Source organism: Hevea brasiliensis, chromosome 4 (assembly GCF_030052815.1).
Source record: "Hevea brasiliensis isolate MT/VB/25A 57/8 chromosome 4, ASM3005281v1, whole genome shotgun sequence".
Lineage (NCBI taxonomy): Eukaryota > Viridiplantae > Streptophyta > Magnoliopsida > Malpighiales > Euphorbiaceae > Hevea > Hevea brasiliensis.
The window spans coordinates 18,811,820-18,881,555 of record NC_079496.1 but is presented as its reverse complement, the minus strand read 5'-3'; the positions used below and the strand labels follow the sequence as shown (position 1 = coordinate 18,881,555).

Genomic DNA, 69,736 nt, shown 5'->3' with positions numbered 1-69,736 from the left:
GTACACTTCTTATTTTATTATATTTTTTTTTCTCTTTTTTCTCTTTTTTTTTTATATATATATGGAGGGGAGAAATACGCAATGAGAATTGTCAAGTGCTAGCATATTTTACAAAACACATAAAAATGGAGGGACATTTTGATACTTTAAACTTGTATCTTACATTTTCTTTTGATGATTGTTCCTAAAATTGCCACCCCCAAACTCATTTCTTTTAATACTTTGGGTGGATTTCTTTCAATTTGAATGACAATAATGAAAAGCACATATACTAGCACTTTTACAAGATGACAAGCATTTCTTCTCCCTTTTATTGTATATATTTTTTCTCTTTTTTTTTCTTTTTTTTATTTTTTTTTATTTTTTTGTGTACCTAATATTATAAATAATTATTCTCATGAAAAGGGTTGGAGTGTTTGGTTCATTGGCTAGGTAGCAATAAGGGTTTCAAGAAAAATTAGGAATAAAAAGGCTCAAAGGGGTTTGCAAGGGTCAATTTTAATTAGGAAAAGGGCCAAAGATTTAAAATGAGAAGGTTTAAATCAAAGAATGCTTAATCATCTCTCTTTTCAAGTACAAGCTGGTATTTTGCCTTGAAAGGTTTAGAAAATTTGTTCTAAGATTGGTGAGACATCATTTGACTACCTTATATCCAATAACTCCCTCTAAACACTCCAATCTCTAAAGGACTAGCTGGGTGGCTTTTTGGCTAAGAAGATATAGGCAAGGGATAGACACTTCAAAACTTTGCACCTCTTAGGAAACTTTCAATCCACAAACCCAACTAAAGGTAAGTCAAATCACTCTCATAGGTAGCTTTTCAATACTCAAGGGATTTGGCAAAAGATTTTAATGCATGATACATGATTCCTAAAAATGAGCAATGCATTAACTAAATGTGGGAAATCTATTTGTCTATTTGTGTGCAATGTGTACAATTTCTAAGTGATGTATAATGTGTGTGTAAATGTGTTATGTATATGTATGTATGGATGTATATGTAAAATATTTACAGTATATGTAAATGGAATGGGGTGAGATGTTCCTATACTCAAAATGTGAAAAATGTAGCAAAAATCAAAATGTGCACCCCCAAACTCAAAATTGGACATTGTCCTCAATGTCTCAAGCAGTGCATTATCAAAACTCAAAGTAAGGAGTAGTTACCAGAAATTGTGAAATTTAAGAGCAAAAAGAAAGAGTTACCTGGTATAGAGCAGATGAGAATTCAAGAGATAATGGGGATGCATAAGAAGCTGCACAGGTTATGCAGAATAAAGTGCTGTCCAGAACAGGTGCATAAGGAGGGTGCATAAGCTGTGCGGTTCTGCATGAGTGGCAATAAGGACTGCACAGGCTATGCAGAACATTTGCATAAGGGGGGTACAGCCTGTGCAATTCTACATGAGTAGCAGAAAGGACTGCACAGGCTATGCAAAATATTTGCATAAGGGGATTCACAGCCTGTGCAGTATATTTAAAAGCTACTGCATGATGAAGAGCAAGGAAAAATGTGCAAACACCAATAGAAGCATGCAAATATATACAGAGTATGGACAAGTATGCACAAAAGGGCAATAAAGGCAATGAAAATCAATGAAAAAGTAATGTAATAGCCATCCAATAGAACTTCAAGAAAAACAAAATTCAAAACAAACTAAAATTGTTTCAACATATCTATAAAGAAAAACTCCTACAAGTTTGAACAAAAGTAAAACAGAAACTAATCTAATTCTATTGTTTTGCCCTTGTCCAAAGATGCTGCTAAAGGACTGGTTGGAGCTGTTTGCTATCGAAGTGATGGTTCTGGAGGAGGTGATGGAGGTGGAGGTGGCATTCCCAGAAAAATCATGAGCTGCTTCATCATCTCCTTTAATTCTTTCTGCTTATCTCTGGTTTCCATGACAAAATCAAAGAGTTGATCATGACGATCCTTGAGGGTATCAAGACCAGATTCAAGCTTTCTATCCATAAAGAATATATCATCACTAAGCCTTTCAAGATAGGTGAATAAGGCTTTTGTGTTGAAGGCAGGAGGGGCTGTGGATGAAGAGGGTCTAGCTGCAGAAGGTGTGGGCTGTGCAGAATCTACTGGGATGTCCTGTTCAGATTGAGGAGGGGGTGTGGGTTCAGTAGAATGCTGTTGGACTGGTAGGACAGATTGTGCCTCTGGTTGTGCAGTGGGTTTAGTGTCTGCTGCTGGTTGTGCAGTGTCAGAAGGTGGCAAACTAAATCCAGTTTTGGATAGGTGTGTGGCATCAAAATATAGAGTGTCTGAAAGTGCTGGTAGTGGATGCTATTCTAGATTAAAACCAAAATGTTTGGCTATAATAGTTATGAGCCCACCCATGACAATGTCACCTATGGATTTGGTGGCAATATGTAACACATGCTCACAAAAGAAGTAACCAGGAGAAACTTTAACTTTATGAAAAGCACACCATAGCATGAACAATTCAGATTTCCCAACAGCACCAGAACTAGTCCCTCTGCCCAAGATAGTGCTAGCAATAAGCCTATGGATAAATCTAAGTGCAAGGTTTAGTATTTGAGAGGTTTTGGATTTGCCAGCAGAAAAAGTCTGAGGTTGGTTTGTGATAATCCTCCAAAACTGAGCAGCATTCCAAATACCTTTGTTTCCTATCTCTACCCCTATATATGGTACCCTAAATAGTCCATCAATTGCAAATCCAAAAATGCTATGAAATTGGTCCAATGATAACTCTCTATTTTGCCCCAAGCATCTAAATTTCATAGTTGGCTTGTAATCTACGTCATGCAATTTCAGGGCAGCAGAAAATGAGGAAATAAATTCCAAAACTAAAGCTGGATAAACTATTTCTTGCTTATGCACAAATTCCATCCAACCTAAGCCATCAAGGTATGCAACCACATTATCAAATAAACCAACTGATTGGAGGGCATCTGCAGAAATGTACCTAGTGGGTTGCACCCTCCTTTCCTTTAGTCTCTTAAAGGCTGCCTTGTGAGCTACATCAGGAAGGGGCCAAGGTAGTTTTGATACCTGTGATGCTGCTGACATTTGCTTTTTGCTGGAAGAGGGTGATTTAGCCTGTGGGGAAGAGGTAGAAACGTCAGCCTCATGTCGTTTGGAGGTTAAAGTTTTGGGGTTTTTAGGTGGAGGCTCTGATAGAGGAGTGGTGGGTGGTTCTTTGCGTTTTGAGAGAGGAGGTGCAGAAGCCATGGGTCGGGTGGATTTCGACCTAATTTTTCTCTTATAAGTGGCTGTGGGAGGTGGTGGAGGGGTTTCTTGTGGAGGGGAATCGGGGTTGGGAGGCCGCATTGCCAAGGGCGAGACTTGGAGAGGGGAGGTTTGAGGGGAATGAGGAGGCGATTCCATTGGGTGTCGATGGTGAGAATGGAGGAGTTGAGGGAGAAAATAAAGGATGCAGAGGGAAGCTAGGGCAAAGGCTGCGGAAAGATGAGTGGAGAGAAGGGGAGGGGTAATGCCGGAATAAATGGACGTGGAGGGACAGTCGTGAACAGAAAAGACGGGAAGTGGAGGTGGGAAAAATGGATGTCGAAAAAAATTTTTTTTGATTTGAACAGGACTTGTGTAAAACTGCATAAGGGGAAAAATGGGTGTGCATAACTTATGCACTCTCTTATGCAGGTTTCGGTGGAAGATAAAGGGTGTGAAAAATTGATTATGCAAGAGTGCATAGCTTATGCACTGACTTATGCAAGTTTCGGCTAAAAATGGAAGTGTGGGAATTGTGGTCATGCAAACGTGCATAAGCCGTGCACTCTCCTTATGCAAGTTTCGGCAAGTTTTGGAATTTAGAAAAATTGGTGGTTATGCGGAAGTGCATAAGCCATGCGCTCCCTTATGCAAATCTCGGCAAGTTTTGGATTTCCAGAAAGTGTGGTCATGCGGAAGTGCATAAGCTATGCACTCTCCTTATGCAAGTCTCGGTAAGTTTTGGAGTTCAGAGAAATTGGTCATGCGGAAGTGCATAAGCTATGCGCTCCCTTATGCAGATTTTGGCAGAAAAAGAAAATGTAGGATTTGAAGTCATGCAAACGTGCATAAGTCATGCACACACTTATGCAAGTTTCGGCAGATATGAATTTTGAAAAAAATGTGGCTATGCAGAATTGCATAAGCTATGCACATCCTTATGCAGTTTGCAAAAGAGATGAAAAATGACAAAATTTGTGATCTAAAAGCTGCATAAGCTATGCAGTTACTTATGCACAATTCAACAAGATTGAGATTACAATTGAAAAAGATTTGCAAGTGTGAAAAATACCCTAGAATGAAGAAATATAATTCTATAAAGCATAAATCATGAGAAATTGTCACCAAAAACACATCAATATATACAAAATCCATCAAAATTGCATTACACAAGCTTGTAGAAGTGAATCCTGCATAAGAGGCATTTGTGAATCATGCCATTTCAACTCAAATTCTGCAAATCAACATTTAGCACATTAAGACTTAATAAAATCTGCATAAAGTTGCATCTATCCACAAATGAGAATGGACTCCCCAAGTTATGCCAAGAAAATGCAGTATGTCCACCTTAAATCTCACAACCCAAATAAGCTCAAAATTACAAAAATGACCCACTTACCATCATATTAACATTATAAGCACAAATACTTAAAAGTTACACACCCAACCTCATAAAGAGACATAAGATATGTGCTGCAGACCCTTCTTTGCTGCAAATTTCATTTTTTTTCTCTGCATAAACCAGGTAGCAAACCTGCACAGGTTATGCAGTAAAAATCAATCAATTTTGGGAGAGTTGAAGGACAAAATATCAGTTAAGGGTCACTCCCCAGCAGTTCACCAACCTTCCTCCATTGAAATACATCTACAAGGGACAAGATTCAACAATGTCAAAAATTGAATTTGGGGAGATTTAAGATAAAAACAAAATCAATGTAAATAAAAGTAAATCAGCAAAAGCAAAATAAAAGAACTTGGGATGCCTCCCAAGAGGGCTAATTTATAGTCCTTAGCTGGACTCTTCATGCACTTCATTGAAAAGAGGTGAGGGATTGGAGAGCTTGTAACACCTTGCTCCCTTTATTAGGTCTCCAGTTATGTAATGTTTCAATCTATGCCCATTGACCTTAAAATTCCCAGATTTTTCACTCCAAATTTCAATTGCTCCATAAGGGAAAACCTTAGAAACTCTATATGGACCAGTCCACCTTGATTTAAGTTTTCCAGGGAACAATTTTAATCTTGAGTTGAACAACAAAACTGAATCACCCTCTTTAATTTCCTTTTTCCTAAGATGCTTATCATGCCAAACTTTAGTTCTTTCTTTGTAAATACGGGCACTTTCATAGGCATCTATCCTCAATTCTTCAAGCTCATTAAGTTGTAATAGCCTTTTCTCACCAGCTTGCTTAAGATCAAAATTCAAGGTCTGAATGGCCCAATATGCTCTATGCTCTAGCTCCACAGGCAAATGACAAGACTTACCATACACCAACCTAAAGGGAGTAGTTCCTATACGGTTTTTGTAAGCAGTCCTATATGCCCATAAAGCATCATCTAGTTTGACAGACCAATCTTTTCGAGAATTGCTCACTATTTTCTCCAAGGTATGTTTGAGTTCTCTGTTAGAAATTTCAACTTGTCCTGAAGTTTGAGGATGGTATGGAGTAGCTATCTTGTGCACTACACCATACTTCCTCATTAAGCTTTCAAATTACTTATTACAAAAATGTGAACCCCCATCACTAATTACAGCCCTTGGAGCTCCAAATGTACTCAAGACAAATTTCTTCAAGAATTTCACTACCACTCTAGCATCATTAGTTGGAGTTGCAATAGCTTCCACCCACTTTGACACATAGTCAACCCCAACTAGGATGTATCTATTACCATATGAGGGAGGAAATGGCCCCATAAAATCTATTCCCCAGACATCAAATAATTCCACTTCAAGAATATCATTTAGGGGCATTTGATCTCTTTTTGACAAATTTCCACTCCTTTGACATTTATCACATTCTAACACAAATTTTCTCACATCCTTAAAAAGATTTGGCCAAAAGAAACCAGCTTGCAAAATTTTACTAGCTGTTTTAGAGATTCCAAAATGTCCTCCATAATCAGAAGCATGACAATGATGCATAACACTCTGTGTCTCCTCATCAGGAATACATCTTCTTATTAAACCATCACAACATCTCCTAAAGAGTAAAGAATCATCCCATCTATAAAATTTTGCCTCATGCAAAAACTTTTTCTTTTGTTGCCATGTCATTCCTAGAGGTAAGACTCCACAAGATAGATAATTCACCAAGTCTGCATACCAAGGTAGTTTAGCAACAAGAGAGAAAAGTTGTTCATCCAAGAAAAACTCATCAATAGGGGCTTCATCCATTTCTTCATCATCAAATTTCAACCTACTAAGATTATCCGCAACTACATTTTCAGCTCCCTTCTTATCTCTAATCTCCAAATCAAACTCTTGTAGCATCAGAATCCACCTAATGAGCCTAGGTTTAGCTTCCTTTTTACGGAGTAAATACCTGATGGCTGCATGATCTGAAAATATAACCACCTTTGAGTCAATAATGTAAGGTCTGAACTTTTCCAAGGCAAAGACAATTGCTAAAAATTCCTTTTCAGTTGTTGCATAATTTGTTTGAGCCTCATCCAGTGTTTTACTAGCATAATAAATAGCATAAGCCTTTTTGTCCTTTCTTTGACCAAGAACAGCTCCAATTGCATAGTTGCTAGCATCACACATAATTTCAAAAGGGAGGCTCCAATCGGGAGGTTGCATGATTGGTGCAGTGATAAGAGCTTGCTTCAACCTGCAAAAGGCATCCAAACACTCTTGGTCAAATACAAATGGTATGTCATGACTTAACAAATTAGACAAAGGTTTGGCTATTTTAGAAAAATCCTTGATAAAGCGTCTGTAGAACCCGGCATGTCCTAGAAAACTTCGAATTCCCTTGACATTAGTAGGAGGAGCCATCTTCTCTATCACTTCAACCTTGGCTTTATCAACCTATATTCCTTTGTTAGACACCAAATGTCCAAGCACTATCCCTTCCTGAACCATGAAATGACACTTTTCCCAGTTTAACACAAGGTCAGTATCTGCACATTGCTGTAAAACTTTAGAAAGGTTAGCCAAGCATATGTCAAATGAAGATCCATAAACAGAAATGTCATCCATAAAAACCTCCATTATATCTTCAATGAAATCTGAGAAGATTGCCATCATGCACCTTTGAAAAGTGGCTGGTGCATTACACAACCCAAATGTCATCCTCCTATAAGCAAAGGTTCCATATGGACAAGTAAAAGTAGTTTTCTCTTGATCATTTGGATGGATAGGGATTTAAAAAAAACCTGAGTATCCATCTAAATAGCAAAAATAAGAATGCCTAGCCAGTCTTTCTAACATTTGATCAATGAAGGGAAGTGGAAAATGATCTTTTCTAGTGGCAATATTTAATTTTCTGCAATCTATGTGTCGACACCATATTTTGGCCGATCCCCCGAAATTAATAAACTTTGAAGCCGATCCCCAACACAGTCCCCTTTGCCAACCGACCACACTTCCAAAGGAATTTAATTAATACCAAGTCTCCAGGTCATTTAAAGCCTCATCGATCCCTCAAACCAATGCTCGAGTCCCCTGATCATTTAGTTATATTTCTGATCTTTCTTGTCAGATAAGATTGAACCAATATTAGGCCTTTGTACCACCAGTCTTATTGCCGGTCTCTCATTTAAAAATTTGAGAATGATAAAGGTTTCGACTCGGTTTAAAGATGATCCCGATTTTAAGTGTTCAAAGCCAAATTTCCAATTTTAATTAAGTCCCGTTTCGTAACTGATCTCATGCATATTGTGTTTTCCGATCTCTTATACTTAGATTAATAATCACTTTCAGTTGTCGTTCTAATATGTTCAAACAATCAAGTGCTTATGTAATTTAGAAACTTTCCGATCACAATCAATCATTGAACAAAAGGGGAACTTTCATTTCATTTCAAAATTTATACAAGTCATTCGGCTGGGGGATCACCCCCAGCCTGATCTACATTTTGTTCATTTTCTCTCTCACCTTCAGCCTCCTCCTCGCTATCCTCACCCTCGTCCTCGAGAGCTAGGTTGGCCATCCAGGAGAAGTCCTCCTCGGGATAACGCTTCTTGAGCTCGGCCAGGTTGGCCATTCACATAAGCGCCGGCCACTCCGGTCACCATCTCTTCTTCTTTTGCCTTGAGCTTCTCAGCAAGATGAGCGAGTTGAGCAGCTTCATCGGCCCGGAGCACTTGCACTTCTTCAAGAACATGATCTCGCTCAGCCAGAACTTGAGCCTGTTCGGCCAGCTTATCCTCATAGAACTTCATTCGCCCCTCAATTTGTGATATGTAGTTCTGAGCGGATGACAGTTGGGATCGGAGAGAAGTCACCTCATGACCCATTTTCTCGACTTCCTTACCCAGGCGGTGAGCTTTCTCCCGAACAATGTGCTGGTTCACCAAGCACTCCACATTCATGCTCATAGATCGGGTCAGGATGTCATCCAGATTGTCCAGGGACAGCCTATCCCGATCTTCCCGAAGGCAGATAGAGGACCCTAGGACCTTAGCGAAACCCGAGTTCTCTCGAACCGTGCAGTTCTTCTCCAATGAGTGGATCAGCACTTGGGCACCGCGGGAGAGAGTCCTTGGGGCAGGCTGGGAAGGACCCCCTTCCACACTCGAAGCGACTGGAGGAGGCGGAGGTGGCTCTTCTTGACGAGGAGGAGACCGGACCACTTCTATGATCGGCGGTCCAGAAGGTTGAGACGAGCCCCCTTGAATCTCCCCGGGCTCATGACTGGGTGTCTGCATCTCCTCAGCCCGCTTCATCTCCCGTACCTTCCGAGAGATCTCCCTCTTTCGCTTTCGGCTCTCCTTTGAGGCTTCACCGCTTGCCATACCTGCACAAAGAAGAGGTCAGTGAGATCGCTAAGGTCCAAAGATCTGAGATATAGGAAATACCGATGCCGAGGTCAGAGAGCTGAAGCCCGCGATCTTGACCGGTGACCAGCTGCATAGTCCAATGGTGTAGCTCGGCCGTCACTGCATCCAAACAAGAGAACTTCTCTCTGGACGCCTGTTCCTTCAACTCCATCACAATTGCACCCTCTTCCCTATTTAGGGCGATGTGCTTCATAAGCAAGGGACCTTGATGCAGCCAGCTCTGAGGGAAGCCCTCAAAACGGTTCGGAATTTTGCTCCTCAAGATGAAGAAGCGGTTCTTCCAATTCTTCAAGGAGGAAGGCAAGTCGGTAAAAAGCCCACAATGGGGTTTTGCCTGGAAGAACCAATACTCGTCATCCTTTTGACGAGTTAACCTGTGCAGTTCAGCGAACACCTTAGCTGTAGGTCGGAGCCCCTTAGCTCGGCATAGGCCTCGAAAGGCTACTAAGATCCGCCACGAGTTTGGGTGAACTTGGGCGATGCACACTTGGTGAAATTTTAAAACTTCCTTAAAGAAGTTGTCAAGAGGGAACCGCAGCCCGGCTTTTAATTGTTCTTCATACACCATGATCATATCGTTCCTCTCAAAGAAGTGATCTGCTCGAAGGTCGCCGTGACACCGAATAAGTTCACACGAATCAGGCCGGATGTTGTACTCCTGGCTGAACGACTGCAGGTCGGTTTCTTGCAAGATTGATGGCAGCTCGTCCATGGGAAGATTTTCCCTCCCCGAAGAAGGCACATGCCTTGATGGTGCTGGTTGTCCCCGAGCTGGAACGGAGACCCTAGGAGGTTCAGGCCGCGCGCTTGGTCCGACCACCTCTACCTCATCAGACGACCATGAGAACTGAATAGAAGGGGGGCTTGCTGCTCTCTGACCCTTGGCATCGCTCATTTTCAAAGGAAACGGAGAATTTAAACTAAAAGAAAGATCAAAACCCTTACCAGAGCTTGATCGGTGTCAGAGGAACTTGAGAAAAGGAGAGAATTTTAAAGTTGTTCGCGAGAGACTGAAAATGACATAAGGGAGCAACTGGCTAACCCCACCCCTATTTATACTCGTCCGAGCATTTAATGCTCACGATGTTCCAGGTAGTGCATCGGATAGCGGGACTCGCCAGCTGTTCTGACACGCCTCACGAATATTCCAGAGATTCCATAAAGAGATCGGTTAACTATAGAGCGGCAGATTAAAGTGTTTTGAATTACGGATCGGATAAGGGTCATTCAAATTAAGAGTCGGATCAGGTAAATACTTCAGAGATCGGAAAATAATCAATGCAATAATAATAAGATGATAATTGACAAAATAAAATTTTATTTCCAAAAGATCGGATTACATCATTTGGGCGATCTCTAGGGATCGGATTACATTGAAAGTAAAATTATATCATTTGGGCGATCTCTAGAGACCGGTGGAACATCCTATCTAAAAGGCCCATGTCAAAGCCTCGTGGCTGAGTCAAAAGATGTGTTTGACCAGGAGACCTGTTGGGGGGACTATGACTCTCATGAGAATGAGAGAGGTCGTCATCAAAGTTACCGCCAAACCGAGCATTGCCGAACACCCAGTGTGGAGAAGAGCCAGATGAACGCCAAAGGGCAGTCACCGGTGTTGAGGGGAATATTAGCAGTCTTCTCGCCCGAAATCGGTTCGCCGATTATACCGGTCGAACGACTCGAGATCGGCACAATCGAGGTCCTCGATCCAGATCGGTTAATTAGTCCAGTTCTCTCACTATCATCAGATAAAGTCATCATAATTCTTCGATCACCGGGATCATAAATTTTCAGGCAAGGAACAAAGAGGGTGACCGGAAAGAGATCAAAAGTGGCCACCATGGCCGGAATTGTTGCCGGGGCGGCTAGAACAGGAAAAATGGGGAGAATAGGGGAAAAAGTCAAAATGAGGAAGGGCTTCCCGGTTGAAGGTATATATATAGGAAGATCAAGCATTTATTGCTAAGCAGAAAACGAAGCGGACGCTTCGGGAATCAAGGGAAATTAATGCTTTGACCGGACCGAACCTGATTAAGGGGAGGACCGGAATGGTAGGGATCGGTAGAAGGGAGGCTGGTATGAAAGATCGGAAAAGGATCATGTTAAGAAGATCGGAAAAGAGGAGAGATCGGAAGGCAAAGAGAATAAGACAAATCCCAATAACTGTCGCCAAAATCAGAGCCGAGGTAGTTAAAGCGTTGCAGACGAGATCCCCACTGCACACCTGAGAATCGCCCACAATGCTGACAGGTGCCAGAGTATGTCATGACAGTCCTGTACATCCCAATCTCCACCGTTGATCTCACTTGCAAGGACGAGCCCAGAGCCTTTGGATCAAAGAAGAAGACGACAAGACCGGCGCCTTTTATTACCAGCCCTTGGATCGCCCAGGTCAACAAAGTTTGGGACCGTCAGATTAGAAGGAGAAAAGGACAAGTATTTTGAGAATGATCTCAGCCGTTCATTTTAATTCTCTTTAATTCTCAAGCATCCGATCATGTCCTTCAAAATCCAGACCCTCCATCTCCCTCAAGGAAAATCCTGACCCTTCATGGGAAGCTCCCGGTTCCTATAAATACCTGCATGAAAAACTGTTGAAAGGATAAGATATATCAAAGAAGTGGTAACTATAGTGGAAGAACTCTGAAATTTAATTCAGTTCGTTACTCTGCTACTTAGAGCTTTCATAAGAAAGACTTTTGAAACTAGTTTTCTAAAGTATTTTCTTGGAAGGGGATTTGTGAATACTGAAACTCCATTTTCAGGCCGTTCATCATCCTGTGACACTCTCACTTTCTAGCTTTGTTATCTTTATTTTCACCCCCATTGTTCAAGCTCTATTTCATCCAAACTCGGTTATTATTTTGACCTGACTGATTTTTAGCAAAGTACCCTTCATTTCACGGTGAACCTTAGTCATCAGGTTATCAGCTCGCGGTCCTATCACGTCTTGTGATTTTGCAGTTGGTTCAATAGATTTGGCTCCCCACAGGTAAGTGTTTATATCGCTGCTTTATCAAGTGCTCGTTTTATTTTACGCCTTTCCTTTGCTTTTACGTTTGTAATTTTCACTAAGTCTACATTACGCGAAAAAGGTTATTCCCGAGTTCATTTCTTTGTTAGTCAGTCCGTTTTTGCTATTCCTCGTTAACTCTAAACGCAAAAGTTCTAGCCCCGAGTAGCATGTAAGTGGTCGGATAAAATGTAGGTAACCGCATCTTAAGAGTCCCTTTGAAATAAAGAAAGGTCTAAAATAATAAGCCAGGAAAATAGTAAGGCCGAATCACTAGAATAACACAATAGACTATTGGGCAAGACGTCACAAGGCAGAGTAAAACCGAACCTTAAATAATTAAATGGGATAAATCGGGTATCAGAGGGTACTGGTAAGGCGACCACATAAGAAGGTCGGGAAATTCAGTTTAGTGTCCCTGGTCTAGTCACAAGGTACTAATAAGTTAAAAGAAGCCTTATTCCGATCCCCGTCATCTTTGAATGCCAAAACCCTTGGTCTTAGGCTCTTACGAGGTGTAATTGAAATTAAACTTCGAGAGGTCAGAAAAATCCTTATCCAACTCCCATTAAAATAAAAGAGATCGGAGGAGAGTTCTTATCCGATTCTCACCTAAAATTTTAACAAACACTTAAAAGAGATCGGAGGAGAGTTCTTATCTGATTCTCAATCTAAAATTTTAATAAATATTTAAAAGAGATCGGAGGAGAGTTCTTATCCGATTCTCACCTAAAATTTTAACAAAAGAGATCGAAGGAGAGTTCTTATCCGGATCTCATCCAAAACTTTAATAAATATTTAAAAGAGGTCGGAGGAGAGATTCTCACTTAAAAAAAGAGAAAAACTTTAACAAATATTAAAAAGAGGTCGGAGGAGAGTTCTTATCCGATTCTCGACCTAAATTTTTTTTAAATATTTAAAAAGAGATCGGAGCAGAGTTCTTATCCGATTCTCGACCTAAAAAGTTTAATAAATATTTAAAGGAAATCGGAGGAGAGTTCTTATCTGATTCCCAAATTAAATTTTAACAGATACGTAAGATGATTCCCCTTAAAATAAAATTAATACGCAACAGCAACTCACTAAGGTTGTCTCATTTACTTATGTATCTGAGTAATCCGGATTGGTGAAAAATCAAATATTCCTTTTCGTCAAAAGGATTAACATTTCCACCCAAACCCTCCTAACTATAAAGAACGTGAAGTTAAATCTGCTTACCCTCGCTGAGGGATGAAGTGGGGTGCCTAACACCTTCCCCACCCGTTTACGGACCCCGAACCTAGAATATCTGTTTTTGAAGTGGTTTCATTTTAACTTATCCTCGCAAATGGTTTTCTTTAATTTCCCTCAAAATTAAAGTGGCGACTCCTCACTTTTCCCACTTCGGTGAGTGTTCGTCCAGGCGACAGTAAAACCCCTTGCGACAGCTTGGCGACTCCACTGGGGAGTAATAACTTAACCCCGGTTCAGAGGTCCAAAAGCAGATTGAATTTTACAATTCAAACATAGTTAGGTGGGCTCAATCCGCGAAATTTCATATGTTAGTTATTATCATTCCTGCTAACCGTTTTACTTGTTTTAATTGTTTTACTCCCCGCAGCGCTCTTCGTTTAAAAGAAAAGGAAAAAAAAAGAAAGAAGAAAATTCCCCCGTACTGGGAAGAGGTAAAGGTGTCCCTTCACATACTGAACACTCACACGATGTCCTCACACACTTCAGCCCTATACCGGGGCTTTCTTACCCTTTTAGGAAAGTAGGAGAGAGTCATGTAGTGGTACCCGTGGGTTTTACCCCGTTAGTATCCGTGAAGGCTTCTGCTCAAATTGAAACTCGTTCTATTCACTGTGATACCCGTGGAATTTTCCCAACAGTATCATGGGGGATAGAATGAGGCTCTACTGTTTACAGTAGGGGCAATTTGGGAACCTGTGGCTTTTAGAAAATTAGACCCTGAGCTAAACTATCACGATAGCTGGAAGCCGTAGCAAGCTACCCTATAAGATAGAACTATCCAATTAGGTAGCACCTAGCCAGTACTAGGGCTCTCCTTTATTTTAGGACAAAAGGGGCATACTTACTCTTATCCTATTCTTGTGTTCTATTTAGTTCTTATTTTTGAGGGTAATCTTGGATCATACTGTTCAGAAAACCTACACACTTTCCTATTTTGATAAATGTGTAGGTGTCACTCTGTCAACAGTATAATTCAAGATTGCCTGAATTTGTCCTGCTAACAAGTTTTTCCTACAGGCATCACCTAAATAAGGTCTATAAAAGGATAAGCATCATTTTTAACATGGCATCCTCGAGTCAGTCGGTAGAAGAAGTTCTTAAATCAGGACAGAATGTTAAACCATGGCCCAAAAATTGTTCAGTTCCCCTACAAAAAGACACCAACTCATTTCCTCTATTGGACCTAAACAAGATTGAAGTCAGAATAAACAGTCTTGAAGGTCTGGTCAATGGTTGGAAGTCATTTCCCAATCAGGTCAAAGCACAATTTGAGAAGAAATATGGGAGGATTGCAACCTTGATGCGAGTTAAAATTCAAGTCCCGGCACTAAAGGCCATGTTGCCAGTTTGGAACCCTAAGTTTGGGGTGTTCTCTTTCAACGACATCGATACTGCTCCCACTATGGAAGAATATCAAGCATTGCTAGAAATCCCTTATGCGGCGCAGAATCAGATTTACCTACACCTCGAACATAGGCAGACCTGAAAACGGTTCGCACATATGCTGGGGATCCCACCAGAAGAAGCAAAGGCGAGAGAAACTGTCAAAGGAAACACGCATGGATGGTATTGGACTTATCTTAAGAAGGGATTAGATCAATGCATCCAAGATGAACAGTGGGATCAAGCTTCATTTATACTCGCTTTAGCAATCTGTGGACTAATCTTGTTCCCTGGACCTTCCGGAATCATAACCTGCGGCGTTGTGGAAATGTTCTGGGCAGTAGAGAAACAGAAGGTCAACCCAGTACCGGCAATACTTGCCGAGACTTTCTTAACTCTTACTTATTGCAGACAACAAGGCAAGGGGTCCATTAAGTGTTGTTCTCAATTGTTGTACCTCTGGATTATCAGTCACATGTGTCCTGTGGAGACAAAGGGATTGATATGGTACCTTGACCAGCCTCTCATTGAGAAAATGACCCGATTAGTAATCAGCCCGAAGAATGAACCGTAGTGGCAAGAACGGATTTTGAGCTTCAATAGCCATGACTACTGTTGGAAGAAACTGTGGACGTCGAGTCAATCTGTTTTGATCAGCACGGGGGGTAATCAATCGGTATCCCTAATCGGAGTGACTGGATACACAAGTTACACTCCGGCATTGATAATGAGACAGTTTGGCTCAACACAGTTCAAAATCAACATTGAAGAATACCACCAGGGTCATTTCTACCATGAGCTCAAGGAAAAGGAAGGATTGAAGATAGCTCGCAAATCTTGGAAAAACATCACTCTGATGGAGAGATTGCCTAAAGGTCCGAGTGCCACGGGCGATTATCTTAAATGGAGGGCTGACAGGGACCAAGAATACTCAACTGCAGAATTCGAAGATAGCAACTCTCGCCGAAACGTCCTATTAGAAGAAGCTAATAATCGTCTGGCTGACTCACTACAGAAGGGAAACACCGAAAACTCGCAACTGCAAGAACAAATAAAGCAGTTAGAGGATCAATAGCAGAACCTTAAAAGAAAAGTGAGAAGACTCAGGGAAGAGGCAAAGGCCGAAAAAATGAGCTTCGAAGAACAAGAAGAATGGTGGGAAAAAGAAAAAAGCTCTCTCCAAGCTGTGGTAAAAGAAGTAGAAGTACCGAATAGTAAGCTTCAGGAAAAAATGAAATACCAAGAGATACTCGTAGAAGAGTATAAATAAGAAAACAAAAAGAATAAGCTCGAATTGAAGGAACAGGCACTACTCATCAACGATATTCTGAAAGAATGTGCTAAGGAAAGGAAGGAAAAGGAAAGACAAGCTGCTTTCTATCAAGAATTGAAAGAAAATGTTGACCAGCTAGAGAAAACAATAGCTCAGGGAAAACAAGAACTCCTACCTGAATCCGAGTATGCTCTGAAGATGTTTGACCCTGCCAGACAAGAAGAGAGACTTTACGAATATCTCAGAAAATGTCATCTCATTATAAAGAACCTTCCTGAGCCTAGGCCAATGTAAAGAATACCATGTATGAACTATTCAATTAATGGAATGACTTTGGGCCACTGTTTAGCAAAATTGTGAATGGATAGTATGACTCTCGTAGGTACTCCCTTGTTAGGGTTATACGAAAAGTTGGAAGCGCCATATGGACAAGTACTATAGAGGCGTGTTCAATCCAGTCATTCACCGTCAGACTATCGAACAATGCCATGATAAAATTGATGCAATTATCCTTCTGCAGATTTCATTTTGGCTCCCAAATGCCACTGTATCCTTTGTCCGAACCAGGACCTTTAGTTTTTTACGAAATTCAAAAATTCATTAAAAGCTTTTTTTATTTTCCCCACAGAAAATCAACATTGCTTCAAACAGAGCAAGTCTGACCAGACACACAGTTCAACCCAAGCGAGTGTACTTAACAAGATCCCGAACAAAGAAGATAATGGAAGATCAGGAACAAGTACAGAACCTACAAGGTCAAGTGTCTGAGCTGAAAGATCAGGTCTTAGAACTTATGAGACTAATGAGGGAGATGTCCCAGAATAAACCTGCTTCAGAACCTAACCTACCACTACCTCCTCCACCACCTACAACAATGGATCCGCACCAATCTTCAACTTCTTTTACCTTTCAGTCACCTATCCCGGACCCGACAATCACTGTTAATCCGGCTACCATAAATAATGACCTACCTTTCTCCCATTATCCAGCCGTCTCAAATGCTGACCCATACCCTTCAATAGTAATTCCTCCAGTTCACTCCACCCCTCATCTCCCAACTGGAGGAGCATTTTACGTAGTAGGAGCAGAAAATAAGACCAGGGAAAACAAGAAGCTGTCTACTCTGGAGGAAAGATTGAGAGCAATAGAGGGGCTAAACATGTATGGTTCAGTCGATGTGGCTTCACTTAGATTAGTGCCAGATGTGGTACACCCAAATTCAAAGTCCCGGACTTCGACAAGTACACCGGGAACTCGGATCTCCGCATTCACCTGGCAACTTACATCGCCAAAATGTCTGCCTTAACAGAAGATGACAGACTTTTCATCCATTTCTTTCACGAGAGTCTCTCTGGCGTAGCCTTGAGATGGTGCATACAGTTGGATAGGAGCAAACTACGCTCCTGGAAGGATTTAGCTGATGCCTTCTTAAAGCAGTATAAATTTAACTACGATGTGGCCCCCACAAGGAGGGACCTTCAAAACCTGGTACAAAGGGACAGGGAAAGCTTCAAGGAATATGCCCAAAGATGGAGGGAGAAGGCTGCAGAAGTATATCCTCCAGTAACCGATAATGAATTATGCTCCCTGTTCATCGAAACATTGAAGGCTCCTTACTTCAATTTGATGATTGGAAACACCTCTAATAGCTTTTCAGACATCATCCAAGCGGGTGAAAGAATTGAGGCCAATTTAAGAATGGGACGACTGCAAGAGTTGACTGAGAATCCTGCGAAGAAAACTGCCAGTTTTGGCAAAAAGAAGGAGGGTGATGTGCATTCCATCACTCGGCAAAATAATTATTCCCCACTTCCCCAGAATAACTATCGGCCATATCCTCCCCCTCATGGCCAAACAGTTGCAAACATTCCACCTCCTTTCCCAAATTATCCACACCCGCGCCCACAGTACCCACCACCTACAAATTACCAACCCAGACCACCTCCTCCTCCTGCTCAACCTAGACCACCCCCAAATAACCCGAGACCACCAAGAAATCCTGATCCACCCCTTCCCCTCCCACTCAGTGAAATATACCGATACCTCGTCGGTATAAACTAGATAGTACCAGTTCCCCTAGACCCAATTCAGCCACCATACCCCAGGTGGTATGATGCCACTGCCCGTTGTGAATATCATGGAGGGGCACAAGGGCATTCAACTGACAACTGCAGGGCACTCATAGGGAGAGTGCACGCTTTAATCCAGAACGGGTGGTTGAAGATTGAAGGGAATGGTTCCCTCCCCAATGTCACGTCAAACCTATTGCCCACTCATGGTACAGGCAATGGCGTGAATATGATAGAACCTGGGGATGAAAGCAAAGAATCTCCTCTAGAACCATCCATCGATGTCATCCACTTGGATTCCTTGTATGAGGCTCTGGTCTCGCCAATAGCTGAGGGGCAAGAACTGGACAACTGGACAGCAGAGGACATCCCTGTACTTAATTTCGAGTAAAGTACATTTGGTTATCTACACTTGATCATTTTGTCCATGGTGGCAACTGTAACATTGTAAATGGACCCTTTTCTTATGTCATAAATCTTAATGAATTAATAGCGCATTTATATCCAATTCTCTTTTTCTTTCCATTTGAATTCCATCCTTATAATATATTCTATTTTCGTTCATTCAGGACCATTCATCAATTAACACCTAATAATTCAATAGACTCAGAAATTCCTCTGGTTAATTTTGAAATCCCCATAACTGCCATTACTTCAAGTGATTCTGAGGTGGAGCTCACAGAAGAAAGGGATGAACCTTCCCCAGCGCCTTGTGAAGACGAAACACGCACCATAAACTTAGGCACCGAAGAAGTAAAAAGGGAACTTAAGGTAGTGGAAAGTGAAGAATTGGGAGATATGATCAGTTTGCTCAAAGAATTCCTGGACGTATTCTCCTGGAGCTATGACGACATGATTGGTTTGGACCCCCAGATAGTGACACACAAAATTCCTCTAATTCCGGGGACAATCCCGGTAAAGCAGAAGCTAAGAAGAATGAACCTTGATACACTGCTCAAAGTTAGGGATGAGGTCAAGAAACAGTATGATGCTGGATTCCTGGAAGTAGTCAAATATCCCCAATGGATAGCTAACGTTGTCCCGGTAATGAAGAAAGACGGGAGAGTTAGGGTGTGTGTTGACTACAGGGATTTAATAAAGCAAGCTTAAAAGATGACTTCCCTCTCCCCCACATTGATGTGTTGGTAGACAATGCTGCGGGATTGAGCCGGTGTTCGTGTATCGATGGGGCATCAGGGTACAATCAAATCCCAATGGATGAGGGAGACAAGGAGAAAACTGCCTTTATCACTCAATGGGGGGTATTTTGCTATCGGGTCATGCCTTTCGGGTTAAAGAATGCTGGGGCCACCTACCAACGCGCCATGGTCACATTATTCCACGATATGATGCATAAAGAAGTGGAAGTGTATGTGGATGATATGATCATCAAATCCCGGGGAGAGGAGAGCCATGTGCAGGTGATGAGGAAAGTATTCGAGAGACTTAGGAAATATCAGCTGAAACTGAATCCTGCCAAATGCATATTCGGAGCTAGATCTGGGAAATTGTTGGGATTCATAGTGAGCGAGAAAGGAATAGAAGTTGATCCGGACAAAGTCCGAGCCATTCAAGAGATGCCATCCCCAAAAACAGAAAGAGAGGTACGCAGTTTCTTGGGAAAATTGAACTACATATCAAGGTTTATCTCCAATCTCACCGCCAAAGCTGAGCCTATTTTTAGACTACTCCGAAAGAACAATACCACTCAATGGGATTCAGTTTGTCAAGAGTCTTTTGAGAAAATCAAGCAGTACCTGTCAAACCCACCAGTATTGATTCCGCCAGTGGCTGGAAGGCTTCTGATTCTGTATATGGCAGTCCAACAAAACTCAATGGGATGTGTTTTAGGGCAACATGATGATATCGGTCGGAAGGAAAGAGCTATTTATTACCTGAGCAAAAAGTTCAACGATTGTGAGTCAAGGTATTCTTCCTTAGAGAAAACTTGCTGCACACTAGCTTGGACAGCAAATCGCCTCAAGCACTACATGTTGAATCACAAGACATGGCTCATTTCCAGAATGGATCCTATCAAGTATGTATTCAAAAGCCCGTTCGTGCCAGGAAGGATAGCCAAATGGCAGGTCATACTCTCCCAATATGACATTGCCTATATGACCCAAAAAGCGGTTAAAGATAGCGTGATCGCCGATCTCTTAGCAGAAAACCCTATCCAGGATTATGAAGCTTTGGATTTTGAGTTCCCCGATGAGCATATTAATAAAGTAGACTGCGGAGAGCCAGCTGATGTTTGGGAAATGTATTTCGACGGAGCTGTCAATTTGTCCGGTAATGAAATCGGAGTTGTATTGGTATCCCCGGATGGGAAACACTTTTCGATAGCTATCAAGTTGAGATTTGACTACACCAATAACGTCGCAGAATATGAAGCTTGTGTAAGGGGTCTACAAGCTGCTATCGAAATGAAGGTCAGGAAGTTGGAGGTATATGGAGACTCAGCCCTGATCATTTATCAAGTCAAAGGAGAATGGCAAACCAAGGATACGAAGCTAATCCCATATCAGAAGTACTTACTGGAGCTGATTAAGAAGTTCGAAGAAATCTCTTTCACTCACCTTAGTCGAGACAAGAATCAATTTGCAGACGCCTTGGCCACCTTGGCTGTTATGGCTCAAATGGAAGAAGGGCAGACAACTAAGGTATTAAAGATTAAAGCAAGGAGTGAGCCGGCTTACTGCTTCATGATCGAAGAAGAACCTGATGGTAAACCTTGGTACCATGACATCTTGCTCTACATCAGAACCAGAGAATTCCCCTCTGGGGCGAACAAAAACGAAAGGAGGATGATTCAGAGATTAGCATTGGGATACTTCCCCAGTGGAGAAATCCTATACAAAAGGAGCTCCAACGGCGAATTGCTGAGATGTGTGGATGCAAAAGAGGCGAGGAGAATCCTTTTCGAGACCCATGAAGGAAACTGTGCAACACATGCCAATGGACATATGATGGTTAAGCAAATCATGCGATGGGGATATTTTTGGACTACAATGGAAAAGGATTGCATCGAGTATTTTTGAAAGTGCCATAAGTGTCAAATCTATGGGATCCGATAAACGTTCCGCCTCACAAATTGTTCAACCTCGTCTCACCATGGCCCTTCGCAATGTGGGGCATCGATGTGATTGGTCCCATCAACCCTAAGGCATCTAATGGGCATAGATTTATCCTGGTGGCTATCGATTATTTTTCTAAATGGGTCGAAGCGACATCATATGCTCACATTACGCAGAACACATTTCTCAAATTCCTCATAAATAATATTATCTGCCGGCACGGCCTCCCTAACGAAATCGTCACTGACAACGCCAAGAACTTGAATGGTCTAAAGATTCAGAAGTTATGTGATCAATACAAAATTCGACATCTCAATTCCTCGCCATACCGTCCCCAGATGAATGGAGCAGTGGAAGCCACAAACAAAAATCTCAAGAGAATAATCCAGAAAATGACAGTCACGTATAAGGATTGGCATGATATGCTTCCCTACGCCCTTCATGCATACCGGACTTTAGTAAGGACATCAACTGGGGCAACGCCATACTCACTGGTCTACGGGACGGAAGCGGTATTACCTATTGAGGTAGAAATTCCTTCTCTAAGAATCCTTAAGGAATCGGGGATTGATGAGTCGGAATGGATCCAGTCAAGATTGGACCAATTAAATTTGCAAGATGAGAAGAGGCTAGCAGCGGCATGTCACGGGCAGTTATACCAGAGAAGAATGGCTAGGGCATTTGACAAAAGTGTTCGCCCGCGTGAATTTCAACCCGGGGACCTAGTTCTGAAGAAAGTTCTCCCGAACCAAAATGATCCCCGGGGTAAATGGTCACCAACCTACGAGGGACCCTATGTGGTTAAAAAAGCATTTTCTGGTGGGGCCTTGATCTTGACCCATATTGTCACGACACAACCTATGGGCCGGACCGGCACTAGGACCTGGGCCAGCCTAAAGTCCCCTAGGCCCGTAGTAAGCCTAACTGTTCATTAACCCAACTCTAAGGCCCATTTGGGCCCAATTTCAAGAAAACAAACGGACAGAGTCCGGCCATAAAAATGGACTTTCCAATGGGGAGTTTTTGACTCACCCGACCTGTAAACACAATATATAGTCATTTGGGGAGCTCAGCTCACCCTCCACATACTCATCAACATAAAAATAAATGGGAGCTCAGCTCCCTCATCCAATCCATCAAACATGCATAGCATATTAAGTTTACAGGTCCCAAAATAATAATTTAGTTTACAGACCCAAATCAAATAAACATTTCTAACACATGCGGAAATTCTAAGATTTAACAAGTTTATACAAACAGTAATAATTGACCTGCGAGGGAGAAAGCAGGTTAACCTCAAAAAATATCCTCCTGTGGCCTGTAAAAATTTTTTGAACAGGAGTGAGCGTTCGACTCAGAGAGTAAAATATCAATTTTAATCATAATCCCTATAACTATCTAAAACTAATGCACCCTGTAGAGTGAAATGCAACATCAACAACATTTTCACATCATAGCATCAAAAAGGTAATTTGGAGCACTCACACACCCTGTAGTATCAATCATAACATATGGGAGCTGATCCTATACGCCTCTCTCTTAAATCCAACACGGTGCGTGAATTACTCAAGCTCGGACTTCCACTTAATAACCAAATCGAGGGTCCCGAATTACTCAAGCCGTGACTACCCTCGAAGGATCGGGTCCCAATGACTACTCAAGCCGTGATCGCCTGGCCCTATCCATAGTCCACACCACATCACACGCACGCCAACGCACGCACACTGCTCCAAATTACCACAACAACATTCATGGCACATTAACAGTTATGAATGCAACATAATTCGTGCCTAGAGTTTAACTACATAAATATATGCATATAAGTGATGCATGGGCATGCTGAACATATAATAATATCGAAATTACAATTAAAATTAATATTTTACTCACAGTACACCGTCGACTATTGTGGCTGCTGGATGCAGGAAAATAGTTGATCTCGATCACCTAATAATTAAATTATAAATTTATTAGTACTAACTCAAAATAAAACTCTAAAGAGGCAATAGACAGCCTAATTCATGCCGGAAATCCGGCAGAGTTTCCCCTATACCTGGGACCTACCCAACCTGCAAAGAGGCTCAAATAACACTTCTAAATTCTCAATTTCCACAATCACATCTCATTAATATCACATGGCCCCTCCTGGGCCCTCCAAATCAGACTATACTCAAAATTTTAAAAATTACGTTTTAGTCCATATAATTGACATTTTTCAAAAATCCACTCAAACAAGCTCTAAAAATTCTAAAATTTTGCCCCGCGGTCCTTAATAATATTATAAGGCTATTGCAAAATGAATTGTAATTTTCTAATCACCCATGAATATTTTATTCAAGAATTTTACTCGATTCCATAAGTTTCCAACAGCTAACATATTCCTAATTCAACCCAATTAAATATTCACATATTTAAACCTCCATCCTCAAGCTTCAACCAATTATATAAAATTTAATTATCTTAATTTCAATTAATCTTATATGCCCACATGCTAAAAATATAACTAAAATCCATCCATATTTCTCAAAAATATTCTACGATCACCCAAAAATTCAACTAACACCATAGAATATCTCCAAATAATTTTACTTTCATCATATATTTTTCTTAGAATTTTTCTCCAATTTTTCCTGTTTAAGAAACACTGTATTTATGCTCCATGCAGAGAAATAATAAAAATTGTCTTACCCAAGTTTATCGTGTCTCAAAATTCCAAAAATTTATGAGGAAGCCTCTGGAAGTTGAACCATCTCCATAGCTCACGGCCATCACGCACCACCGCAAGACGGCCGGCCGTCACCGGCGACATTTGTCGGATCTGATCATACCACCATGTTCCTCTCCTCTTCCTCAGTCCATATGTGGTCTCGGATCGTCGATCCAACGGTCGGATCGTCGAGATCCGAAAAAGCTTGAAAACCCGAAACTTCTCTCCTCCATATCTCACTCATCCGACCTCTATTTGCTTCAAAATTGGTGTCAAAAGAAAGCTCGGAACAAGCTTTCCAACGCCACCGAATCGCCTCGATCGGACGTCGGACGGCCGAATCGGCCGAAAGCCGCGCCACTGTGCGCGCATTTTCTCTCTCCTCTCCCTCTCTTGCCGCCGTTTCTGGTGGTCTTGGTGGTCGCCGGAGGGTCGCCGGCCGGTGGGGAGCTGCTTGGGACATCGCCGGCCGGTCACCGGAGAAAGGAAGAAGAAGAAGAAGAAAGGGAAGGAGAGGGAAAGAAGAGAAATGGGGGGGGGGGGGTCCTCCTCCCGTTTTTCTTTTGAAATTTTTTTTTTATTTTTAATGGCTTTGTGATGCTGGGAAACCCACTGTCACACGCCAATTCCCATCAATCTTTTTTTTTTTTTTTTTTTTTAAGGGTTGTTACACATATGGACGGCGAAGAATTTCCAAGACCTGTGAATGCTGACACCGTCAAGAGATACTATGCCTGAAAAAAAAAAGAGTAGGGGTGAAAACCCGAAAGGGTGCTCCTAGCAAAATATGTGAAAGAAGGCGAAAACCCTCGAAGGGCGCTTTCTGTAAAATGAGTGAAGAATAAAAACCCAAAAGGGTGTCCTGAAAAAGCGAGCAAAAAAAAAAAAAATCTAGGGGTGAAAACCTGAAAGGGCATCCCAAGAATCAAAAAGGAGAAATAAGGAACGGGGTATGAAGCCGAGGATGGAAATAAACCGTCATGGCATGAGGCTTCAGAGTACTTGAAATAATGGCAGTTAAGGGATTTCAAAGCCAGCCACAAGGAATATGTGAGATTTATCCTTGTACTCATTTCCTTCAAAACTGTACCTTTGTTTCTTAAAACCACAATAAAGTTATACTTTATTCACTTTGCTTTTATCTTCCCATACACTCACTTTTAATATTGTCCTTCTTCAATCTCTTTATCTAATGCGCTATCAATCATTTAAAATTTTGCCATAAGATTAGGATTTGAAATTGATAACCTCACGTACTTTACTATGAGATTTGCAGGGAATGGCCTAAAAAAAAAAAAAAAAAAAAAGCTAGAGGTGAAAACCTGGAAGGGCGCTTCTAGTCAAAGGGGTGAAAGGAAAGTGAAAACCCACAAGGGCGCTTTTCACAAAATAAGAAGAAAGTCGGGAACAGAAAAGGGGCATCTGAAGAAGTGAAATCGTAAGGTCAAGTCTTGTAACTCGTCCTCCATTAATCATCAGCCTCCGGGATCCTGTTAAGTACACTTCATCGGGGAAGAACTTCTCGTGTCAAGATTAGACCTGCTTTGTAAGTTGATTTTAATTTTCCTGCATTTAAATTTCCTGTTATCAACCTCTGGTTCCTTGATCTAAGTTGATTTTAATTTCCTGCATTTAAATTTCCTGTTATCAACCTCTGGTTCCTTGATCTAAGTTGATTTTAATTTTCCTGCATTTAAATTTCCTGTTATCAACCTCTGGTTCCTTGATCTAAGTTGATTTTAATTTCCTGCATTTAAATTACCTGTTATCAATCTCTGGTTCCTTGATCTAAGTTGATTCTAATTTTCCTGCATTTAAATTTCCTGTTATCAACCTCTGGTTCCTTGATCTAAGTTGATTTTAATTTCTTGCATTTAAATTTCCTGCTATCAACCTCTGGTTCCTTGATCTAAGTTGATTTTAAATTTCAGCATTTTAAATTCCAGTCAATCAACCTCTGGTTTCTCGATCTAAGTTGATTTTCCTGCATTTAAATTTCCTACAATCAACCTCTGATTCCTTGATCTAAGTTGATTTTTAATTTCCTGCATTTAAATTTCCTGTTATCAACCTCTGGTTCCTTGATCTAAGTTGATTTTAATTTTCTAGCATTTTAATTTCCTGTGACCAACCTCAAGGTCTCGACCCAAGTGGGTTTTAGCCTCCAGACTTTAATTTCAAATTTCAAATTTTTAAATCGTCCAAAATATGGGTCTGAATCTTTACATAATTCCTACACGGGAAAATTTTTCCCTTCAATAGAAATTATGTAAAGAGGGGCAGCTGTCGACACCATATTTTGGTCGATCCCCCGAAATTAATAAACTTTGAAGCCGATCCCCAACACAGTCCCCTTTGCCAACCGACCACACTTCCAAAGGAATTTAATTAATACAAAGTCTCCAGGTCATTTAAAGCCTCACCGATCCCTCAAACCAATGCTCGAGTCCCCTGATCATTTAGTTATATTTCCGATCTTTCTTGTCAAATAAGATTGAACCAACATTAGGCCTTCGTACCACCAGTCTTATTGCCAGTCTCTCATTTAAAAATTTGAGAATGATAAAGGTTTTGACTCGGTTTAAAGATGATCCCGATCTTAAGTGTTCAAAGCCAAATTTCCAATTTTAATTAAGTCCCGTTTCGTAACTGATCTCATGCATATTGTGTTTTCCGATCTCTTATACTTAGATTAATAATCACTTTCAGTTGTCGTTCTAATATGTTCAAACAATCAAGTGCTTATGCAATTTAGAAACTTTTCGATCACAATCAATCATTGAACAAAAGGGGAACTTTCATTTCATTTCAAAATTTATAGAAGTCATTCGGCTGGGGGATCACCCCCAGCCTGATCTACATTTTGTTCATTTTCTCTCTCACCTTCAGCCTCCTCCTCGCTATCCTCACCCTCGTCCTCGGGAGCCAGGTTGGCCATCCAGGAGAAGTCCTCCTCGGGATAATGCTTCTTGAGCTCGGCCAGGAGATCTCTGTGAACATTCACATAAGCGCCGGCCACTCCGGTCACTATCTCTTCTTCTTTCGCCTTGAGCTCCTCAGCAAGATGAGCGAGTTGAGCAGCTTCATCGGCCCGGAGCGCTTGCACTTCTTCAAGAACATGATCTCACTCGGCCAGAACTTGAGCCTGTTCGGCCAGCTTATCCTCATAGAACTTCATTCGCCCCTCAATTTGTGATATGTAGTTCTGAGCGGATGACAGTTGGGAGAGAAGTCACCTCATGACCCATTTTCTCGACTTCCTTACCCAGGCGGTGAGCTTTCTCCCGAACAATGTGCTGGTTCACCAAGCACTCCACGTTCAGGCTCATAGATCGGGTCAGGATGTCATCCAGATTGTCCGGGGACAGCCTATCCCGATCTTCCCGAAGGCAGATAGGGGACCCTAGGACCTTAGCGAAACCCGAGTTCTCTTGAACCGTTCGGTTCTTCTCTAATGAGTGGATCAGCACTTAGGCACCGCAGGAGAGAGTCCTTGGGGCAGGCTGGGAAGGACCCCCTTCTGCACTCGAAGCGACTGGAGGAGGCGGAGGTGGCTCTTCTTGACGAGGAGGAGACCGGACCACTTCTATGATCGACAGTCCAGAAGGTTGAGACGAGCCCCCTTGAATCTCCCTGGGCTCATGACTGGGTGTCTGCATCTCCTCAGCCCGCTTCATCTCCCGTACCTTCCGGGAGATCTCCCTCTTTCGCTTTCGGCTCTCCTTGGAGGCTTCGCCGCTTACCATACCTGCACAAAGAAGAGGTCAGTGAGATCGCTAAGGTCCAAAGATTTGAGATATAGGAAATACCGATGCCGAGGTCAGAGAGCTGAAGCCTGCGATCTTGATAGGTGACCAGCTACATAGTCCAATGGTGTAGCTCAGCTGTCACTGCATCCAAACAAGAGAACTTCTCTTTGGACGCCTGTTCCTTTAACTCCATCACCATTGCACCCTCTTCCCTAATTAGGGCGATGTGCTTCGTAAGCAAGGGACCTTGATGCAGCCAGCTCCGAGGGAAGCCCTCAAAACCGTTCGGAATTTTGCTCCTCAAGATGAAGAAGCGGTTCTTCCAATTCTTCAAGGAGGAAGGCAGGTCGGTAAAAAGCCCACAATGGGGTTTCACCTGGAAGAACCAATACTCGTCGTCCTTTCGACGAGTTAGCCTGTGCAGTTCAGTGAACACCTTAGCTGTAGGTCGGAGCCCCTTAGCTTAGCATAGGCCTCGGAAGGCTACTAAGATCCGCCACGAGTTCGGGTGAACTTGGGCGATGCACACTTGGTGATATTTTAAAACTTCCTTAAAGAAGTCGTCAAGAGGGAACCACAGACCGGCTTTTAACTGTTCTTCATACACCATGATCATATCGTTCCTCTCAAAGAAGTGATCTGCTCGAAGGTCGCCGTGACACCAGATAAGTTCGTACGAATCAGGCCGGATGTTGTACTCCTGGCTGAACGACTGCAGGTCGGTTTCTTGCAAGATTGATGGCAGCTCGTCCATGGGAAGATTTTCCCTCCCCGAAGAAGGCACATGCCTTGATGGTGCTGGTTGTCCCCGAGCTGGAACGAAGACCCTAGGAGGTTTAGGCCGCGCGCTTGGTCCGACCACCTCTACCTCATCGGACGACCACGAGAACTGAATGGAAGGGGGGCTTGCTGCTCTCTGACCCTCGGCACCACTCATTTTCATAGGAAACAGAGAATTTAAACGAAAAGAAAGATCAAAACCCTTACCGGAGCTTGATCGGTGTCGGAGGAACTTGAGAAAATGAGAGAATTTTGAAGTTGTTCGCGAGAGACTGAAAATGACATAAGGGAGCAACTGGCTAACCCCACCCCTATTTATACTCGTCCGAGCATTTAATGCTCACGATGTTCCAGGTAGTGCATCGGATAGCGAGACTCGCCAGCTGTTCTGACACGCCTCACGAATATTCTAGAGATTCCATAAAGAGATGGGTTAACTATAGAGCGGCAGATTAAGGTGTTTTGAATTACGGATTGGATAAGTGTCATTCAAATTAAGAGTCAGATCGGGTAAATACTTCAGAGATCAGAAAATAATCAATGCAATAATAATAAGATGATAATTGACAAAATAAAATTTTATTTCCAAAAGATCGGATTACATCATTTGGGCGATCTCTAGGGATCGGATTACATTGAAAGTAAAATTACATCATTTGGGCGATCTCTAGAGATTGGTGGAACATCCTATCTAAAAGGCCCATGTCAAAGCCTAGTCTCGTGGCTGAGTCAAAAGATGTGTTTGACCAGGAGACCGGTTGGGGGGACTATGACTCTCATGAGAATGAGAGAGGTCGTCATCAAAGTTACCGCTCGAAACCGAGCCGCTGTCGGAACACCCAGTGTGGAGAAGAGCCAGATGAACGCCAAAGGGCAGTCACCGGTGTTGAGGGGAATATTAGCAGTCTTCTCGCCCGAAATCGGTTCGCCGATTATACCGGTCGAACGACTCGAGATCAGCACGATCGAGGTCCTCGATCCAGATCGGTTAATTAGTCCAGTTCTCTCACTGTCATCAAATAAGGTCATCATGATTCTTCGATCACCGGGATCGTAAATTTTCAGGCAAGGAACAAAGAGGGTGACCGGAAAGAGATCAAAAGTGGCCACCATGGCCGGAATTGTTGCCGGGGCGGCTAGAACAGGAAAAATGGGGAGAATAGGGGAGAAAGTCAAAATGAGGAAGGGCTTCCCGGTTGAAGGTATATATATAGGAAGATCAAGCATTTATTGCTAAGCAGAAAACGAAGCGGACGCTTCGGGAACCGAGGGAAATTAATGCTTTGACCGGACCGGACCTGATTAAGGGGAGGACCGGAATGGTAGGGATCGGTAGAAGGGAGGCCGGTATGAAAGATCAGAAAATGATCATGTTAAGAAGATCGGAAAAGAGGAGAGATCAGAAGGCAAAGAGAATAAGACAAATCCTAATAACTGTCACCAGAATCAGAACCGAGGTAGTTAAAGCGTTGCAGACGAGATCCCCACCGCACGCCTGAGAATCGCCCACAATGCTGACAGGTGCCAGAGTATGTCATGACAGTCCTGTACATCCCAATCTCTACCGTTGATCTCACTTGCAAAGATGAGCCCAGAGCCTTTGGATCAAAGAAGAAGACGACAAGACCGGCGCCTTTTATTACCAGCCCTTGGATCGGCCAGGTCAACAAAGTTTGGGACCGTCAGATTAGAAGGAGAAAAGGACAAGTATTTTGAGAATGATCTCAGCCGTTCATTTTAATTCTCTTTAATTCTCAAGCATCCGATCATGTCCTTCAAAATTTAGACCCTCCATCTCCCTCAAGGAAAATCCTGACCTTTCATGGGAAGCTCCCGGTTCCTATAAATACCTGCATGAAAAACTGTTGAAAGGATAAGATATATAAAAGAAGTGGTAACTATAGTGGAAGAACTCTAAAATTTAATTCAGTTCGTTACTCTGCTACTTAGAGCTTTCATAAGAAAGACTTTTGAAACTAGTTTTCTAATGTATTTTCTTGAAAGGGGATTTGTGAATACTGAAACTCCATTTTCAGGCCGTTCATCATCCTGTGACACTCTCACTTTCTAGCTTTGTTATCTTTATTTTCACCCCCATTGTTCAAGCTCTATTTCATCCAAACTTGGTTATTATTTTGACCTGACTAATTTTTAGCAAAGTACCCTTCATTTCACGGTGAACCTTAGTCATCAGGTTATCAGCTCGTGGTCCTATCACGTCTTGTGATTTTACAGTTGGTTCAATAGATTCGGCTCCCCACAGGTAAGTGTTTATATCGCTGCTTTATCAAGTGCTCGTTTTATTTTACGGCTTTCCTTTGCTTTTACGTTTGTAATTTTCACTAAGTCTACATTACGCGAAAAAGGTTATTCCCGAGTTCATTTCTTTGTTAGTCAGTCCGTTTTTGCTATTCCTCGTTAACTCTAAACGCAAAAGTTCTAGCCCCGAGTAGCATGTAAGTGGTCGGATAAAATGTAGGTAACCGCATCTTAAGAGTCCCTTTGAAATAACGAAAGGTCTAAAATAATAAGCCAGGAAAATAGTAAGGCCGAATCACTAGAATAACACAATAGACTATTGGGCAAGACGTCACAAGGCAGAGTAAAACCGAACCTTAAATAATTAAATGGGATAAATCGGGTATCAGAGGGTACTGGTAAGGCGACCACATAAGAAGGTCGGGAAATTCAATTTAGTGTCCTGGTCTAGTCACAAGGTACTAATAAGTTAAAAGAAGCCTTATTCCGATCCCCGTCATCTTTGAATGCCAAAACCCTTGGTCTTAGGCTCTTACGAGGTGTAATTGAAATTAAACTTCGAGAGGTCGGAAAAATCCTTATCCAACTCCCATTAAAATAAAAGAGATCGGAGGAGAGTTCTTATCCGATTCTCACCTAAAATTTTAACAAACACTTAAAAGAGATCGGAGGAGAGTTCTTATCTGATTCTCAATCTAAAATTTTAATAAATATTTAAAAGAGATCGGAGGAGAGTTCTTATCCGATTCTCACCTAAAATTTTAACAAAAGAGATCGGAGGAGAGTTCTTATCCGGATCTCATCCAAAACTTTAATAAATATTTAAAAGAGGTCGGAGGAGAGATTCTCACTTAAAAAAAGAGAAAAACTTTAACAAATATTAAAAAGAGGTCGGAGGAGAGTTCTTATCCGATTCTCGACCTAAAAATTTAAATTTTTTAAATATTTAAAAAGAGATTGGAGGAGAGTTCTTATCCGATTCTCACCTAAAATTTTAACAAACACTTAAAAGAGATCGGAGGAGAGTTCTTATCTGATTCTCAATCTAAAATTTTAATAAATATTTAAAAGAGATCGGAGGAGAGTTCTTATCCGATTCTCACCTAAAATTTTAACAAAAGAGATCGGAGGAGAGTTCTTATCCGGATCTCATCCAAAACTTTAATAAATATTTAAAAGAGGTCGGAGGAGAGATTCTCACTTAAAAAAAGAGAAAAACTTTAACAAATATTAAAAAGAGGTCGGAGGAGAGTTCTTATCCGATTCTCGACCTAAAAATTTAAATTTTTTAAATATTTAAAAAGAGATCGGAGGAGAGTTCTTATCCGATTCTCTACCTAAAAAGTTTAATAAATATTTAAAGGAAATCGGAGGAGAGTTCTTATCCGATTCCCAAATTAAATTTTAACAGATACGTAAGATGATTCCCCCTAAAATAAAATTAATACGCAACAGCAACTCACTAAGGTTGTCTCATTTACTTATGTATCTGAATAATCTGGATTGGTGAAAAATCAAATATTCCTTTTCGTCAAAAGGATTAACATTTCCACCCAAACCCTCCTAACTATAAAGAACGTGAAGTTAAATCTGCTTACCCTCGCTGATGGACGAGGTGGGGTGCCTAACACCTTCCCCACCCGTTTACGGACCCCGAACCTAGAATCTCTATTTTTGAAGTGGTTTCGTTTTAACTTATCCTCGCAAATGGTTTTCTTTAATTTCCCTCAAAATTAAAGTGGCGACTCCTCACTTTTCCCACTTCGGTGAGTGTTCGTCCAGGCGACCGCAAAACCCCTTGCGACACTATGCACATTCGCCAACTAGTCACTGTTCTTATGGGAATTAATTCATTATTTTCATTTTTGACCACTGTCATTCCACCCTTTTTTGGGACAACATGTACTGGGCTCACCCAAGTACTGTCTGAGATAGGATATATGATCCTTGCATCAAGCAACTTCAAAATTTCATTTTTAACAACTTCTTTCATATTTGGGTTCAACCTCCTCTGATGTTCAATAGATGGCTTACAATTTTCTTCCAAAATAATTTTATGCATGCAAAAGTGTGGGCTTATTCCCTTAATGTCATCTATGGTATATCCTAAAACTTTCCTAAATTGCCTCAACACTCTTAACAACTTATCAGCCTCTAAGGTACTTAAATTTGCATTTACAATTACTGGATAAGTGTTATTAGTGCCAAGAAATTCATACCTGAGCTGAGAAGGAAGTTGCTTAAGTTCTACCTTAGGTGCATCTTCTTCCTTGAATGATGGTTGCTTAGATTCGACTTTTTCCTTTTGTGTGAGTTGAAAAACTGGAGCAGAAATGAATGGTGGACTTCCCTCTAAATGTTGAGCATATGCAGCCACATGAGGGTTGTCATAGTCTATGCCTCCTTCATGAACCAAGCAATTTTCAAGTGGATCTTCTGGATATTTCTTTCTGAAGTGTTCTTCAACCAACTCATCAATGATATCAACTCTCAAGCAAGTATCACCTTCAGAATGATGCTTCTTTATAGTGTTATTAATATTGAAAACCAATTGATCTTCACCAACTCTAAGAGTCAATTTTTCTCCCTTAACATCAATCAATGCTCCTGCTGTAGCTAGAAAGGGTCTTCCCAAGATAATTGGAATATTAGAATCCTCCTCCATGTCCAAGATGACAAAGTCAACAGGTATATAGAATTTGCCAACCTTCAGAGGCACATTCTCCAAAATCCCTTCTGGATACTTAATTGATCTGTCAGCTAACTGAAGAGAAATGTGGGTTGGCTTAGGATCTCCCATATTGAGCTTCTCATAAATGGAGAGGGGCATAAGGCTAACACTAGCCCCTAAATCATATAAAGCTTTTGTAGAACATGATTCCCCAATGTGGCATGGAATTGAGAAACTACCTGGGTCTTTGAGCTTTGGAGGAAGTTTCCTTTGGAGGATAGCACTGCATTCTTCTGTCAAAGCTACAGTTTTATGGTCTTCAAGTTTCCTCTTATTTGAGAGAATTTCTTTTAAGAATTTTGCATAAGAGGGCATTTGTGAAAGAGCTTCAATAAAAGGCACATTTATGTAAAGCTTCTTCAAAACCTCTAAGAACTTTCCAAATTGCTTATCAAGCTTGGCTTTTTGAAATCTTTGTGGAAAGGGAAGTTGTGGCTTGTAAGGCTCTGGAGGTATGTATTTCTCTTCTTTCTCTTCAATTTCCTCTTTACATTTTTCTACACTTTCTTTCTTATTTTTTTATTTTTCTCATAAGTTTCTTTCTCATTTTCTCTCCTCTCACTATTTTCACTTTTCTCATTTTTTTCACTCTTCTCATTATTTACAACTTTCCCACTTCTTAAAGTAATAGCTTGACACTGCTCCCTTGGATTTTCTGGTTGACTTGGAAGTTTTTCAAAAGACTTGGTACCTGAGGAAGATGCTTGTTGTACAATCTGATTTTCCAGAATTCTGTTATGTGTTTGCATCTGTTCTAGCCTTGCTTTCATCTCTCTCATCTCCTCATCATGCTTAGTTTGGTTAGCAAGAATTTGTTGTAATAAAGCTTCTGTGGTGGAACTTTGTTCTTGCTGTTTTGGTGGAGGTGCAGGATTCATATTTTGCTACTGAAAATTAGGCAATGGTTGCCTATTTTGCTGATATGGAATTCCTTGTTGCTATTGTGGTTGAAAATTCTGATTTGGAACTTGACTTTGCTGATTTCCCCATGAAAAGTTGGGATGATTCCTCCAAGTTGGATTATAAGTTTGAGAGTAAGGATTCCCCATTTGTTTGTTTCCATAGTTACCAACATATGCAGCTTGCTCTCCATAGTCTACTCCACAGCTGGTAGTTCCCTCTGCATAAGCAACTTGTTGTGAACTTCCAGATAATGATGATGAACTAACCAACATACTTAAATCTTCCATCTTCTTAGCCAAAACATTTGTAAGTGCATCAAACTTTGCATTAATCATGTTGAATGGATCAAGATTATACATTCCAGTAGCTTGCCTCTTTTAAGTTGGAGCTAGTCCTCTTGGACTACTCCAAAGATGAGTATTCTTTGCAATTTTCTCCAATAGCTCATAAGTTTCATCTTCATGCTTCATAATAAATTCTCCTCCTGTTTGAGCATCAATAATCCCTCTAATTGCAGGAGTGACATTTGTGTAAAAATTCTGATTTATCATCCATTTTGGAATGGCATGATGTGGGCATTGTCTCTCTAATTCTTTCCATCTCATCCATGACTCATAAAGAGTTTCATCTTCTCTTGGTCTGAAAGCTGTCATTTGATTCCTCAATTCTTGCGTTTTTCCAGTTGGAAAATATTGTGCAAGAAATGCGTCAGTAAGTTGCTCCCAATTTGTAATAGAGTTGTGAGGTAAAGAATCAAGCCAATCCAATGCTCTATCTTTCAAAGAGAACGGGAATAGCTTCAATCTTGCTGCATCATCAGAAACTCCAGGTTGTTTTTGCATATCACAAATCATAGCAAACTTCTTTAGATGTGTGTGTGGATTTTCGGAAGGATGTCCTCCAAATTGAGAATTTTGAATCATTTGTAGAACTCTAAAATCCATCTTGTAGCTATTTGCATCAATTCTTGGTCTTGCTATGCTTTCTCTCAAGTCATCAAAATGAGGAAAAGCATGATCCATCATACTTCCCCTAGGCACATTAGCATTTACAACTTCTTCACCTTGGGCTGCATTTTCATTGTTTCGATCATTTCCAGCATTACCACCACCAATTCTAATTCTTTCATCAGCCATGTCTGCTTCTAATTCAGTTTCTCTCAATGCTTCTTTTCTTCTTCTGGTTTCTTTCTTGTTGGCTTTACAAAATTTCTCAATTTCAGGATTAAACAATAAGGATGTGTCACTTGTGCTTCGAGCTCTTCTCATAAAAGATTAAGAGTACCTGAAAAAGAACAAACAAACACAAAATGAAAAGATAACAAAGATAAAACTATAAACAACTAAAATAATCAAGAATTCAATCTTAAACAAACAACTCCCCGGCAACGGCGCCAAAAACTTGATGTGGCCCAACCGCAAGTGCACGGGTCGTACAAGTAGTATAGAAAAGATATCGTTCCCTCGAGGAGTTATGTTAATGATTGAATTTTTGATATAAAAAGTTGACTAAATTGAACTATTTTTGAAATTAAAGCAATAAATTGATGGGTATTAGAGTATGAAATCTATATGTACAAAATTAATAATCTATTCAACAATGTAATGATTTAACTAAATTTGCATCAATTTAAAATAAGCAAATTCAAATATGGCAAGATTTAAAATGGCAAGTAATTAAATTCAATTAGAAATTAACAATGATAAAAAGGCGATTTCGGAGTTCGGGATTTCATATTCAAGCTATTTTGGGATTTTAAATTGGTTATCCAATCTTATGAAACTTACGGGTTTTAAGGAGATTAATTCTTAAATCCTTTGAATACCCTTTCGAATGAGACAAAGAGTGCCTTAATCAATCTAATCCTACTTTCGTGGAGTTAGAGTTAATTAAGACCCATTAAGTTCTTTAATTAATCTGTGAATCCTCTTAATCCTTAGTCTATTTCTAGATCTAAGTTAATTAAGTCCAATTTCTTGATTATCTATCACAAGGCCTTCTCCTTTCGGTGCCTCAACCATGGATTAAGAACATCACTTAATGGGATCCTACACTAAGCATGTCATTAAGCACACAAGAAATGAATAAAACTCATTAAGACCACAAAATATGGATTACCCAATCAAAACCCACAAAATATCTCAAATATTACATCCCTTACTTCAGAATCTAATTAAAACTACTCACTATCCATAATATTTACAAGATATTCTGAGTTTATATGGAAATAAAGCTTTAATCTAAGCTAAGAAACAAGAAACCAAATACTAGAAAGGTAGGAAAAATGTAAGAAAAGAAAGAAATCTCCAAATCTGGTTGGAAATGGTGTGGGATATGATTGTGACTCTTCAGCTGCTGCCTTCTCCTTTCCTTTTCTTCCTCTCTTTTCTCCTCTTCTAAAATGGGAAATGGGGTTATTTATAACATTTTCTGACATTGAGCCCTAAAATGGTGTGTTTGAGGAGAGATTTTCTGAGGGAATCTTCTGCCAACTCATTAATGAAATCTTTGTGGGACTGCATAAGTGGACTGCATAAGTCATGCAGTCCCTTATGCGGTTTTCGGCTGGCTTCTGGCTCACTTATGCGAAACTGCATGACCAAGCGCATAGGTTATGCACAATTCCTTGAGATTGTATAAGGGAGGCATGAATCTGCATAAGCTATGCACTCTCCTTATGCACAATTCGGCAGGTATTGGAACAGTGTTTCTTCTCCTTATACAGATCTGCATAACTTATGCGGCAAGTTATGCGTAATTTGGCCAATGCATATTTCAACTTTGAAACTTGTTTTTGACATCTTTGGCTGTAGAAATCACTCCTCAATGGCAAAATTTCTTTTTAGTCCTTCAAAAACATCATTTTTCCTACAAAACAAAGTAAAATTTGCAAATTAATCCAAAATTGACAATTATGAAAAACTAACTAAATAACTAATGAAATTAGCTAAAAGTGACTAATAATCAAATAAAATGGCTATGAAATTAAACCTAAATGATTATGCAAAATGTATGCATCAGTGGAGATGTGTTGGGACAGGTTATACCCATTGAGAAGAGGCAACAATTATGCCTTCCAAAGGAGATAATTAGAAGAATTAAGTTTCACAGATATATATTGAGATGGATTCGGCAAGGAAGATGAAGGGAAAAATGAAGATGTTATGATCGGTACGATTTGATCTGAGGTTTGAGAAGTGGTAGCCATAATGATATTGGCTCTGATACCATGTAACAGCCAAAGATATTTTACATTAACTTTATGTAAACGAATATATACAGGTTGATAGTATTTGGCTTACAATAGGACTTATCAAACTGTTGCAACGACCGGCAGTGGCTAAGGATTGCATATTATAACAAACTATTCAATCAATTTAGATAAACCTTATCACTCTCAACCTCTAAAACCTAAGAGGGGTAGATTTTTATGAATCACTTTCTCAATCTCTAAACAATACTATAAACACTAAGTCACCAAACAGTATAAATATAAAAGGTAATGTTTAACTATGATCAAAATCCTAAATACTACGTTAAAAGCTGTAGTCAAATAAGGACTAAGAGGAGCACAAAACATTTTCCCTTGAATCCCAATAGCATAATAAATTTGTGGGTGTTGATCACGAATCACTTCGCTTAATTGAGTGCAATGGTTGGGTTGCTATTGTAGAATGTAAGCTATAAACACTCGTGAAACAAGATCTGTGTGCTTTACTGTTACACACAAAACTGATAAAACCTTAATAATATCTAGTATTATGCATGGTTAAGCTCAAAATATTTACATTAATATAGTTTCTTTAAATTGAAGTTCATCTTGGACGTACCTTTCACCTATTGTCAATGTATATGCTCACAATAATTTAAAATCTGTTACTTAATTTTAAATCATATGGAGGAATATTTAATTATTTGATTTAAAATTACTATTAAGGGTAAAGCAATGGAGTTTTTTTAAGGTTAATATTTTTGGTTTAAGCGGATTTTGTAGGAATTTAACCATTATTGATGGCTAATTGTTTTTAAATAGTTTCCATCTTAACTATAAATATTCTCCTTTTAGACGTAACATACTTGCATATTTAAAAAAGGGAAAAAAAAGTTAAATAAGCCTCTATACTTAAATAAATTCAAAATTAAGTTTTTTTTGTTAAAGATGCAACACCCTTAATTTTTAAAATACTTATTTTATGGGTAAATATTAATATTTTATTTTATTAAAATTTTGAGAAATTATTTGAAGTTTTTCGAATTTTAGAAATCGGGTTTGATTTTTTAAAGTTAACCAATTTTGTTAATTTTCACAAATTAATTTAAAAACCACGTGATAAAACTAAAAATATATTCAGACTCTAAAAATTTTTTTTGAGTTTTTTGAAATTTTTTCAGAATTTTTGGGCCTTGTTTTTTGTCCCACGGCAGAGTAAAAATTCAATTTCGGGTATCTTGAATCGGACAAGCCAAATCGAATCTGATCAAGTCTTGTCCCAAATATCTTTTACTCGTTGAGAGCTTTCCATAGACAATAAAACATAAATTTTCACCGAGTAGATTGTCCAATTTTTGCCTGAGAAATTTTAGCCCATTTTGACTTTTGGGCTAAATTTCTCCTAAACCGGAAACCCCATGGGAAATCTGAGAGTTCTAGCATGCTATACACGACGAGAGCTTTGCGAGGATATAAATTTCATAATTTTTCGACACTAAAATTTCGATAGGTCCCACGACCTTCAATGTGATTTTTCGAGCTTTAAACGAGTTTAATAATTTTTGAAAATATTTTTCTCTAACTCTTGGTGTTGTGGGATCCACGTAGGTACCTTCATTTCGTGAAAATTCAACAGTTGCTCGGGTTTGCAATTTCAGGCTGAACAGGCAGGCTATCGAGAAAACTTCAAAATCGGGTTGAGATTATAGGCTAACCTACCATTTCATACGTCCCAGATGCTTCTGAAGCTTCAGAATTGGCATAGGTAAACCCGAACCCTAATTTTTCTTAATTATCTAATGCCCAATTTCGATTAAAAATCTATAAAATATTCGTAGTAGGTTAGAAAATTATAATTCCTTTTGCATTAGCTTAGTAATATTGCTAAGAACTGCGGAGCAAAATTTTAGAATTTTTAAAGCTTATTTAAGTGGTTTTTGCTAAAAAGTTAGTTCCAGGGACTAAATTATAATTTTTCCATATTGTGAGTTTTGATTGATTTGGAGGGCCAACGAGGGGCCATATGTTATTGATGTGTTATGATTGTGAGAAATTGAGAATTAAAAGTGATGTTTGAACCCTTTTTTAGGTTAGGTAGGTCTTAGGTATAGGGAGAACTCAGCCGAATTTTCAGAAAAACCTTAGGGATGTCTTTTGATTCTCTACAGCTTTGTTTCAAGTTGTTTATCGATAAATTTTGATATATTATTTAGGTGAGCCAGGACAGCTTTCTTCCTCCACCCAGCCACCGCAGTAACATTTAAAGTGTTGTGAGTAAATATTTATTTTATCTATAATTTCAATATTGTTATATTTATGGCATGCTCATGCATCATTTATACTTATATTTATGTAGTTAAATATTAGTCATGCCCTATTTTGCATTTACACTTGATGATATTTACTTGGTTGCTGTGTTTGATAATCTGCAGCTGTGTGTGTAAGTGGGTGTGTATGTGGTGTATATGGATATGGGTAGGATGGGCAAATCGGCTTGAGCTAGTCTAGCTTGGGGCTCGGTCCTTTTTGGGGAAGTCGGGGTGAGTACGGCTTTGAGTTGGTCTCACTGACTCTCGCATATGGATTTTTAAGTGAAAGTCCAGCTCGAGTTGATCTTGCTGGCAGGCTTTGGATTAAGAGAGCTGGGTAGGGAGATCAACTCCCCATATATGTATGCGTGAGTATGGACTTGACATGGGAGCGTGAGTGCTCCAGATTATCTTTGATGTGACTTAATATGATTTGTTTGATTTGTATAAAGATGATGCATTAGAATTAGATAGTTATAGAATTTGTAAGTAAAATAAATATTTACTCTTTGAGTCGAACGCTCACTCCTGTTCACTATTTTTCAGGTTACAGGAGAGCTTTTTCTTTGTGTTTAACCTACTTTCATTCTTCTCAGGTTCCCTTGCTATAAATTTTATATTTTGTACTGTTAAATATAAATTCTAGTCCTCCGCATGTGTAGAGATATATCATTTAGTTTGGGATTGTAATATTTATTAATATTTGAGATTGTAACTTATTAAACTTTATGTATGTGAAATTGGATAGTTGGATGCCTATGATGGATGAGGGAGCTGAGCTCCCATTGATTTTATTTTGGGATTGTGGATGATTAATGGATGAGCTAAGCTCCTCAAATATATTTTTATTGAGATTACAAGTCGAGTGAGTTAATAACTCCCTGTTTTATGGTCCATTTTATGGTCGGACTTTGTCCGATTGGTCACTTGAAATTGGGCCTGATATAGGCTTAATGATGGGCTAGAGTTTAGTTAGGCTTACTATGAGTTTCGGGGGCCTTATGCTGACCCGAGTCCTAGTGCCTGTCCGACCAATAATTTGGGTCGTGACAAGATTGGTATTAGAGCTTAGGCTCCAGATTCATGCAAAATATATGTTTAAGGTTTTGGAGAAGAGTTTGGCTAGGAGTCACATGCGGAGAATAGGGTTCACATTCGCCTTTACATTGTCATCGTTACTTCTAGTTCTTGCTTCATATACCTGTGTGTAACTATGAGTCTATAGAGCTGTGTAACATGCTGCTTTGAATTTTTATAGGCTAATGCTGCTGAATTTTAGGAAAATGCATAAAGTAGAAGAGCTGCCACTATACCAAAATGGGACGTGCTAGACGAGGTGTTGGCACAGGATGAGGCACTTGCCCCAAGGAGGTGGGGTAGGAGACCTAGAGCTACTCAGGTAGAAGAGCAGCAACCACCAATTCAGGAATATTCTTTTGTGGCCCAGGATCCAATGGCAGCTATCCTAGCTAGATTGCAGAGGACCATTGATATGATGGCATAATATATGGTCCACCCTCCACAATAGCAGCAGCCCACCGCACCGAGAGCAAAACCTTACAAACAAATAATTAATTTTAAGAAGTTGGTACCTGGTATCTATGATGTAACTGATGATGCCTACCAATTTTTGGACTCCTGCAAACAGGCAGGGGTGAAACTACAGTTAACTGATAAGAGATTGATAGAGTGTGTGCAACATGTATTAGGGCCAGTATCAAGGCAGTGGATGATAGACTATGTACTACCTCACATTGAGGGATTATCTTAGACCCAGTTTATGGAACTTTTCGTCAACAGATTTACACCAGAAAGCTTCAGAGACTAAAAGCAGTGGGCCTTTGAGGCCTTAAGGTAGAATGACAGATCAGTAGATGAGTATGCTTCAGAATTTTTAGAACTGAGTAAGTATGCCCCTGTAGCCGTGGCTACAGAGAGCATGAAAGTAAAAAGGTTTTTAAAGGGACTAGACAGAAAGTTTGCAAACCTGGCCATGTTATCTGATCAGTCTTTTGATGTAGTGGTGGATAGAGCCAGACAAATTGAGATTAGCTACCTAGGAGATGAGGGAAGCAGAGTAAAGAAAAACAGAGTTAAAGGGTCATCTAGTCTCTCATAGTTGCACACCATGGGTGGCAGCTAGAGCCACCATGGTGGAAAGGCTAGGGATAGTAGGAAGGTAGGCCTAAAACATAAAACTAGAGGATTTAGGACAGGATATGGCTTAAGCAGTGGTCAGAGTTCAGGATACAGCAGCTCAGATTCTAGTTTGGGGTCTTCTTTGGCGCCATGCACATAATGTGGCAGAGTCTACTCAAGGACTTGCTTGATGAGCTCTGGTGGATCCTTTAGATGTGGCCAGTAGGGTCACTTTACCAAGGAATGCCCCATGTTCAGTGAGCACTTGATGGGGTCATAAGGGTCTGTTGGTAATGTGCCCCATCAGATGCACCCTGGCACATCTAGCATGGCGGGTAGCCAGTATAGTGGCCAGGAGGGCTGTGGACTTGGAGGACATGGATTTGGAGGCAGATCAGGAGGCAGGAGTAAGTATTAGGGTTTTGCAGTGCAGGGCAGAGGTCAAGCCTGAGTTTTCACCCTAACACACCAGGATGCCCAGGCTTCCAATGCAGTTGTGGCAGGTATTCTTCCTGTCTGTTCTTTTGAGGCACGTGTCTTAATAGATCCGGGTGCTACGCACTCATTTGTTTCTCCTATATTTGCCCTGAGGTTGGGTAGAAATCATATGGCATTAGAGTGTCCCTTGTCTGTAGCTACCCCTCTTAGTGATAACATAGATATAGACATGGTATTTCCGGGTAGCCCAATGGTTGTAGATGGAAAGATCCTTCCAGCAGATTTGGGTCCTCTACCAGTGATGGATTTTGATATGATCTTAGGGATGGATTGGCTGTCAACTCATTATGCCACCCTAGATTGCAGAAATAAAAAGGTATATTTCTACATACCAGGAGTAAAAGAGTTCAGTTTTGATGGTAATAGGAGTGTGGCTTTGTACAACTTAGTGTCAGCCATTAGTGCCAGGAAGATGTTGAGGCATAGATGCCAAGGTTATTTGGCACTAGTAAGGGACACATCTACTGATGGTATAAGCATGGAAGATGTTCCTGTTATTCTAGAGTTCATGGATGTTTTTCTTGAGGAGCTTCAAGGGTTACCCCCAGAAACGGAAATAGAATTCTGCATAGATATTGTGTCGAATACAAACCCCATTTGTATGCCACCTTACAAGATGGCATCAGTAGAATTAAAGGAGCTAAAGGAGTAGTTACAGGAGCTTCTAGACAAGGGTTTCATATGTCCAAGTACTTCACCTTGGGGTGCTCCTATTTTGTTTGTGAATCCCTAAGATTGTGCATTGATTATAGGCAGTTGAATAACGTGACCATCAAGAATAAATATCCGCTTCCTCATATTAATGACCTGTTCGACCAGTTATAAGGAGTTAGGTACTTTTCTAAAATAGACCTCAGGTCAGGTTATCATCAACTGAGAATCCGGGGTGAGGATGTGCCCAAGACAGCGTTTAGGACAAGATATGGTCATTATGAGTTTTTAGTGATGTCTTTTGGACTCACTAATGCACCAGCGGCCTTCATGGACTTGATGAACAGGATGTTCAAGCCGTTCTTAGACCATTTTGTCATCGTATTCATAGATGACATTCTGGTATATTCTCAGACTGAGGAAGAACATGTGTGGCATTTGAGGATGGTGTTGCAGACTTTGAGGGAGCACCAGCTATATACAAAATTTTCAAAATGCGAATTCTGGCTAAAGAGCATCTCATTCTTGGGACACATGGTTTCTAGTGAAGGTATTCAAATAGATCCTAAGAAAATTGAGGCAGTAACAGACTGGATTAGGCCTACAACAGTCACTAAAGTAAAGAGTTTTCTAGGTCTGACAGGTTATTACAGGCGTTTTGTGCAGAACTTCTCTAGGATAGTAGCTCCCCTAACTAAGCTAATTCAGAAGAATGTTCCATTCATCTGGACCGATGAGTATGAGGAGAATTTCCAGAAGCTTAAGGAATGTCTAACTACAGCCCTTGTGTTGACATTACCAGTGAGTGGTGAAGGATATACCGTATACTGTGATGCCTCCAGAGTTGGTTTAGGATGTGTTTTAATGCAGCATGGGAAAGTGGTGGCTTATGCTTCAAGACAGCTAAAGAGGCATGAGCAGAACTACCCCACCCATGATTTGGAAATGGCGGTTGTAGTCATTGCATTAAAGATCTGGAGACACTACCTATATGGCAAAGTGTGTTAGATATACACTGACCACAAGAGCTTGAAGTACATTTTCCAGCAAAGAGATTTAAATTTGAGGCAAAGGAGATGGATGGAGCTTCTGAATGATTATGATTGCACCATCCAATACCATCCTAAAAAGGTAAATGTGGTGGCAGATGCCTGAGCAGGAAATCTTCTGGCTACTTGGCACACATATTTAGTGAAAGGAGACCATTAATTCAGGAGTTGCATGGGTTGATGGATCAGGGACTAATCTTGGATGTATTTGATGAGGGTGCACTATTGGAACATTTCATAGTGAGGATTGACCTGCAGGACAGAATTAGAGTTTTCCAACACAGAGACTCGCAACTAATGAGAATTGTAGAAAGGGTACAGCAAGGAGAGGATTGTGAATTTAAGTTTGATGCAAATGGTGCTCTTATGCAAGGCTCCAGGATATGTGCCTTGGATGTGGATAACCTTAGAGTTAAAATCATGCAAGAGGAACACTGCACAACCTATAATGTCCATCCAGGCTCCACCAAGATGTACCATGATGTGAAAGACAGGTACTGGTGGAACAGCATGAAGAGAGATATAGCAGACTTTATGTCCAAGTGTTTAACTTGTCAAAAGGTGAAATTTGAACACTAGAGGCCGTCAGGAAAGCTATAAGAGCTCCCTATTCTGGAATAGAAGTGTGAAATGATCATAATGGATTTTGTAACTGGGTTACCTCGTACCACACATGGATATGATTCAATATGGGTGATAGTGGATCATTTGACTAAGTCAGCTCATTTCTTGCCTGTGCAAACCACCTACTCTGTTGCCCATTACGCTAGGCTATATATTCGTGAGATAGTCAGATTACATGGAGTTCTTGTTTTCATAATATCTGACAGGGGGCCCCAGTTCACTTCTCGATTTTGGAGAAAGCTGTAGGAGGCACTTGGCACACAGTTAAACTTTAGTACCACCTTCCACCCTCAGACAGATGAGTAGTCCAAAAGGACAATTCAAATACTGGAGGATATGTTTCGTATGCGTGTCTTGGATTTTGGAGGTCAATAGGATGATCAGCCACCTTTGGTAGAGTTTACCTACAATAATAGCTATCATTCCAGTATCGGGATGGCACCCTATAAAGCACTGTATGGCAGGAGGTGTAGATCTCCTTTGTGTTGGACAGAAGTGGGTGAAACGAAGATGCATGACCTAGATCTAGTGCAGTACACCTCAAAAATAGTCCCTAGGATCAGGGAACGCTTGAAGACTGCTTTTAGTAGACAAAAGAGCTATGCAGATCCCAGGCGGAGGGATGTAGATTTTGCAGTGGGTGATTATGTATTTCTAAAGGTCTCTCCGATGAAGGGAGTTATGAGATTCGGGAAGAAAGGCAAGCTAGCACCTCGATACATAGGGCCTTTCGAGATTATTGATAGAGTTGGAGCTGTGGCGTATTGATTGGAGTTACCACCCAGTCTTTCTCATGTCCACCCTGTGTTTCACATTTCTATGCTCAGGAAATACATACCTGATCCTACCCATGTGCTGCAATAAGATATAATGGAGTTGAATGAAGATTTGACTTTCGAGAGTAGCCCGTAGCCATAGTGGACTACCAAATGAGACAGCTAAGATCAAAATAAATCCCCATGGTTGAGGTTTTGTGGTGGAGCCAATTAGTGGAAGAATGCACCTAGGAGTCAGAGCGGGACATGCGTAGTAAGTACCCTTATTTATTCAATATGTAATTCTGTTCTTTTATTCTGCCTTGTGTAAAATTCGAGGACGTATTTTTTGTAAGGGGGTAAGAATGTAACACCCCTAATTTTTAAAATACTTATTTTATGGTAAATATTAATATTTTATTTTATTAAAATTTTGAAAAATTATTTGAAATTTTTCGAATTTTAGAAATCGAGTTTGATTTTTCAAAGTCAATAAACTTTGTTAATTTTTACAAATTAAGTTAAAGACCACGTGGCAAAGCTAAAAATATATTCTGACTTTAAAAATTTTTCTGAGTTTTTTGAAATTCTTTCAGAATTTTTGAACCTTATTTTTGGTTCCAGGACAAAGTAAAAATTTAATTTCGGGCATCTTGAATTGGACAAGCCGAATCAAATTAGACCGGATCTTGCTCCAAATATCTTCTACTCATTGAAAGCTTTCCATAGACACCAAAAATATAAATTTTCACTGAGTAGATTGTCCAATTTTTGTCCAAAAATTTTTAGTTAATTTTGATTTTTTGGCTAAATTTCTCCTAAATCGGAAACCCCATGGGAAATCCGAGAGTACCAGTGCGCTCTACGTAATGAGAGCTTCGCGATGATATAAATTTCATAATTTTTTGATACCGAATTTTCGATGGGTCCCACGACCTTCACTGTGATTTTTCGAGCTTTAAACAAGTTTAATAATTTTCGAAAGTATTTTTCTCTAACTCCTGGTATTGTGGGCTCCGTGTAGGTACCTTCATTTCTCGAAAATTCGATAGTTGCTCAGGTCTGTAATTTCAGGCCGGACAGACAGGCTACTAAGAAAACTTCATAATCGGGTTGAGATTATAGGCTACCCCAACATTTTTAGGCTTCCCGAACGTGTATCAAGTGTCAGAATTGGCATAGATAAACCCGAACCCTAATATTTCTTAATTATTCTTAATTATCTAATGCCTGATTTCGATTAAAAATCTATAAAATATTCGTAGTAGGTTAGAAAATTATAATTCCTTTTGCATTAGCTTAGTAATATTGCTAAGGACCGCGGGACAAAATTTTAGAATTTTTAAAGCTTGTTTAAGTGGTTTTTGCTAAAAAGTTAGTTCCGGGGACTAAATTATAATTTTTCTAGATTGTGAGTTTTGATTGATTTGAAGAGCCAAGGAGGGGCCATATGTTATTGATGTGTTGTGATTGTAGGAAATTGAGAATTAGTAGTGTTGTTTGAACCCTTTTGTAGGTTAGGTAGGTCCTAGGTATAGGGGGAACTCAGCAGGATTTTCGGCAAAACCTTAGGGCTGTCTTTTGATTCTCTACAGCTTTGTTTCAAGTTGTTTATTAATAAATTTTGATATATTGTTTTGGTGAGCTGGGACAGCTTTCTTCCTTCGCCCAGCCACCACAGTAACCTTTAAAGTGTTGTGAGTAGATATTTATTTTATTTATAATTTCAATATTATTATATTTCTGGCATGCTCATGCATCACTTATACTTATATTTATGTAGTTAAATATTAGGCATGCCCTATTTTGCATTTGTACTTGATGATATTTACTTAGTTGCTGTGTTTGATAATCTGGAACTGTGTGTATGAGTGGGTGTGTATGTGCTGTACATGGATATGGGTAGGACAAGCAAATTAGCTTGAGCTAGTCTCGCTTGGGGCCCAATCCTTTTTGGGGAAGTCGAGGTGAGTACAGTTTTGAGTTGATCTCACTGACCCCCGCATATAGATTTTGAAGCGAAAGTTCAGCTTAAGTTGATCTCGCTGGCAGGCCATGGATTAGGAGAGCTGGGTAGGGGGATTAGCTCTCCATATATGTATGCTTGAGTATGGACTTGACACAAGTGCGTAAGTACTCCAGATTATCTTTGATGTGACTTAATATGATTTGTTTGACTTGTATGAAGATGATGCATTTCATTTCTAAGGATACATTAGAATTAAATAGTTATAAAATTATAGGTAAAATAAATATTTACTCTCTGAGTCGAACGCTCACTCCTGTTCACTATTTTTCAGGTTACAGGAGAGCTTTTTCTTTGTATTTAACCTGCTTTCATTCTTCGCAGGTTCTCTTGCTATAAATTTTATGTTTTGTACCATTAAATATAAATTCTAGTCCTCCGCATGTGTAAAAACATATCATTTATTTTGGGACTGTAATATTTATTAATATTTGGGATTGTAACTTATTAAACTCTATGTATCTGAAATTGGATGGTTGGATGCCTATGATGGATGAAGGAGCTGAGCTCCCATTGATTTTATTTTGTGATTGTGGATAATTGACAGGTGAGCTGAGCTCGTCAAATATATTTTCATTGAGATTACAGGTCGGGTGAGTTAATAACTCCCCGTTGGATGGTTCATTTTATGGCCACACTTTGTCCTGTTGGTCACCTGAAATTGGGCTTGACATGGGCTTAATGATGGGCTAGCGTTTAGTTAGGCTTATTATGAGTTTCGGAGGCCTTATACTAACTCAAGTCCTAGTGCTGGTCCGACCCATAATTTGGATCGTGCCAAAAGAAATTCATGTACTTTCTATCTAACGTTAAATAAATCATCATTTAATAAAATATTATTTTTCTAATAATAAATTTTTTTCTAATTTTTAAATATTAAAAATTATGCATTATTTTAATTAAAATAAAATAAAAAAAAATTGAAGAATGGTGAACAAAAATGATTTAATATTAAAATTTTAATTTTTTTTTAACAAAAAGGGGTCTATTTGATCTTAATTAGGAAGTTATGTCCTTATATGATCTAAAACTTGATCATAAACTTATTTGGCTTTCAACCAAAGTATATGAGCCTTTTTTTTCCATTTAAAAAATAAAAATTACGGTTACTTTAACACACGTAGGCATAGTTATCCTATTGGTTCTAAATCATTGTGATCATTTGGACATTTTTTTAGGATTTTATAAAAATACAATTTAAATATATTTTTTAAAATTTTCATAGAAATGAAAAGAATTTAATTTTTTTTAATTTAAAAAAAATTCATTTTAAAAAAATAGAAATTAAGTATATTTTACGAAAATTTAATGAAATTTTTTTCTTGTCAATAATTTATTATATATATAAAAAAAATTTAATTTTTTTAATTTTAAAAAAATTCATTTTAAAAAAATAGAAAGTAAGTATGATTTTACCAAAATTTAATGAAATTCTTTTTTTGTCAATAATTTATTATATATATATATAAAACTTTAGGTTTGGAGACTCGTACTCATGCACAGAGAACTAAGAGGAATTAAAGTATTTTAAGGAAGGAACAAGGATAATTTAATTTTCTAGTGTAGACATGTCGTTTCCTCTCTAAAAATAACATCTAAATATTAACGTGCTATAATTTATAGACTACTCTAATTATTATTATTATTCATCTAATATAAGTTTGAACTCATATGAGAACGAGTTCAGTGATTAGTAGATTGAATATTTATATTGAAATATATGCAGAATTAATTTATATTATAGAGTACATGAATTTAAATGTAAATATTAAATCTAATAGTTATCAAACTCATTCTTATATAAGCTTGAGTTTAAGTAGCTGCACACTTCTTCTTCTTCTTTTTATTAACAGTTTGATTTGAACAATATGAATGGTCAAATAAATTAAATTTTTTTTCAATTAATAAATTATATATATATATGTCACAACCCAAACTCGCGAACACCAGATAAGCACCAGGACTTGGGTCAGCAAAGGGCCTCCGAAGTCCGTTGTAAGTTCAATTATCTTTTAACCTAAACATAAACTCATATTTGGCCCAATTTCAAAGAAACAACCAAATAGAGTCCAACCATAGTATAGACCATCCAACGGGGAGCTTTTGGCTCACTCGACCTGTAAACACCAAAATCCAATCCATTGGGGAGCTTAGCTCACTCTCACAATCATCCACATATCACAATAAGATCAAATGTGAGCTTAGCTCCCTCAAACCAAGCCATATACCCAGTCCATTCAACATCACATGCATCATAAGAAGTTTACAAATTTTTAAAAGAAAAGAGACATAATTTTTTACAGCCCAAATCAAATTAAATAACCCTTACACATGCGGAATTCTAAAACTTCCATTGATTACATAAATTATACAAAATGAACATAAGTGGACCTGTGAGGAAAGGAACAGGTCATTTACAATAAGGCTCTCCTATATCTTGGAAAAATAGTGAATAGGAGTGAGCGTTCGACTCAGAGAGTAAATATTTATTTTACCTACAATTTCTATAACTATCTAATTCTAATGCATCCTTAGAAATGAAATGCATCATCTTCATACAAGTCATGCAAACAAGTCAGGTCACATCAAAGATAATCTGGAGTACTCACGCACCCAAGCTATATTCATACTCGCGCATACATAATGGGAAGCTGATCCCCCTACCCAGCTCTCTTAATTCAAGGCCTGCCAGCAATATCAACTCAAGTCAAACTTTTGCTTAATAATTCATATGCGGGGGCCAGCGACATCAACTCAAAGCCGTGCCTACCCCGACTTATCCATAATAAGGATCGGGTCCCAGCAAGTCAAGCTCCAGCCACGTCTACTCTACCCATATCCATATACTCCACATACACAGCTCCATATTATTAAAACACAGCAATCAAAGTAATATCATAAAGTATAAATGCAAAACAGGGCATGCCTAATATTTAACTACATAAATATAAGTATAATTGATGCATGAGCATGTCAGAAATATAATAATATTGAAATTGTAAATAAAATAAATATCTACTCACGGATTAGTCGACTGGACTGCAACTGGTCTGGCTGAAAAGAGAAGACGGCTGGTACCGATCACCTAAACATGCACACTAACTTCTATCAAAAGACTAACAAAACTAAATAATTGATTTAAACCATAAAATCAAAATAGTTTCTAAGATTTTGCCAAAATTTCGGTAGAGTTTCTCCTGCACCTAGGACCTACCCAATCTGTACAATGGTTCAAATAATACTTCTAGAATCACACATCTCAACCCATATCTCATCAATATCATATGGCCCCTCATGGACCCTCCAAACCAAGCAATAGTCACAAACTTGAAAAAGTACATTTTAGCCTTTAAAATGGATATTCTGTAAAAATCACTCAAATAAGCTCTAAAAATTCTAAAATTTTGCCCCGCTGTCTTCAACAATATTATAAAGCTATTGCAAAAAGAATTATAATTTTCTAATAACCCTAGAATATTTTATAGATTTTTATTCTAAACCCGACACTAAATAACTAAAGAAACTTTGGGTTCCCGTTTACCCATGCCAATTCTAACGCTTGAAATGCGTCCGGGGCATCTGCATATGGTGGGGTAGCCTATAGCTTTGATCCGGTTCCGAAATAGTTCCAACAGCTTATCTGCTCGGCCCAAAATTACTGATTCGAGCGACGATCAAATTTCCACGAAACGAAAGTACCTACGCAAAGTCCACAATACCAGGATTAGAATAAAATATTTATAGATAAAATAATTATTTAAAAATTAGGAATGTTACAATATATATATATAACATCATTTTGTCTGCACAATCTGATATAAACCGTCCCCAAAATTCGAACGATCGAGAGGTCGGACGAACGATCGAATGACAAGATGAATGGCCCTGACCAAGTGAGGATCAAGTAAATAAGCCAACAACATAAAACACATATAAAGGAATCAAGGAACAAGATTCTCCCTTGACACTGAGTATTTGAGACCTAAAGTCACCGCTTAAAACGTCACAATGACCTCCTCTAATGGTAAAAAAGGACACAAATAAAAGGAAGAAGTCAAGGAATAGCCGCGTTCACTTTCTGATTACAAAACCCCATCATTTTTATTAAAGTTTTAAAATACGATTATTGACTTGAATATTAGAGTGAGTACTAAAAAACCGTCAGCCTCATTTTTTTCTTCTTGTAAGATCAAAACAGGCCATCGGCCACCGTGTTCAAGCAACACTACCCACAGAAATAGAACTTGTGGATGCTTCCTTGCGATTTACAGATAAGGAATTATTTGTTTGTTTTGTTTTATTTTCTCCCAAAAGATAGTATTTTGAGATTTTGCAAAGTATTTTGAGATTTTTCTTCAATTTATTATTTGCTTCATTTTGGCCAAAAATAATTTGATGAATATTAATAGAGGAAGCCCTTTCACTCAAATAATTTCTAATCAAATTCTTAATTTCTTTTTTTTATATCGAGTCCTTGTACTTACTAAAAATCTCCATTTTTTGGTATAGGGCAGGCCCAGGATGATCTATTACAAAGAAGAAATAATATGGCCAATGTAATAGTCATTTTAATTGGAAAATATATATATTTTCTGCTAATTATAACTTTATTTTCCCTTATCTTTTTCAAATTATGACATTATATATGTGGATGAACCTCGGTTTGGTTAAAAATTTATATGGAAAGAAACAAAAATTGAAAGGTATATGTAGATTAAAAAACAAAAAAAAGAAAAACCTCATAGATCAACATAACTTCCAATTAACTATTCAACCAAAGACTTTATTAATTATTTCCTTTCTTTCATCTTGCGTTTGCACTTACGTTTATATATCTAATATAAACTATTTACTACTTGTCAGGCAAGCAAAATAAATAAATATATATTTAGGTGCTCATCATCCCATCGTTTTCTTTGTTTTCTTAGTTAACGACTCCATCTCCATCCTATTTATAAGTTCTTTATTTGGAGCAAGTTTTAAAGCACACGTGCATACCATGGATTCCCAGTACCCTGCCCTTCCGGCCTCTAAAAATAGCATTGCCGCCGATTTATTCCCATCTGTGGAGAAGAAGAAGAAGAAGGAGGAGAGGAAGAAAAAGAGAAAAGGTTGCCTTTTATTGTGTTGTTCCAATGTGGAGCTAGACTCAGAGCAAGAAATTCAAGAGAAGGCACTTGAGCTATTGAATGATAATAATAATAACAAAAAATGTAAATGTTGTTTAATGATGTGTTGTTCCAACGTTGAGATGCATCATTCGAAAGAGGACAATATCATATTCAAGAGCTCAAAGTAACATCATGAGTGCGAAAAATAGTTGGTTCTGGTCATGATACGATATTTTCCTTTTAGTTACTATTAATAATTTTATAATAAGTTTATATAATTATAGGATTGTAATAATGTTTGTGCAATTGAAAGTTCGATATATAAGAATAAAATGTGTTTTCTTCATTGTAAGTGATCATGGAATTCTCTCTCTCTCTCTCTCTCTCTCTCTCTCTCTCTCTCTCTCTATATATATATATATATATATATATATTGTGTACTCTTCCTTGTCTTGCATGTGGGATTTTTTTTTTTGGTGTATTAATACTATTTGGGGGTTAATTTTCATGATTTTAAAAAAAAAAGTCAATTTTTTTAAGAAAAAAAATTTACCCTTAGAGATATAAATTCGATGCTTAAAATCAAAATGAAAAGGAATGTAATTAATATTCATATAAAACAATATTGTTTTAGATTTAAAATGATTAAAATAATATATTTATGAAAAGTCCTAGTATAATTTACAACTTTCATTTTTAAAAAAACCAATTTTCACATGATAAAAGAGAATCTCCAACCACTTGGAAAAAAAAGCATGAGTCATAAATCAAATTATTTTATATACTTACAATAATATGACATTATTATTATTATTATTAAAATCAAAATTGATATTTTTCTAAGAATTTTAAATCTAAAATGCTAACAGCTAGCAAAAAACTACTAGTAATAAATATAATTTTACAATTGATAAAGATTGATGATCAACAATTTAATCATACATAATATTTGTGATTTAATTAATTAGTTCTGACTTTTGATGCTTAACAATTAAGTAATTCTCGTTTGGGTTGACTTGTCTCTCAAATTTTGTAAGAAAACAAAAAATTACATAGAAAACTATATATATAAAAAAATAGAATTGAAGTCATCTAATTTTAGTTTATAAGTTATTATTAATTTTTTAATAATAAACCAAAAAAACTTTTTTTTTTAATTTTAGGTCAAAAACATATTTTAATATATTGCCTTTATCTAGAAGTTTAGTGATGCCTTAATCTTTAAAAACATTTTATCTCAGCCATCAACTTTTAAAAAGTGGTATTAAATGAAATTTATTATTCTAGTCATTGTTAAAATTAAAAGATAAATTGAACTAATTGAGAGTGTCACGACCCAACCTATGGGCCGGACCGGCACTAGGACCTGGGCCAGCTTAAAGCCCCCGAGGCCCGTAGTAAGCCTAACTATTCCTCAAATCCATAACCAGGCCCACAATTTAGGCCCAATATGCATATAAAATAATTTAAATCAAACTGTTATAATTTCATTTCGGGCCAACTTAGCCCAGAAATTTTCAGAAACTAAAATCAGGGGAGCCCAGCTCAACCCTGTTACCTCACTTACAAACTGTTTAAATACCATACAAATCTTCATTTATTAATCTTAAAAATTTAAATTAACACAACCTCTACCAAGGTCCACATTATTTCTAACACATGCGGAGTTCTAGATTTTAAATTTAGAAAAAGATAGTAAAACAATTAAATAATTGACGTTAAACCTGCGAGGAAGAAAACAGGTTGTTCTGTAAAATAACTCCTCCTGTGGCCTGAAAAAATATTGAACAGGAGTGAGCGTTCGACTCAGAGAGTAAAATATCAATTTTAACCATAATCTCTATAACTATCTGAAACTAATGCACCCTGTAGAGTGAAATGCAACATAAACAACATTTTCACATCATAACATCAAAAAGGTAATTTGGAGCACTCACGCACCCTGTAGCATCAATCATAACATATTGGGAGCTGATCCCCTATACAGCTCTCTTAAATCCAACCTGGTGCCAGCGAAGAACTCAAGCCGGACTTTCGCTTAATAAACCAAATCGAGGGTCCCAGCGAAGAACTCAAGCCGTGACTACCCCTCGAAGGATCGGGTTCCCAGCGAAGAACTCAAGCCGTGACTACCCGTCCTATCCATAGTCCACACCACATCACACGCACGCCAACGCACGCACACTGCTCCAAATTACCACAACAACATCATGGCACTTTAACAGTTATCAATGCATCATAATTCGTGCCTAGAGTTTAACTACATAAATATATGCATATAAGTGATGCATGGGCATGCTGAACATATAATAATATCGAAATTACAATTAAAATTAACATTTTACTCACAGTACACCGATGACTATTGTGGCTGCTGGACGCAGAAAAATAGCTGATCTCGATCACCTAATAATTAAATTATAAATTTATTAGTACTAAGTTAGAATAAAACTCTAAAGAGGCAATAGACAGCCTAATTCATGCCGGAAATCCGGCAGAGTTTCCCCTATACCTGGGACCTACCCAACCTGCAAAAAGGCTCAAATAACACTTCTAAATTCTCAATTTCCACAATCACATCTCATCAATATCACATGGCCCCTCCTGGGCCCTCCAAATCGGACAATACTCAAAATCTTAAAAATTACGTTTTAGTCCCTATAATTGACATTTTTCAAAAATCCACTCAAACAAGCTCTAAAAATTCTAAAATTTTGCCCCGCGGTCCTTAATAATATTATAAGGCTATTGCAAAATGAATTGTAATTTTCTAATCACCCATGAATATTTTATTCAAGAATTTTACTCGATTCCATAAGTTTTCAACAGCTAACATATTCCTAATTCAACCCAATTAAATATTCACATATTTAAACCTCCATCCTCAAGCTTCAACCAATTATATAAAATTTAATTATCTTAATTTCAATTAATCTTATATGCCCACATGTTAAAAATATAACTAAAATCCATCCATATTTCTCAAAAATATTCTACGATCACCCAAAAATTCAACTAACACCATAGAATATCTCCAAATAATTTTACTTTCATCATATATTTTTCTTAGAATTTTTCTCCAATTTTTCTGTTTAAGAAACATCGTATTTATGCTCCACAGACAGCGAAATAATAAAAATTGTCTTACCCGAAGTTTATCTGTGTCTCAAAAATTCCAAAAATTTATGAGGAAGCCTCTGGAAGTTGAACCATCTCCATAGCTCGCCGGAGTTATCGCCGGCCTCACCGCAAGACGGTGGCGGTCGCCGGTCGCCGGCGACATTTGCTGGATCTGATCATACCACCATGTTCCTCTCCTCTTCCTCAGTCCATATGTGGTCTCGGATCGTCAATCCAACGGTCGGATTGTCGTAGATCTGACGAAAAAGCTTGAAAACCCGAAACTTCTCTCCTCCATATCTCACTCATCCGACCTCCATTTGCTTCAAAATTGGTATCAAAAGAAAGCTCTTGGAACAAGCTTTCCAACGCCACCGGAATCGCCTCGATCGGACGTCGGACGGCGGAATCGCCGGAAGCCGCGCCTTGTCGTGCGTTTCTCTCTCCTCTTCCTCTCTTGCGCCGTTCGGTGGTCTGGACGTCGCCGGAGGGTCGCCGGCCGGTGGGGGAGTTGCTTGGGACGTCGCCGGCCGGTCACCGGAGAAAGGAAGAAGAAGAAAGGGAAGGAGAGGGAAAGAAGAGAAATGGGGGGGGGGGGGGGTTTCCACCTCCCGTTTTTGAATTTTTTTTTTTTTTTTTTTTTTATATAAAAGGCTGCTGTGACAGTGGGTTTCCAATCCCATTTTTCAAAATATATTTTTTTATATATATAAAAGGCTGCTGTGACAGTGGGAAACCCACTGTCACATTCCAATCCCATTTTTCAATTTTTTTTTTTTCTGGGTTGTTACATTCTTCCCCCCTTAAGAAAAATTCGTCCTCGAATTTTCGAATAAACAAGAGATATGGAAAAGAATATTATCAAAATAAGTGCAATCATTACTCCTCCAGCTATGCAGATATTGGTAAAACATTTATTCTTCGAACTCTTCGTATATTATATATGACATTCTACTGTTCTCTGATTCTACTATAATGTCCTATTTGTCATCATCTCTTTCTAGAGATGCTCTTATCTCTTGGCTATTCATTGACCATTCTTCTGACACTTCAGGTATTCATTATAACTCTATTACTCTCGACTTGATAGCTGATAACTTTAATTAACCTTGGCGCTTAACTCTCTTTTATTACGCCCTAACGTGTCTCTTGGTGACTTTAGTCATCATTCCTTTGTTTTTAATAATCTCTGTTTTCCCCAATGACATAACTTATGTTCCTTATTCCATGGTATCCTATGAGTAGCTTTCCTGTAGCACCTAATCTAGGCATCTTGTTCGAGATCTTTACTCTTCCTATGACTTCAGTGGTCAATACCTATAAATCTTCTCCTCCCATGATACTTCAAATTTTTTTTTTTTAATCTCTTTTGTGTCATTACTAAGGTACTTAGACCAACCTCTATCGATCTTATGTAACTAGTCAGGTAGAGTCTCCTCCAAGGGCCAAGTGTATCATTTATCAATATTGGAAAGTAAACTGGGTCTCTCCTTCTAGGTAACAAAAGTGTTTATATTCTCTGACAACTCAACCCATGCGACTTATCAATTCTCACTCCTTCTCTGGAATATAAATATCTAGACTTCTTCCTATAGCTTCTTAGTATGTGGCCTACTTCTGACACATTAGCACTCAGATCGATGCTCTACTACTCCTTTAATCTATCATCTCATAATAACTTGTTTTAAACGTCTCTTAGTGTGTTCCTAGCATACCTATTCCTCCTTATCCTCATCATTATAACTGGCTCTATCGAGCTTTCTTCCTGTCCTTTGGATCTTATCCACTTCCTTTTCCTGTTTCTACTATTGTTGATATCCTTTCAACCTACTGTACTTATTCTTTAACCTTTGTTTTCTCTCATTCTTATACTTTATCCTTCAAGGATGTCCATTCCATCATCAACTTCAACTTTCTTTTTATTCCTTAATCTTGTCTTGATTACTAGTTTCATTACTTCGAGAATTTTAATCTTACGATTGACCCCTACCAACACATTCTTCACCTTTTGTAACGCTTATAATTAACCATAGAAAATTCTTTTTGTATTTCCTTTTTCCAACTTAACTATCAGAACATTATCATTCCCCACCAGCCTCAGTAGGAAATTGCTCATCCTGGATGGATAGGAGCCCTTGAAACTATAAGTTCCATCTAAACTACACGGCTGTGGGAAATGTGTGCCATGCCTTAATTCTAAACAAGATACTTTACAAGTTCATTCTCCTTAATATAATCATATATACTGCCCATAGCTTTCCAAACTTTAGCCTCAACTTCTCCTATTAGCAACAATTTCATCTATTGAAACTCATCCATAAATAGTACTTCCTCTAGCTCATAGTTTAAAACGGTGGCAAGCCTTGGTAGCTAACTCCTTTTGACTCCTGTCACTATTCTAATCGTCCTTTCATACTTAACACTAGGTACGTACTTACTGTCATTCTCATATCACGAAATTGTATATGAATTGGTGCCTACTAAACTCTCAAATAACTAGGTCTCCTTGACTCAGTCTCCGTTCCTTATATAACCCTCTTATATTCAACTACGCTCGATTGTCCATATAATAATGTTTAACCTATGTTTCTTGGTTTTTCTCTCCAAATTTCATTATCTCCTAGCACAATTGTGCTCTACCTATAAGATATCATCTGCATGAACACTTTACCGTACCATTGTCCTTCCTGACATAAATTTTTTATAATTTATTAACTTTACTTATACTCGACCTATGATTCATATCTATCATCGTTTATATTGTGCCCTTAGCTTTTGTTGAATCCTGAAAGATTTCTCTTACTAATAGATTCTTCCAACACTAATTCCACCCTTATATTTGGTCATTAATTTGATCCTTGAACTTTCTAGTGATTTATTACTATCCATACTTGTCACTTTTCATTCTACCCCTACTGTTGTTCTGTCGTTATTGCTTCACTGCAAAGTGATTCTGTTGATCACACTAAAAATGTTTGCCTGACATTCATAACGAACCTCTAACTACTTTCTCACTATCTCAAAAGTCTAACCTAAAACTTATGTGTCATTATCTATAATTCTTTCCACTCATCATACCTATTTGATCCCTTAGACTGACTTTTATTCAACTTACTGCTTACTAACTTCTCTTTCTCTACCAAATTAGGTAGTCCGCAATACCATCGCACACCTTTTTAGCTTTTGCTCATTATTATTGTATTCCATACCTCCATCACTGTTCTCACTAATGTGGTCCCATTTTGGGTTCTCCATCATTGTCATTCACCTTGCCAAAAATAACACTTAGCCTACCCTATATCTTAACTTTGTTCCTTTTATTATGCGCTCTTTAGGTTGTCCTTTCATTTATTTCCTTTGTCTTACCCAAAATAGAACTTGACTATTCTATCCCTGGTTCCATTCTTCTTCCTAACATGACAGCTGTACCTGCTAACTATATCTTCCAAAGTCTCTACCACGTTATCACATATCTGTGTTACTCAGATTTGGTCCTTTGACCACTCTAGCTAGTACTTCCACTAGCATTTAGATTATATTGCATCGGCAATCAATTTTCCAAACTTTCATTATGCACTTCCTTTATCCATTGGCCTTCTATGATTTATCTTTGCTAATTTATTACTCTTAATACTGTTATAATTAGATTATACTATTGTTTTGAACGATATGAAGTTAGAAAGGAACTCAGGAAATTGCAGTCATACCTTTATCGTATGATTTCTATTCTTATCCTTTAGTTTACATAATAACCTTACTACCTCGAGAACTGATTCTGCAGTAATTTTATTTATTTGTTGTTATTATTATTATTATTATTATTATTATTATTATTATTATTATTATTATTATTATTATTATTATTATTATTTTCCATGTTTATTCAATTAGCCAAAACTTAAGATTCCGGGAACCCAAACCCGTCATCCAATTCAAAGGATTTACATCCATCGTGATCTGATTATATATGATTCCTATAATGAAACTTGTATCCTCTGCAGGATACCCGAGCCAACTACTCTCTACCACACTCTACAGTCCTATCTGGGGCACTATTTTATTGGTCACCATTATTAGTAATAATTTTCGATCCCTTCTGAAAAGATAGGACTATACCCTAACTTGCTGCAACAAAGGTATTACATTTACCACCTTGCCCAAAACCATGTCAATTTAATGTCTCCTTTATCATATCATAGCTCTGTGAATCATCAATTCATAGTTCCGACCTTCTCTAGGTAGTAGGGTTATACTTTACACCTTACTGATACACACAAGGTATACTATTCTCACTAAACTCTAAGCAAAACGTCAGTCGTACTACAAAAATGATCCAAAATTCCATACTGAAGACTAGATGATCTCACTCTATAGGTGTCACTTTTTACTTTGCAACTAGTCTGAAACCTCTGGTCTGTTGGCAGCTCTTACTGTAACTCTAGCTCATGCTAGGGTAACTGAGTCACTGACTCTAGTTACCACCCAACTGTGACCTTTCAATATTCTAACTCTAGACTCTTAACCAGGAGTTCCCAACTCCTCTGCAGATATAAAACTCTGTTTTGGCATAACTGTACCAAAACAAAAGCCATCCGCAAACACCCTCACTATGGAGCACCACGGGGATGCACGCAGCCCTACACAATAATCTCATGTCGGTACTGTAATCTGCAGCTTACAGAGCAGACATCGAGAACATTGTATAGTTACTACGATACGTCCTGACAGACTAGGTCTCCCAATTTCTTATCTCTCCTGAATCTTTTATTATCACAAACTTATTACATTGGGTCATTCATCGATGACTGCCAGCAGTTGTATCCTCATCCTTATCTAGGGCAACTGTACTTTCAAGACTCACCTTTACGTACTCGTGCCTTGCACGAAATGGGCACACCATTTAAACCCATACAGACAGAAACATAGCATTTCTTGGAGTACGTATCCTCATGATAGACCTCACATGTCTACTAACTCTATTTCACATTTCTATGTACTCCACGAAAATCAAGACACTAATTGAGGAACTTTTATATTTCCCGAGGCATAACGCAGAATCTAGAAACAAAGATACAGAAAAGACAAAATAGAATCCTATACTCCGCATGTAACATCCTAATAAGACTCCTTTTACACTCCTAATTATATTATTTCCCATGAATCTAGAGCCTAAGCTCTGATACCAACTTTGTCACGACCCAACCTATGGGCCGGACCGGCACTAGGACCTGGGCCAGCTTAAAGCCCCCGAGGCCCGTAGTAAGCCTAACTATTCCTCAAATCCATAACCAGGCCCACAATTTAGGCCCAATATGTATATAAAATAATTTAAATCAAACTGTTATGATTTCATTTCGGGCCAACTTAGCCCAGAAATTTTCAGAAACTAAAATCAGGGGAGCCAAGCTCAACCCTGTTACCTCACTTACAAACTGTTTAAATACCATACAAATCTTCATTTATTAATCTTAAAAATTTAAATTAACACAACCTCTACCAAGGTCCACACTATTTCTAATACATGCGGAGTTCTAGATTTTAAATTTAGAAAAAGATAGTAAAACAATTAAATAATTGACGTTAAACCTGCGAGGAAGAAAACAGGTTGTTCTGTAAAATAACTCCTCCTGTGGCCTGGAAAAATATTGAACAGGAGTGAGCGTTCGACTCAGAGAGTAAAATATCAATTTTAACCATAATCTCTATAACTATCTGAAACTAATGCACCCTGTAGAGTGAAATGCAACATAAACAACATTTTCACATCATAACATCAAAAAGGTAATTTGGAGCACTCACGCACCCTGTAGCATCAATCATAACATATTGGGAGCTGATCCCCTATACAGCTCTCTTAAATCCAACCTGGTGCCAGCGAAGAACTCAAGCGGACTTTCGCTTAATAAACCAAATCGAGGGTCCCAAATGAAGAACTCAAGCCGTGACTACCCCTCGAAGGATCGGGTTCCCAGCGAAGAACTCAAGCCGTGACTACCCGTCCTATCCATAGTCCACACCACATCACACGCACGCCAACGCACGCACACTGCTCCAAATTACCACAACAACATCATGGCACTTTAACAGTTATCAATGCATCATAATTCGTGCCTAGAGTTTAACTACATAAATATATGCATATAAGTGATGCATGGGCATGCTGAACATATAATAATATCGAAATTACAATTAAAATTAACATTTTACTCACAGTACACCGATGACTATTGTGGCCTTGACGAAAAAATAATCGATCTCGATCACCTAATAATTAAATTATAAATTAATTAGTCCTAAGTTAGAATAAAACTCTAAAGAGGCAATAGATGCCTAATTCATGCCGAAATCGTGAGTTTCCTATACAGGACCTACCCAACCTGCAAAAAGGCTCAAATAACACTTCTAAATTCTCAATTTCCACAATCACATCTCATCAATATCACATGGCCCCTCCTGGGCCCTCCAAATCAGACAATACTCAAAATCTTAAAAATTACGTTTTAGTCCCTATAATTGACATTTTTCAAAAATCCACTCAAACAAGCTCTAAAAATTCTAAAATTTTGCCACACTGTCCTTAATAATATTATAAGGCTATTGCAAAATGAATTGTAATTTTCTAATCACCCATGAATATTTTATTCAAGAATTTTACTCGATTCCATAAGTTTTCAACAGCTAACATATTCCTAATTCAACCCAATTAAATATTCACATATTTAAACCTCCATCCTCAAGCTTCAACCAATTATATAAAATTTAATTATCTTAATTTCAATTAATCTTATATGCCCACATGTTAAAAATATAACTAAAATCCATCCATATTTCTCAAAAATATTCTACGATCACCCAAAAATTCAACTAACACCATAGAATATCTCCAAATAATTTTACTTTCATCATATATTTTTCTTAGAATTTTTCTCCAATTTTTCCTGTTTAAGAAACACTGTATTTATGCTCCACAGACAGAGAAATAATAAAAATTGTCTTACCCGAAGTTTATCTGTGTCTCAAAAATTCCAAAAATTTATGAGGAAGCCTCTGGAAGTTGAACCATCTCCATAGCTCGCCGAGCCATCACGCACCACCGCCACGGTGGCGGCCGCCGATGCGGCGACATTTGACGAATCTGATCATACCACCATGTTCCTCTCCTCTTCTCAGTCCATATGTGGTCTCGGATCGTCGATCCAACGGTCGGATCGTCGTAGATCTGACGAAAAAGCTTGAAAAACCCGAAACTTCTCTCCTCCATATCTCACTCATTCGACCTCCATTTGCTTCAAAATTAGTATCAAAAGAAAGCTCTTGGAACAAGCTTTCCAACGCCACCGGAATCGCCTCGATCGGACGTCGGACGAAGCCGGAATCGCGCGCCTTGTCGTGCGTTTTCTCTCTCCTCTTCCTCTCTTGCCGTTTCGTGGTCCCGACGTCGCCGAGGGTCGCCGGCCGGTGGGGAGTTGCTTGGGACGTCGCCGGCCACCGGAGAAAGGAAGAAGAAGAAGAAAGGGAAGGAGAGGAAAGAAGAGAAATGGGGGTTTCCTCCTCCCGTTTTTGAATTTTTTTTTTTTTATATAAAGTCACTTGTGATGGAAACCCACTGTCACACGCCAATCCCATTTTTCAAAATATTTTTTTTTATATATAAAAGGCTGCTGTGACAGTGGGAAACCCACTGTCACACGCCAATCCCATTTTTCAAATTTTTTTTTTTTCTGGGTTGTTACATTCTTCCCCCCTTAAGAAAAATTCGTGCTCGAATTTTCGAATAAACAAGAGATATGGAAAAGAATATTATCAAAATAAGTGCAATCATTACTCCTCCAGCTATGCAGATATTGGTAAAACATTTATTCTTCGAACTCTTCGTATATTATATATGACATTCTCTCGTTTCTCTGATTCTACTTTAATGTCCTATTTGTCATCATCTCTTTCTAGAGATGCTCTTATCTCTTGGCTATTCATTGACCATTCTTCTGACACTTCAGGTATTCATTATAACTCTATTACTCTCGACTTGATAGCTGATAACTTTAATTAACCTTGGCGCTTAACTCTCTTTTATTACGCCCTAACGTGTCTCTTGGTGACTTCAGTCATCATTCCTTTGTTTTTAATAATCTCTGTTTTCCCCAATGACATAACTTATGTTCCTTATTCCATGGTATCCTATGAGTAGCTTTCCTGTAGCACCTAATCTAGGCATCTTGTTCGAGATCTTTACTCTTCCTATGACTTCAGTGGTCAATACCTATAAATCTTCTCCTCCCATGATACTTCAAATTTTTTTTTTTAATCTCTTTTGTGTCATTACTAAGGTACTTAGACCAACCTCTATCGATCTTATGTAACTAGTCAGGTAGAGTCTCCTCCAAGGGCCAAGTGTATCATTTATCAATATTGGAAAGTAAACTGGGTCTCTCCTTCTAGGTAACAAAAGTGTTTATATTCTCTGACAACTCAACCCATGCGACTTATCAATTCTCACTCCTTCTCTGGAATATAAATATCTAGACTTCTTCCTATAGCTTCTTAGTATGTGGCCTACTTCTGACACATTAGCACTCAGATCGAGGCTCTACTACTCCTTTAATCTATCATCTCATAATAACTTGTTTTAAACATCTCTTAGTGTGTTCCTAGCATACCTATTCCTCCTTATCCTCATCATTATAACTGGCTTTATCGAGCTTTCTTCCTGTCCTTTGGATCTTATCCACTTCCTTTTCCTGTTTATACTATTGTTGATATCCTTTCAACCTACTGTACTTATTCTTTAACCTTTGTTTTCTCTCATTCTTATACTTTATCCTTCAAGGATGTCCATCCCATCATCAACTTCAACTTTCTTTTTATTCCTTAATCTTGTCTTGATTACTAGTTTCATTACTTCGAGAATTTTAATCTTACGATTGACCCCTACCAGCACATTCTTCACCTTTTGTAACGCTTATAATTAACCATAGAAAATTCTTTTTGTATTTCCTTTTTCCAACTTAACTATCAGAACATTATCATTCCCCACCAGCCTCAGTAGGAAATTGCTCATCCTGGATGGATAGGAGCCCTTGAAACTATAAGTTCCATCTAAACTACACGCTGTGGGAAATGTGTGCCATGCCTTAATTCTAAACAAGATACTTTACAAGTTTATTCTCCTTAATATAATCACATATACTGCCCATAGCTTTCCAAACTTCAGCCTCAACTTCTCCTATTAGCAACAATTTCATCTATTGAAACTCATCCATAAATAGTACTTCCTCTAGCTCATAGTTTAAAACGGTGGCAAGCCTTGGTAGCTAACTCCTTTTGACTCCTGTCACTATTCTAATCGTCCTTTCATACTTAACACTAGGTACGTACTTACTGTCATTCTCATATCACGAAATTGTATATGAATTGGTGCCTACTAAACTCTCAAATAACTAGGTCTCCTTGACTCAGTCTCCGTTCCTTATATAACCCTCTTATATTCAACTACGCTCGATTGTCCATATAATATTGTTTAACCTATGTTTCTTGGTTTTTCTCTCCAAATTTCATTATCTCCTAGCACAATTGTGCTCTACCTATAAGATATCATCTGCATGAACACTTTACCGTACCATTGTCCTTCCTGACATAAATTTTTTATAATTTATTAACTTTACTTATACTCGACCTATGATTCATATCTATCATCGTTTATATTGTGCCCTTAGCTTTTGTTGAATCCTGAAAGATTTCTCTTACTAATAGATTCTTCCAACACTAATTCCACCCTTATCTTTGGTCATTAATTTGATCCTTGAACTTTCTAGTGATTTATTACCATCCATACTTGTCACTTTTCATTCTACCCCTACTGTTGTTCTGTCGTTATTGCTTCACTGCAAAGTGATTCTGTTGATCACACTAAAAATGTTTGCCTGACATTCATAACGAACCTCTAACTACTTTCTCACTATCTCAAAAGTCTAACCTAAAACTTATGTGTCATTATCTATAATTCTTTCCACTCATCATACCTATTTGATCCCTTAGACTTTTTTATTCAACTTATTGCTTACTAACTTCTCTTTCTCTACCAAATTAGGTAGTCCGCAATACCATCGCACACCTTTTTAGCTTTTGCTCATTATTATTGTATTCCATACCTCCATCACTGTTCTCACTAATGTGGTCCCATTTTGGGTTCTCCATCATTGTCATTCACCTTGCCAAAAATAACACTTAGCCTACCCTATATCTTAACTTTGTTCCTTTTATTATGCGCTCTTTAGGTTGTCCTTTCATTTATTTCCTTTGTCTTACCCAAAATAGAACTTGACTATTCTATCCCTGGTTCCATTCTTCTTCCTAACATGACAGCTGTACCTGCTAACTATATCTTCCAGAGTCTCTACCACGTTATCACATATCTGTGTTACTCAGATTTGGTCCTTTGACCACTCTAGCTAGTACTTCCACTAGCATTTAGATTATATTGCATCGGCAATCAATTTTCCAAACTTTCATTCTGCACTTCCTTTATCCATTGGCCTTCTATGATTTATCTTTGCTAATTTATTACTCTTAATACTGTTATAATTAGATTATACTATTGTTTTGAACGATATGAAGTTAGAAAGGAACTCAGGAAATTGCAGTCATACCTTTATCGTATGATTTCTATTCTTATCCTTTAGTTTACATAATAACCTTACTACCTCGAGAACTGATTCTGCAGTAATTTTATTTATTTGTTATTATTATTATTATTATTATTATTATTATTATTATTATTATTATTATTATTATTATTATTATTTTCCATGTTTATTCAATTAGCCAAAACTTAAGATTCCGGGAACCCAAACCCGTCATCCAATTCAAAGGATTTACATCCATCGTGATCTGATTATATATGATTCCTATAATGAAACTTGTATCCTCTGCAGGATACCCGAGCCAACTACTCTCTACCACACTCTACAGTCCTATCTGGGGCACTATTTTATTGGTCACCATTATTAGTAATAATTTTCGATCCCTTCTGAAAAGATAGGACTATACCCTAACTTGCTGCAACAAAGGTATTACATTTACCACCTTGCCCAAAACCATGTCAATTTAATGTCTCCTTTATCATATCATAGCTCTGTGAATCATCAATTCATAGTTCCGACCATCTCTAGGTAGTAGGGTTATACTTTACACCTTACTGATACACACAAGGTATACTATTCTTACTAAACTCTAAGCAAAACGTCAGTCGTACTACAAAAATGATCCAAAATTCCATACTGAAGACTAGATGATCTCACTCTATAGGTGTCACTTTTTACTTTGCAACTAGTCCAAACCTCCGGTCTATTGGCACTTCATCAGAACTCTAGCTCATGCTAGGTAATCGAGTCAACGACTCTAGTTACCACCCAACTGTGACCTTTCAATATTCTAACTCTAGACTCTTAACCAGGAGTTCCCAACTCCTCTGCAGATATAAAACTCGCTTTGGCATAACTGTACAAAACAAAAGCCATCCGCAAACACCCTCACTATGGAGCACCACGGGATGCACGCACCCTACACAATAATCTCATGTCAGATCAGAATGCAGCTTACGAGCGGACATCGAGAACATTGTATAGTTACTACGATACGCCCCGGCTGCACTAGGTCTCCCAATTTCTTATCTCTCCGAATCTTTTATTATCACAAACTTATTCGACTGGTCATCTATCGATGATCGCCAGCTTGTATCCTCATCCTTATCTAGGCAAATCAGATTTTCAAGACTCACCTTTACGCACTGCGTGCCTTGCACGAAATGGGCACACCATTTAAACCCATACAGCATGTAAACATAGCATTTCTTGGAGTACGTATCCTCATGATAGACCTCACATGTCTACTAACTCTATTTCACATTTCTATGTACTCCACGAAAATCAAGACACTAATTGAGGAACTTTTATATTTCCGAGGCATAACGCAGAATCTAGAAACAAAGATACATAAAAGACAAAATAGAATCCTATACTCCGCATGTAACATCCTAATAAGACTCCTTTTACACTCCTAATTATATTATTTCCCATGAATCTAGAGCCTAAGCTCTGATACCAACTTTGTCACGACCCAACCTATGGGCCTGACCAAGACTAGGACACGGCCACTTAAAACCCCGAGGCCCGTAGTAAGCCTAACTATTCCTCAAATCCATAACCAGCCCACAATTTAGGCCCAATATGTATATAAAATAATTTAAATCAAATCATATAATTTCATTTCGCCAACTTAGCCTGTAAATTTTCAGAACTAAAATCGTGGAGCCAAGCTCAACCTGTACCTCACTTACAAACTGTTTAAATACCATACAAATCTTCATTTATTAATCTTAAAATTTAAATTAACACAACCTCTACCAAGGTCCACACTATTTCTAACACATGCGGAGTTCTAGATTTTAAATTTAGAAAAGATAGTAAAACAATTAAATAATTGACGTTAAACTGCGAGGAAGAAAACAGTTGTTCTCAGAAAATAACTCCTCGTGGCTCGAAAAAATATTGAACAGAGTGAGCGTCGACTCAGAGAGTAAAATATCAATTTTAACCATAATCTCTATAACTATCTCAAACTAATGCACCTGTAGAGTGAAATGCAACATAAACAACATTTTCACATCATAACATCAAAAGGTAATTTGGAGCACTCACGCACTCGTAGCATCAATCATAACATATTGGGAGCCGATCCCTATACACTCTCTTAAATCCAACTGGTGCCGTGAAGAACTCAAGCCGGACTTTCGCTTAATAAACCAAATCGAGGGTCCCAAACAAGAACTCAAGCCGTGACTACCCCTCGAAGGATCGGGTTCCAGTGAAGAACTCAGCCGTGACTACCCGCCCCATCCATAGTCCACACCACATCACACGCACGCCAACGCACGCACACCGCCTCCAAATTACCACAACAACATCATGGCACTTTATGCTTATCAATGCATCATAATTCGTGCCTAGAGTTTAACTACATAAATATATGCATATAAGTGATGCATGGGCATCTCGAACATATAATAATATCGAAATTACAATTAAAATTAACATTTTACTCACAAGATAATCGATGACTATTGTGGTCGGATTTAAAAATAGCTGATCTCGATCACCTAATAATTAAATTATAAATTTATTAGTACTAAGTTAGAATAAAACTCTAAAGAGGCAATAGACAGCCTAATTCATGCCGGAAATCCGGCAGAGTTTCCCCTATACCTGGGACCTACCCAACCTGCAAAAAGGCTCAAATAACACTTCTAAATTCTCAATTTCCACAATCACATCTCATCAATATCACATGGCCCCTCCTGGGCCCTCCAAATCAGACAATACTCAAAATCTTAAAAATTACGTTTTAGTCCCTATAATTGACATTTTTCAAAAATCCACTCAAACAAGCTCTAAAAATTCTAAAATTTTGCCCCGCGGTCCTTAATAATATTATAAGGCTATTGCAAAATGAATTGTAATTTTCTAATCACCCATGAATATTTTATTCAAGAATTTTACTCGATTCCATAAGTTTTCAACAGCTAACATATTCCTAATTCAACCCAATTAAATATTCACATATTTAAACCTCCATCCTCAAGCTTCAACCAATTATATAAAATTTAATTATCTTAATTTCAATTAATCTTATATGCCCACATGTTAAAAATATAACTAAAATCCATCCATATTTCTCAAAAATATTCTACGATCACCCAAAAATTCAACTAACACCATAGAATATCTCCAAATAATTTTACTTTCATCATATATTTTTCTTAGAATTTTTCTCCAATTTTTCCTGTTTAAGAAACACTGTATTTATGCTCCATGCATGCAGAGAAATAATAAAAATTGTCTTACCCGAAGTTTATCTGTGTCTCAAAATTCCAAAAATTTATGAGGAAGCCTCTGGAAGTTGAACCATCTCCATAGCTCGCCGGAGTTATCACGCACCATCACAAGACGGTGGCCGCCACGGCCGCGACATTTGACGAATCTGATCATACCACCATGTTCCTCTCCTCTTCTCAGTCCATATGTGG

At 38.6% G+C, this 69,736-nt stretch overlaps 1 protein-coding gene, 2 long non-coding RNA genes and 1 other non-coding gene across 4 annotated transcripts; 2 read left to right on the top strand and 2 right to left on the bottom strand.

The window, feature by feature from the left end:
- Positions 1 to 34,724: 34,724 nt before the first annotated feature.
- On the top strand, positions 34,725 to 34,831 carry LOC131179634 (small nucleolar RNA R71). The gene has a single exon (XR_009148524.1). It is a non-coding gene; the product is annotated as a small nucleolar RNA R71 (small nucleolar RNA).
- A 9,369-nt stretch (positions 34,832 to 44,200) lies between these two features.
- On the top strand, positions 44,201 to 45,412 carry LOC131179418 (uncharacterized). Its single transcript, XM_058146262.1, has 2 exons — positions 44,201 to 44,581; positions 45,020 to 45,412. Exons 1-2 carry the CDS (start codon positions 44,201 to 44,203, stop codon positions 45,410 to 45,412), a joined length of 774 nt encoding a protein of 257 aa, XP_058002245.1.
- An 8,546-nt stretch (positions 45,413 to 53,958) lies between these two features.
- LOC131179251 (uncharacterized) lies at positions 53,959 to 55,778 on the bottom strand. Its single transcript, XR_009148214.1, has 3 exons — positions 55,685 to 55,778; positions 54,886 to 54,942; positions 53,959 to 54,308 (listed from the first exon to the last, which is right to left on the bottom strand). It is a non-coding gene; the product is annotated as an uncharacterized LOC131179251 (long non-coding RNA).
- A 5,313-nt stretch (positions 55,779 to 61,091) lies between these two features.
- On the bottom strand, positions 61,092 to 62,730 carry LOC131179250 (uncharacterized). Its single transcript, XR_009148213.1, has 2 exons — positions 62,655 to 62,730; positions 61,092 to 61,290 (listed from the first exon to the last, which is right to left on the bottom strand). It is a non-coding gene; the product is annotated as an uncharacterized LOC131179250 (long non-coding RNA).
- Between the last annotated feature and the right edge of the window lie 7,006 nt (positions 62,731 to 69,736).

Bases quoted from the DNA above. Each gene is read 5' to 3' on its own strand.
- LOC131179418 (XM_058146262.1), top strand. From the start codon at position 44,201: ATGGATCAGGGACTAATCTTGGATGTATTTGATGAGGGTGCACTATTG. The intron at 44,582-45,019 runs GTGAAATTTGAA...GGAGGTCAATAG, and splicing joins AGTGTTTAACTTGTCAAAAG to GATGATCAGCCACCTTTGGT.